General features: G+C 41.2%; 1 protein-coding gene across 1 annotated transcript; it reads right to left on the reverse strand.

Moving 5' to 3' along the window:
• Positions 1 to 1,633: 1,633 nt before the first annotated feature.
• LOC308124976 (extracellular serine/threonine protein kinase FAM20C-like) lies at positions 1,634 to 40,710 on the reverse strand. Its single transcript, XM_080488412.1, has 10 exons — positions 39,324 to 40,710; positions 38,489 to 38,673; positions 34,711 to 34,789; positions 8,602 to 8,694; positions 5,888 to 6,003; positions 5,209 to 5,389; positions 4,986 to 5,095; positions 4,820 to 4,901; positions 4,573 to 4,632; positions 1,634 to 3,472 (listed from the first exon to the last, which is right to left on the reverse strand). Exons 1-10 carry the CDS (start codon positions 39,863 to 39,865, stop codon positions 3,214 to 3,216), a joined length of 1,707 nt encoding a protein of 568 aa, XP_080344538.1. The 5' UTR covers positions 39,866 to 40,710; the 3' UTR covers positions 1,634 to 3,213.
• Between the last annotated feature and the right edge of the window lie 31,379 nt (positions 40,711 to 72,089).

Consider the following 72,089-nt stretch of genomic DNA (forward strand, 5'->3'; position numbering starts at 1 on the left):
CTTGAGCGCCCTCTGGTGAATTCCAGCTGAACCAGTAAAATGTGTTTGTGTGCGACTTTGAAAAGCTTTATGCGTGCGCCATCTGCTGGGGAATCATCAGTATACCTTTTTCTACTGTGAAGCGTCTGGGAACTTTTTTTTTTCTCTTTTTAATTTAACGTCACTTCATGCAAAAACCTTTTCTGGCCTGTGATATTTGTATTGAGTGGGTTTTTAATCCCTCATATGGCTGTGGTTGTCTTGTGCCAAACTTATGAACGAAGAGTGAGCATAGACGTATATTGCCATTTCTTCACTGAACAAGCATTTTCATTGTGTGAATATAGAATAATTTACGCTCCTTTCTTTTAAATCTTGGTGCAGAATGGCACTGTTCTTTCAGCACCACGGACAGTAGGCCATCCTTTGTAACCCTTCACAGAGTAACTTTGTGTATATGCTTCTTTTATTAAGCCATCTGTTCCATCTGTTATTGCATTTACTGAGTCATATATTCACGTTCTTCCATTGCAAATCACAGGATGGTTTCCAATTACATATCTATCAAATGTGATAGATGTGCGTAATTTTGCACTTGCAATTTTTATGTATATTAATGGTATCGCCGTAGTGGAAAAAGTACTAAAATATGCTTGAACATGAAATTCCCTCATGATGAAGTTCTAGTGTATTTCACAAATGCCTTTTGAAGGGTGAAGGAGCCCACGATTGTTCATTCAGCACCACGGACAGTTCCTGGTCAGTCATTCATTGATGTGGACGGCTCTGCTGTGTCATTCAGCACCACGGACAGCACCACATGTCTCAACTGCTAAGTGGATGCTCATATATTTATTTTTATCTGAGCATTGTGTTTACATCTTCAACATTTCAAATTAAGCTGAAACAATTTTGTTCAATGAAAGGTATAGTACTAAGACTACATCCACTAACTTTGTAAACTACTTTTAACCCAAAAATAGTGCAGTAAGTCATCTGATCATCTTGCTTTCTTTTGTATGATTGACGGCAATTAAAAATTGACTATTTGTTTTCATGAGTAAAAGCAGAAACAGAAAATAAAGTGTTCTTTCCATCCATTTATCTATCACCCATGCCACTCTAGCCAGTTCATGGTTGCAGATATGACCATCACAGGGCAAACACATAGAGACAGACAACCATTTATACTCATATTTAGATTTAAAATTTTGCCTCAGATGTACGTTTCCGGACTGTGGGAGGAAATTGGAAGCTGGAAGAAAACCCACACATGCACAGAGAGAACATGCTAAATCTACACAGAAAGGTCACCATCTATCTGTCTATTTTATACAAATAGACAGACAAATAGTTGAGTAGGCTTTTCAAACTTTCATCCTAAGCTGTTCGTTTTTCCATGTTTCCTGGCCACATGCAGTGCTGCACTCCTGGGCATTGTGTTTGAATCTTCTTGCATGTTCCAGTTAGTTAAATTGACATGGTGAATGTCATTTTTTTTTTTGTGTGATTTTTTTTAAAAGCCGGATGGGAATGACCGTATGTAACACTAAACTTTTCATTATTGATTCTCACGCATTAAAAGCACACCTTTCACCCTCACTCTCGGATAAAATATCCCATATTTGCAGCCCCCTGCACACAGAAATGTGTCCTCACTTTTGTTTTTATTGCACACTTTAATCATTTAGTAAACAGATCTTCACAGTAACAATGCGAGAGCAGAAAACAGAAGCAGATCACTGTGCAGTGCAGCTCGATAGGTCTTCAAAGTATTTATAGGTATTTACATTGAAAATATGAAAATCAAGGAACATTACCAATAATTATCCCTGTGGTTCCATGAGGCATTTTAACCCCCAATGCCATTCTCGTAACACTTCCCAGACTTAAGACCAGCCACTCAGGCTTTACACCACTGGTAGTCTCATGAATCCTGTCCATACGGCCAACCCAAAAACATTCAAGTAATGTAGTTCTGTCATTGCACAGGTACTGGGTTAGCCAATACACAGGACTCTTATGAAGAAACCAAAACTTACACAGACATCACTTGAACATCCAAATGTTTTAAAATCAAACGGTTTAAGTGTGTTTTTAATTGCCTTAACATAAACACAGCGCCTGAACAAATGCCAAATTATCTAGCATCCAACTGCTTGAAAAAGCCAAGCAAAGCATTTTCCCAACAAAGAAAGTAACATGAGAAAGAAATGTATGTTATGTTCCCTTATTTCTCTTTTTGCAGCAATAAATAGTCAGTCGGGGTTGAGATCTCAGAAGATGAAACAATACACAATTTGTAACATTTTTGCTAGACAATAACTGAAAATGTCTCACGGTGAATAACAAGAAATGTCTCAGATCCTCATTTGATGAATGGTTCATTAAAAGTAAAAAATTTTTTCCAGGCATTTCATTCAGCATTTTTGGTGTGGTGATATTTCTGTGTTGTTGTGATGCACTACATGTGGCGTGAGCTCGGCCTCTTCGGGCACGGGGAGGGAATTTAAAAAAGACACACAGTTGAAATAAGGCAAAGTGAAGGTACTGTTTAAACTACAGTGTGATGCACTTGCTGTTTAAAAGCGCGTGAAAACATTTGGGATCGGACTGTCTGTGCAAGGACATAAAGCTAAAAAGAAAAAAAAGATTTAATTGAAAAAATATAGAGAACACATTGAAAATGGTTAATATTCACCTGGTTGTAACTTTGTAGTGCCATGAATGACTTCCCTTCTGAAACATTCAATGAAAACATTGAATCCTGACACTTTACAAAAGGAGAAAATGACAATACACACATTGTGATAACTGATAAAGCTTGTCGTCTGACCCTATGCTGCCTAGTCAGGGTGGATTCCGATTTGGTTATGCACTAATATAATAAAACACACAAAATAAACTGATACCCTCCCTATTCAGAACAAACAGGACAAAATCAGAATGCAGCAGTGCTTCCTTTTATGCCTTATACAACATCTGGTGAAAGAAAATACAAAACGTCCGTGTGAGCACAGTCTTTAGTTGTATTTGCAGACAGTTTCTTCCATATAAACACGCTTAAGAGCCGGTTCCATAGAGGCAATGATGGCAAGTCTTGGAATTCACTGAATTCAGCTTGATACCAAAGGTGGGAATTTCATTGTTATCCCATTAATCGAACAGCCACTGATGTGGTCCATTTGCAATGTGTCAGTGTCGGTTTCCGTCACCCTCGAGCCTCGCCCCTCACTACCTGTGGCCCGGTCCCCTGTGGGTGGCTGTGTCCCCGACTAAATCCTCCTCCACGACATTAACGTGGCCCTCTTTCTCTATGCAGCCTGCCAGGACCTGCAGCACCAGCCGGAGCCTGCGGTCCATGGCCTGAAGATGAGGCCGGATGAGAATAGGGGACAGGCGGTCCCGCAGCAGAGACTCCTCCATCATTGAACTCAGCTGGTACTCCTCCTTTGCCAACAACTGGAGACGCAGGTAGGTGGACCTCCTCAGCCTGAAATGAAAAAAAAATAAAATACAAAAAACAGAAAAACTTAAAAAAAAAAAAGTGAATTTGTGACAATAACTATTGAAGTTAATTAAAAAAATCTTTTTTCTTCGGTTAATAGAAACACATTTCACAGCAATTAACACACTGATTTAAATTGGTCTCTTACACACATTACAATAAGAGACCAAGTAGTGATAATAGAAAAGCCGGCAGGTTATAGAGTCACACGTCTTCTAAGAGATTGTGAAACGTTTTGCCGCCTCACCACTGCACTCCTGCTCCATCACTGTGATCCTGCTTGACCGGAACCCCTCAAAGCCTTGATTAATTAATTCCCTTTGACATGAACCCCCCCCCCCCCCCCCCCCCCCCCCCCCCCCGTAAGTGCTGCATTGCATTGTCCCGTCAGACAGCGGGATTGAGTTTGGCTTGGTATTGGCATCATAACACATGCACGCCTACTTAGCAGCAGCGAGGAGTAACGTTTCAAAAACGACGTGTGGTTTTACTTGCTTTGCTGTGCAAAAAGCTCAGAGATATTTCAATGCTTCAGGGTGTGAATTTGTGTTTTCACTGGCAGCAGCCTGGGCGGCCAACTTTTGCCTTCAGCTTGGAATGATTGATTTCTCTTCAGAAGTGAAAGTATTAATATAAATGTAATGGACAAAAAAATATAAATCAAGTCATAAATATCATTTGACAACACAAGTCTAAGATGTAAGGGAGGTAAAAGCAATAACTACCCACTTTCGGAAGATGTTTCTCAGTGTACTAATTGTCCAAACATTTCATGTGACACAGGAAATACAGCACTGAGCTAAAAATGGAAACACGGTGAGAGAAAAGACGTGTGCTGCGAGTTTATAGTCAAATGCTTGAGTCTCGCACTCAGTGTGTGAGAGTTGGCATTTAGCTTTTTCCGCACGCAAAACAAGATTCTCAAGCACTTCTTCGCAAAAAAACTCCTCACCACTCCACGCAAATCAAAATGGACTAACTTCTAGACTGTTTGTTCCTGTGGACTAGGGTGTTTGAAGGCCCTCATCAAAAGAAGCATTCTCTTCTTACAAATAAAAGCATTCACAAAAAACCAAACGTCTGACCTGCAGCACTGGCTCAGAGGCACCAGAATAGACAGCTCGTCGTGCGAGTGCTTTCCAAACCTGCATGAGTGGAGATAAGATCAAGGAAAGAATATGTTAATTTTGTTTGTTAGAAAACAACTTATTTTATGTCTTCATGAGGCCACTTTGGATTATTTAAGAACGTCCTTTCATATTGTAATCATACAGATTGATGTCATACATCTCATACAAACACTGTTATTTTACTTTGGTTGTCTGTATTTACCCTCTTCCATTGTCAAGGTGAATGATGAAAGTGTCGTTTCCAAATTTCTCAAACGTTTCATAGTGGTGACGATCCATGTTACCTGGACAAGGTGACAGGAAACATGCTTCAGACTCCTCACTTCCGTTAACACTTTGTAAAACTCCTCCTTTTGTTTTCCTCTTACCCATTAAGAAGTCAAAGATTGTCATGTCCATGACATCTAATAATCGAGTGCCACGGTCATACGGAGGTGTCTGTTTCACCTCATCGCAGTAATCTGGATCCACTTCCCACCTGCAAATATGTTAAAACGTGACGTTATTCAGTAATAAGGCACCACAATCAGATATTTCTTACCACTGTTGTTGATACTCGATGAATGTGAGGCCTCGGTATAGTTCCCTTACTCTGCTTTCTTGCGCTTGTGGTAGGAGCGTCTCCAGGGGTTCCTCCAGGTTTTGCGCTTGGCCAGGTTCAGGTCGGGCAGGAAGGCAGCCAGCGAGCCTTCAATCTGATCCGGTTTCCCACACAGAGCATGCTCAGTGGAGCAGTAGTATGAGCACTCGCCGTAGAAGCAGACGTTGTTGGCTGATGAAAGAAAAGCCAAGATGTGGAAATGCTCTCACAGAGGAATAGCAGGAACTTTCTCAAATGGCACTGATGCATGGTGCAATTATAATTACATAATGCAGTCAGATTGTGTGTTGCAATCCTTGTGCAGTATCCTAATTGTTTTATTAGCAAATATTTTTTTAATGGATACAACAAAGCCTCTGTGATTCGTTTACTCTTGTGCTGTTTCTTGTCTTCTGACTGACAGTGCCACCATGTGGCCAGCTTTGATCGTGGACTCGTTTATTGCAACACATGCAGCAGTTGGCTTTTTTCCTTTGCCTTGAAAAAACAGAGCGGTGATTAAGAAAACCCTCAACTGCAGCTGCAGAGTCCACTTTCCACATAACCCATTTTGCAGCGGGAAGCCGGCAGTGCGACACGGTTGCTCTCCGCTCTTCCCGGATTGTGTTCGGCAGCCAAGCCAGCTGAAACTCTGTGCCAAGATGCAGAGGAGGCTGGCGGCGTGTGTACCTGGTGAGATGAAGAAGGTCCTCCACAGCTTCTTATCGCGTGTCACATCTCTGATCTCCTTTGTCATGTTGACGAGTCGTCCTGCCACGGGAGGCACTCTCCGAAAGTCAAGGATCCTGCAGAGACACGGAGACGATGCAACAAAAATCATCGGAGGCTTTCCTGCTCACGTGGAGCAGTGTTGTTTTCTCATAGTACAAAAGTACATGTAAACTTAAAACCTACAGTTTCTTTGGATGTATTCCGATTAGGACTGGATGAGACTCCCCAGTTCTTGTCCCATGTTTGTTACTTTTTGAAGTATTTTGCTCACTGGGATTGAGGAAATAAATCCATCTCAGTAATCAATAGTCAGTCGTCAAGTAATATTCTTTAGTTGAATGCAAGACGTCTTATTGCCCATGACGGCTGTTTGCATACATGTGCTGATTAGATGTCTTCAGTTTACTTCATTATACCCTCATCCAACCACTCAAATCATTACAGGAACATATTTCAAACACAGTTTATTTTCACTTGTAAGTATGCATTTGTCTGTCTGGTGATTTTTGTGAGAAAACAAAACGAAAACAAAAACAACCTGTTACTCAAAAATTAAGCCGCTGTAATGTTCTTATCATGTAATATAATTCCATATAATCTGCTGCAGGCGTGCATTAACTTGTTCCATCTCTCAGATCTGGTTTGCTCTTCCGGGACACTCCACTCGAGGAGCCTCCCAGTTGTTTTTTGGCAGGCGTTATAAATAATAAGCTCCAGATAAGAACCAATCGATACTTTTAAGTCCTCCGTTCCTTCTGCTATTTCGGCTGTTTACCACAGACAAAACCCATTTCAAATCAATTTCATGACTGAATTGTTTCTTTTCATCATTGCCTCTTTATGGCCTTGCGGTGTCTTATTTATTGTCTATGAGTTTGAGATGATCTGGTCATATATTTAGGAAACCTAGTAGCTATGAGGGTGAGAGGATGCTGAGGGATGAGCCGCCAGTTAACAGGAGAACAGGAAGGTCAGAAAGGAGGTTCATGGATGCAGTGATGGAGGACATGCCGATGATTAGCGTAAGGACTGTCTGCTGTGGCGACCTTTAAACAGGAAAAGAGTAAAGAGTTATTTAATTCAAACTTTTACACACTTTTGTTCTTTGATTTTTGAATATACAGTGAGGATTGAGGGCACAAACTGGGAAGCGAGAAAGAATTGCGCACAAAGGTATGAAGTTTTGTTACACAAAACCTTCAATGGTTTGTTGTATAGTTTTGCAGAATTTCATATAAAGATGTACTCAGTCCTGAGGCCAAAACTAGAATATCTTTACAGTGTGTTTGGAGGATTTGTGTGACTGGCACCCAAACAAATCTGTTCCAATCCAACTTTTGTTTCTATATCATATCATTGTTGTCATTTGTAATGACTACTTAGAGTATAAACAGGTTAGCTCTATTCTCTGTGGTCTAAAACTCCACTCCTTCCCTTCTCGCTCTCTCTCTCCTCTTTTGTCTCTACCTTTTGGTCTCCCTGTATTTTCTTTTGCTCCCATGTCGGAACACTATACCTATTCAGCCTCTATTTAGTCTGTCTCACTGTATGTTTGCAGTCCAAATGACCCTGACCCGGCGGAGACTAAAACCAAGCCTCCCGGGAGCAGGTAGACACAAGGACAGACTGGCTGAGTGGAACAGAGTACGGTGAAACTTTAGCCTACAGAGGACAGCATTCACAGTCTGCAAACTGCACCGTCACGTTGGGTCCCGACGACAAAGGAGCACCTGTGCATTGTGTGTGTGTGTGTGTGTGTGTGCGCGCAGTTACCGTGAGAGTACACTCAGGCTTTTATTTGTGTGCACTCTGCCTATTACACACCCCTGAGTCACAAGGAGTTCACAGCAGATGGCATGATAGCAGACAAGGCAAAGAACAGGGGATGAACAAAAAAAATCCCAGAGATTTAGAAGTAATTTACTGGAAAGCCGTGATTTTACCTCTTTCCCGAAATCTCCGAGATATTTTGGTGCGTTTCATCAGAACTGTCTCGGAGCACATCTCAAATTAAAGAAAGTTTTAGCCGAGCAAAACAGCCTCCTACTCCACAAATTCCTGATTCAATATGAAGTAATAAACCAGCAATAGCTCCGGCTGTTGCTGGACTGTAATTCGTGGGCAGCCCACATTCCGCACGCAGCCTAAAAACAAAACTGCTCTTTAGGGGGAAACACGGGCACCACCCTGCAACACTGGTGGTTATCTGATGCTTGGATCCATCTTCCAGGCCACACACACACGTGCTTATGATTTCATCGAGCAAAAACTTATTGTGAGCATCTGTAAAAAAAAAACTACCATGCTCTCAAGAGACCCCCCAATATGTCTCTATTATCCGTCTCTAGAATCCCACAAGATCACATTGGGCTCTTCTTAGTGGTCCTCTCTTGAGATCTTTTTTTTTTTGTACCTTGCCAGCTGAAGTCTTTAAAGTCAAAAGGATCATGTTGAAATCAATATACTCAGCAGCAAGCAGAGGAGATGATCCCTGCTCTCGGTGTGTTATCTAATCCCTTGTGTACTTAATCCCATTCATATTTCACATCTCAAATCTATTATGGCACACCTCTGCTATACGAATGGAGTTAAAGTGCCGCCGTTGGCAGGAAGCGATGTGTGTGACCCCGTCACTAAACATCATAAACAGAAGGGAAGGTTGTAAAACGTACCTGTCCAAGTGAAAAGCAGCAATCTCAGCATTGTGCCTCTCAAAGTCAGAGAAATAGAAGAAGTCTGGAGGTGTTTCCTGCTCCCGGGTCTGCCTGGAAGACAGAAAACAAACGTCACACCTTGCAGTCATTTATCAGGAGAAAAACCAGCGTGTATATGTTTTTGTATCTTATTGAGTGCTGTGGTGTAATTTCTGTTGAGAATTACTAAAAATGGACGCGGAAACGTCCTGCTGCTGCTGCTCTTTTCTCTCCTCTCCTGAGGCCTGACTCGTCAGGGAGAGGAAGGATCTTATAAACAATTGATGTTTCACATCAGATGAGTTTTAATTTTAATTCACGCAGCCCTTCGATTCGAGACATTTCTGCTCCTGTCTCTGCGAATCTCCTCTGCTTTCATCAGATTTTTGGTTTCCGGCGGCGTGAAACTCATCGCAGCGTCTGCATCCCTTTCTAGGACAGAAGCTGACGTATGAGACCAAAGCCTGTGTGGACAAGTCAGCTACAGGGAAGCTGGAAGAGGGTCTTATTCACAATCTGCAGACACACACACACACACACATCCAGGAGATGTGAATCTCTGCCAGCCAAACCATGGATCTGAGTCAGGGAATGCTAGAGGCCTCTTTGTATCTGCCCGTCTGTCTTTCCCTCTGAATGTCTGCTCACTTGTCTGCCAGCAGGATATAATCTCTTTTACTCACTTGCTTTCTCCTTTCTCTCATCCACACACACACACACACACACACACACACACACACACACACACACACACACACACACACACACACACACACACACACACACACACACACACACACACACACACACACACACACACACACACACACACACACACACACACACACACACACACACACACACACACACACACACACACACACATATGGACACACCTGACCTTCACATGTACTGTAACTACGCCAACATTACACACACACCTGCACACACAACTTATACAACATCCACACGGACTCTACGGCGAGGTATAGCTCCTGCTTACCATTTCGATCTTGCATTGAACATGTCATCACCTAGGGATTTAACGATGTACATCCACATTTTAATATCCTTCCCTGATTTCAATGAAGTCCCCCAACAGATTTAGTTACCCACAGTGTAATCCGAACACAGCCACCCATGCACTGGCAACCCCCCACCGCCCTCTCCATTAGGGTGGACTGGACTTGAGGGTGAAATGGTGCATTACGCCCCCCCCCCTCCTCTTCTTCTATTTCTTTGAAACAGAAAATGACCTGTCCCCCTGTCCTTCTACATGTCAGGCAAGCAGCCGTTTACCCATAAATCAACTGCTGCCACTGTGATCCCTTCTACCCTACCCAGAGCGAGGAGGGGACTAATGGTGTTTTTTATTTTCAGGATGCAGGGCGAGGGGGATAAAAGATACTGTGTCGACAGAGACAAAGCTGAATAAACAGTAGCAAGAGCCCTTGGTTTGGTTTTAAAAGGTGACCTTTTGAGCCACTGCACCTGTGACGCACTTTTTTTTTTTTATCATTCAAAAGCTCAAAAGCAGCACAATCAAGGCGCCTTATCACAGTTAATCATGGCTCCCCAAAAGGTGGGGCATGCACATCTGGATTTGCATGTACACACACCATTGCCAACACATGCGTGCAGAAAACACACCAACCACCTCCAAAGTATCTCGTCTCAGGTGTGTTCACAGGCTCCCTTTATCAGTTAACGCTTGATGATAAAAAATGGTCCTGGTTTGTGGTGTGTGTGTGTGTGTGTGTGTGTGTGTGTGTGTGTGTGTGTGTGTGTGTGTGTGTGTGTGTGTGTGTGTGTGTGCGTGTGCGTGTGCGTGCAAGATGAAGCTGAACTGCTTGCCTGTGTGGACTCAGTTTGTGCTGACTTGGCGGTTTGAATGTGCTTTCATGAGCTCAGACCTGCACAGTGGAGGGTTATATTAAATAAAGATGGCAGCGGGTGGGAGGGCGTATTGGTGGGCAGCAAAACAGCTGTGGCCATGTCTCCACGTACACACTCCTCTTGTCTCTCTCTCTCTCACACAGCAAAGTCACGAGAACACTGCATTAGCCTTAAGACATGTCTTCAACCTAGAATCTAATGATATATGTGCTTTGCCTTTGATTGCATAACAAATTCACCTGGTATTGTGTGTGTTATACTGATTTAGGTCAATATCAGTAGTACCTGGACTACACACACACACACACACACACACACACACACACACACACACACACACACACACACACACACACACACACACACACACACACACACACACACACACACACACACACACACACACACACACACACACACACTGGAGTATCACGTCGGTGACAGAGAGAGGGCAGTAGAGACAAACCCACTGAGACAAAATCGATGCCTGAACATCCTCCAGGTTGTTTTCTTAAAGAATTAAACTGATAAGAGGAAATAAACAACTCTTTCCTTGCGTGTCCATAGAAAGTGAAGATAAAACGGCATCCAGTGTGAAGTTTGTCATGGACTTTGTTAAAGTGATGGGAACAGTGACATAATTCAACTTCACTATAATACAAAAAAACCCCACATTTTAAATAATCGATGTCTCATTATCTATTGTACTGTGGTCATGTCTGTACAATCTCAAAGGCTTGCGGGAACCCCACTTCAGCACTAACTTCATTAAGGAACAAAAGAGCTGCTTGAAAAAAAATTATTCAATTACACTCATAAGGTAATTTCCTCAATTTACAAAACACAGCATGATTTCAAGTTTGAAGCTGCTCTGAGTGTGGAAATGAGCCAAATTTCTCCATCAATGTTTGAAAACAATATAATAGAGTATTTCTCCAAAAGATCCTTATGTGAATTCGATAAAGGTGAAAACAACTTACAGATACTTCACTTGCACAGTAGCTATAATAAATGTTTATTTAATTGTGAGGAAACAAAATATTTAGGTTGTAGATCTGGGGATCAAATGATTTTATGAAGAAGATCACTGTCCCAATAGTATTGCATTGAGTCTTAAACTATGTGTATTCTGTCTTTATGACACGGGGAACCATAAAAAGAAGTGTTTCTTTTGCTTTATTAGCCGTATGTCATCTACACCAGAAAAAAAATCTTTCAATCCTGGACTTCAGAGGTTTAACACATAAGGCCAATGAACCACAACAGAATTTTCTTTAAAGTAACTGTTAATCTTTATTTCTCACTATTGACAGCATGCATCTTTTTGTTACCGGAAGACTTTCGGTTTTATCCAGCCTGATAAACAACATGACCCTGGAAGAAATCACTGTGACAAATATGATTCTTATAATTGGTAGTTCAACTGGTTGGTCGTTTATCTAGTTTTACAATTTGATATGCTGTTAAATAATGTCTAATATTCACTTTGTAGAATTTATGAACGTCCAATATTGAAAGAGGTTTATTTAATAGTTTTAGTTTTGTCACATGTGTTGGTATTTCTGTTTGAATTGTATACATGTATAGCACATATTGCAAACTGCACTATTACCTCTATACATTTTTGTTTGTAAAGATAATAATACATTTTTTTTATATAGTTCTCTATGCTTTTTTAGATACTGAAACATTTAAAATTGTAATAAGATGCTTGTCAATCACTGAGATCTTGTATACATACAGTCAACTGAACCTTAGTTCAGTAAAAGGCAGCAGAGAAAACACGTAATATTCAACTAATATGAAATGGTGCAATCGAAAGGGGGAAAATGGCCAAAATCATTTATTCCAGGTGATAGGCTGTAATTATTGAGTACGTGTTTTGGCAGGTTAAATCATTTTGCTTGTAAGCCTTTGACATTATTGGCTAGCTCAATATTATATATTTAAAATCCAGCCTCTGACTGTTTAACCATTTTATGACTGGATGCAATGTATTACACACTCGTGAATGTTGTCTAACTTTGGATGGTACACATGTGTAATGCTTTATTTCTTTGCTTTCTGGTAAGATTTTACAGATATTGCAAACGCTCTTGGACTTATGGTTATGAGAAGTACACATATACTGTCAGCAGTGACGGGATAGGAGTAAAAGGATTAACCTTCAGTTGATGCGATTTCACTCAATTCAAGTCACATCACTGGAGTGTATTGAAGGTCTGAGAGGTTAACTAATTTTGATTACAACTGTGGCGTACACTCCCACTGACCTATAGTGCTGTAATGACTAATCTGGATCCTGATCTGACAGAGAGAGAAACAGACAGAGAGTCCACAGGAGATCTGTTATCTATTGGAAATCCACAGCAGATTTTATCCCCCCACTGGGAGGCTTATTTGTCTCTCTCACTGTTTTTTTTTTGTCTCAGAAGCTATGTGGGGGGGTGGATTGCTGAAAAGGCGGCACAATGTAATCAAGTAATATGGTCATGTTGAAAGACCAGTCTGTCATTCAGCTGCAACAGCCTAAAGAAATGTTTTCCGAAAGAATTAGGGGATCTGTGCGACAATTAAAATCAATGATTATAAGTGCATAATATATAATATATAGTGTATATATCAGATATAAACATAACAGACAAAGTGAGATAATGTAGGTATGGCTGATTATGTCTCTGCTGTAGTGATGCCTCTTGCCAATAAATCTGACACTGTTGGAAAGGCTTTCAACTTTTAAATGGGGTCACATTTGTAAGGAACATGTGATATGAAGAGCCGAGTACGTGGGTTTAATTTACGTTTCCTTCATTTTTGTGCTCAGTTCATAAAGTGATTAATTTCAGTTTCTGTATCACATATTTAGCTCTCTGGTGCTCCTCCTCACATTTTCACTGGCATGCACCTAATTTCTGGCTTTCTCATATTCCGTTTCCCTCCCTCCCTTTTTTTATAGCCTCGGTACTTTTCACATGATGCAAAACAAAGTCAACAGCTTCACACTTCATAAACAAATTTCACCAAACCGAGATGTTTCCTGCCTCTCCACATGAGTGTATTTTTTAAAAAAAGAATTGTGTTACACAGCAGTGCGGTTTATTCACTGGAGAAACAGTCCAGAGGCAACGTTTTCGTCGGATGAGGTTTTTTTTTTTTGAAAAACACAAGTGATTAGCGTGGTAGATTCAGGACACTTGTGGGTAAATGGCACCTTGTGGAGTACTCACAAAAACCTCTCAAGGTGACAGACAGGTGGTGGGACTGAGGGCCGGATAAAAGATTGGGAGATTAAATCTCTTCAGCCTGCTGATTTGTGTCAGAGAGTGCTTGTCTGTCAGCTGCACTACATGCAGAAGTATCAGAAAGATGCTGTTGAGGCTGGTGTGTGTGTGTAGGTGTGTGTGTGTGTGTGTGTGCGTGTAACCGCAAACAGCAGCTTACTGCGTGGGTATATATATACATTTTCGATGCGTTCCTGGCTCCGTGTCTGCCTATTTCTCTTCATTTTCTTCCAACAGTGGTATCGGAGAGGGATCTGAGAATCGGCCCAGGGCCCCAAGGTGGCTGTCTAGATTGAATTTCAAATCGATGTTACACAAGTTGTGTTCTTGCCTCAGCTATTTTCAACACACGGGGGGGGGGGGGGGGGGGGGGGGGGGGGGGGGCACCGCCAGGAGGGAAAGGAAAGTCATCTGCATGTGTGGGAAGAAGTATGGGCGATATTATCATGAGGATGCTCGAAAAAGAAGAAGGTCTGATATTAAGGAGACAGATGATGGCCCTGGTCAGTGCTTTAATTTAAGTTATGTGGGAGAGGTGGGGGTCGGCGGGGGATTAGAGTCATGGAACAGAATCCAAGTTTAGAGGTGCAAATATGTATTGATCATTTTTCATCGCAGCAGCGGAACACGCTGCTTTATTAATAATCTTTAGAAAATCAGGGGACACGCTGTGAAAAGTTAAACCAAGTGTTGATCACATATCACAGACATATTAGATGGACTTTTTCAGTATTCTGCATTCTCCTACCCTGTTCGCCGCCGCTACCTGTCGAAGCCTATTGTAAATGTCAATATGCATTACTATTCTCGGCACTCTGCAGATATGTGAGTCATGTGACTCCGGTTCTTATCACCTGCTCATCCCTGTGCGTGCATGCACCGATGAACACGCATCAAGGAAATTACAGGCTGTACAGTGAGCCGCTGATCAAAAAAAAAAATTCCATCAGGAGACTTCAAATGGAAGATGTAGAGAAAAGTATCATTTACATTTTGGGTGAATTTGTGATCTGGGTTCAGTTACACGAGCTACATAAAAGAAAAAGCTATATGAGATATAAAGATGAAAGCAATTGTAATTGAAAGCCTTACCTGTGTTTTCAAGGAGCCTTTTTAATATTTATTTTCATTAATATTACCAGGTGACCTGTGTGATGCCGCCATGTCATTTTATTGTATCTTTCATATCAACATCTCATTGATGTTTGAATATTGCTCATATAAGCTATGTTTTTACTATGCTGCCACTGCATTATCATAAGGCCCGTGGGACAAAACATTAACTTCAAAGCCATGCTGTTAGAGTGAGTTTGTAAAAACACCCATCATGCAACAGTTTTTTGGCCATCGAACTGTATTTTGCACCAGAATGTAACATTAGAAAGAACTTTATGCTGAGATTGTCGTCATTTTGGTCGTAAATGTTTGGTTTTTGCAAATATTTGGACGTTTTCATCACGTATACTCTGCGTCACAACAAAGACATACTTTAAAGTTTAGATTTAAAGGTTATTATGGCAGTTTTTTACCCATTGGGCCCATTTGGGGTGAAATTGGGTTGTATGCGGCCGCTGAACAAAACTGTGTTTGACACCCCTGACTTAAAGTTATGTAATGTATTATATAAATTTTAATGATCTCCCATGTTTTATTTGCCAATTTTCCTCCGTTTCACTCTATAGTTGTCTGACCTTCAGTCAATAATAGAACCTGCGAGCAGAGAGCAAGCCCTTGAATTTGTAATCTAAAATGTACAAGTTTGACGGAGGCTACACCGCTGTGGGCTAGGTCACTATCTGTGACCACCAGAACTCCCCGGCAGCCCTTGAGATAGATGACAGAAAGCCCTCAGAACCCATGTAAATTGAGTCTGAGCGAGAGAGAGAGAGAGAGCGAGAGAGAGAGAGAGAGAGAGAGAGAGAGAGAGAGAGAGAGCCTATCCAGCTGTCTCATCTGGCCAGATGGCTCTGTATGTGTCAGGGATCAGGCCATGGCTTATAGGTCTGCAAAGCCCTGCTGCTCTCCAACTACCCTCTGTGTACGCAGTTTAACAAGGCAGACTAGACATGCTAGTGCAAGTCAAACACAAAATACTGCACGACTACAGAAAGACCGGGATCAGGGTGAACATGAGAGCCTCGGCTTCGGTATATAAATTAATGAACATCGAGAAGTCTTTACAGAATTTGACTGTCAATGATTTAAAACCTTTTAATGCCCTGAGGAGGGCCGGTTCGCACGTAATATAGACACATTAAGAACATTAACAACATGGTTCTTCATGAATATATAATGACTTTTAATGCCGCGCCTGTTCATAATTTCCTCTTCTAATTTTAGATAAGCGGTTTGCTTGAGAGGCACATTTTTTTCTCTCAAGGATTCCGGCAATGTAAAATATTGTAGAAACGTATTTTAATGTATAATGACTAGTTCAGTGATGTTAAATGTAATGATTATAAAAAAACAAAAAACAACACAATTCCAAATTACACATGTTTATTTAACTTAAACTGTGAGATCATTTTTAGTTCCACATTTGTGCTACAGAGAGTTTCACACATCTGAAGTCAACTCGAGAGTCTGTGACATCAATGATTATGTAGATTTACTGTAAGTCGTGCTGTGTGAGAGGGTGGATCTAATAAAATCTCCAGCTGTGACTCCGAGGGTGCCTCGAAAAATGGCGGCAGCGCAACATAAATAGAAAAGCATAAGAAGCCAAGAGTCGTCATCACTTTGTCGAAGCTTTGTTAGGTCTACATTCTCTCGATTTGCATACAGATTGTTTACCCTGAACTGTATTCAAAAATACATCATACGAATTGTCGGATGTAAAGCCGTGGTAGCATTCCCACTGAAAGACTGCAACTAAATATCTCCCTAAATAAAGAGGAGTTTTATATATTTGTTTTACTCCAGGTTTTGTAGGCCAGACTCTAGATTAGACTTATGTAGAGTGGATGAGAGTGTTCAATTTAAAGACTCCTATAAATACAAATAACTTTTTTCACACTTTCGTATCAATTCAAGTGGCTAATCGTTCATGTATTTCTTGTTCTGTACCAAATAATACTCAAATACTGAATCTTTTTTCAGTAAAATGGTATCAAACGTCTGATGACTCATCCTGCACTCGAGGGCGTTTCCTCATTCTATATACAGATGCACCCGCAGCTCCAAAGTATCCTCGGTATATTGGTTCCGGCAACTGGCAGGGTGGTGTTATGCTCACACTGTGCACCGTCTGGCACCGGAAAATGTCAATGAAACCTCAAATCAAGTGTTTTTTTTTTTTACTCCCGATAAATACATGCGTAAACAGACGCTTGTTTTAGGAAGCTTTTAATTAACTGAGCTTCATGTCGCTGGGTTCTTGAGAAAGGTTTGAGGGGATATAGTGTAGGTTGAACAAATCAGTGTGAAGTGAATTTGGCACATGACTTTGAGGATTTATGTGGTGCGGTTGGGGGTGGGTGGGGCGGGGGGGTGGGGTGGGGCGGGCGGGGGGGTGGGTGGGGTTGTGTGTGGGGGGGGGGGGGGGGGTTAATTCAGCAAATCCTGAGCTGCATAGATCAATAAATTGAACGCAGCAGCAGATATTTGAATCTCCGTGTTTTTCTCTCAGTGTTGACTTTGCTCCAGCCTTGGCATTTTTTGTGAAATATGTGTTTTTTTATTTGCACTCCTACTATTAGTGTGTATGTGTGCAACTTAGCAGGGCATCAAGCCTTTTTTCCCATTTCCATGAAAAACACCAAAGAATGCAGAGTCAAATTTAATTCTTTCGTTCATTCTTTACTTTTAAATCAGCCCTGTGCAGGTAGGATGAAACACAGGCGAAGTCAATTCGGCTAATAACTTGGCATTGTGACTTAAGATCTTTTAAAAATCGACAAATCCTGAGCGACAGGGAGGATTTTGCACGGATCAATAAATTACCCCATGCAGCAGTCATTTGGCTCTCCATTTCTGGATCTTCTTCTGCTCCACATGACTCCTGGCACTATTTGTGAAATATAGCTGCCCCCCCCCCCCCCCCCCCCCCTTCTTTTTTTGCTGGTCCTAATTGACTGGCATAACATATTCAGCCATGTTCCCCGGGGCTTACCGCTCCATCGCACACAGTGTTTAAAAACCTCAAATCACTATGAAGAACCGATGCAAAGCTGCAGAATTATATCTGGGTGTTTCTGGGATCTCTTCCCTACAATCATCTTAACGGGCTCCCTCGAGTTGTAAGCGCACTTGGAATAAGTATGAAAGAGCTGGAATTTTTAATTAACAATTTTGGAATTTTCATAAATCCATATTTTGGTGAGTGTGTTTTCCATATAAAAGTACGTGTGTTTGTGCTTGTTACCTGATAAGCGTATTCAATGGTGGTGTTCACTGGGAAGTGCTACCAAACGGCAGCTTTCTTATATCAATAGAATAATTGTTTGATGACTCAACTGCTTTTTTTCAATTGCATTTCATTCACTCAGAATAATCACATGAGCGTCCCGGGTGCAGTTTTAGGATATTACAGCAGCTTACCACACGGAGGGACATTTCTTTCATAACGTTGGACGTTTTAAAAGGCACTCATTCGTAGACATACATTTGCCATTTATTTCATTTGTATCATTTTGCAATAAGATATTTCACTCATACAAAGAATAAAAAATGTTTTAAACTCTTTTTTTGACTTGAACACCCTGATTTATTGTGATTTGTCTCGCAATATCTAGGAGTTCTTCAACATTACTCTGGGGAAAAGAAATATTATGAAGAAAAATGAAAAATGGGGGCGAATGAAAAAAGTGGAAAAAGAAAAAAGATCAAAAAGAATTAATCTATTCTTAAAAAAAAGAGAAGGTAGACTTGCACATGCCAAATCTCTTTTCCCTCATTTTCTATCATTTATTTTATTTATCTGAGTAAAAAAAAGATTAAAGTTCCTAACAGCTGTGCATCCCTTTTGCAGGAGAATTGAGCACGTGATTTTTAATTCTCCTGTACTAATTCATTGAAGGAAAACACATAGAATCAGACCAGAATGGCTGCAATTCTCTCCTGCATATCTGTGTAATAACCATTGCTTCGGATCAAAAATAGCAACACAAGGACAGAAAAGAACGATTAAATAAATGTGGGTTTCGAAGGAGCAGCATGACAGTCATGAGGATTCATTATAGGTTCATATACTGTAACAGTAGTAGCTGTTCTCGTGTATGCCATGTACAGTATTCTGTGTGTATGTGTGTATTCACTAAAGGGATTATATAGTACTCAAAACGATGGAACAGGTCTTAATGCTTACAGTTACCTTCGGTTTTGTCCCTCTCTCTTCCTCTCTCCCTTCCGCTCTCTCTCTCTCTCTCTCTCTCTCTCTCACACCGTCATCCACAACAAACGCACATCGGTTTATCCTCGACAATCAGGAGTGTTTCACCAACACAGAGCCACACTTGGCCATATTTACATATCCATCCACAGCGGATTAGCTGTTTTCAATAGCACAAGTCTGAGGCAATCCTTCACAGGGCGCACGATTCATGACAGGCTTTGCACAGAATAGGAACCATGAATTATGCAGAACATACACAAACATCAAGAGTATTCCTGGGTCAACAGAGATTAGATGTCAAAAAGCCACGGGCTTGGGGATGTGGAGAACAATAAGCTTCAAAAAGTTCAAAAAGTGCCCAAGCATGTTTGCGCCGCAGAGTTTGCTCCTTCTCCTGCAGCTTTCCTCAATATCTTCCCAGCATAAGTCGGCACACTGTACATTGAGCTCCACCTGTTCGGAAAAAGTATACCCCGTGTTGACAACTTTACCAAACTGTGCCAAGCAGTCCACCGTATAATGATTTATATACAGATTTGCTGGGAATGTCCCAGTGTCTTCATGGCCAATTTTCCACAAAGAGCCACAAAGTGAATTCTTTCTGATGAGGAAGACACAAATACACATAGAGGAGGTCGGTCTACTCCAGCAGGAAATTCCTCCAGAAATCCTCCACCAGTTGTTTCTATCCCTCACGGTTGCAAAAACTGTGACAGATGCCCGGAGATGGGAATGAGAGGAATGTTATAAAAAACCAAAAAGCTCCATGTGAACCCCGCAATGTGGGAAAAAGTGAATTATGACATTCACCTTGACACTTTTGGTCTTACAGAAGCAACAAAAAATCAGCAGGCTCGGCAAAAAACAAACCTTACTTGCATAATGAAAACAAACTAGATAGCTCTCAGCCTTTTGGGATCAATGAGGATTTTAGGAGCTTTCTCTGTATTTGTGCACGCGCAGGTTTTTGTTTATGCCGGCAACACAAAATCAATGAGTATTACCACAAGTCTTCATCTCCCAGGGACTGAGTAACAAGCCCTGGTATTCAGCATGACAAGTAAGCTGAAGCTGATGAGAGGAGGGAGAGAAATCCTGGTCTGAGCATGTCAGCGAGGTGCTGAATCTGCAGGGTTTGCACAAAATAGTCTCTTTTCCCAGCCCGAGAAGGATTTGGGGGAAAGATTTAGAGACTAGCTACACTTAAGGATTTTTCCTCCGAGTGTGATATTCTTTCTAATTTTCCTCTGCATTCCAATGCTATCTGAGGCCATATGCTATGAGCTAAATTTGAACATGCACTTTGATTTGAATTATCATCTACTTGGAGGATGGTTGCACTTTTCTTTTTGTTTCCAGTTGCAAAAAGGAGATCTCCCCCCCAAAAATATAGTCATGTTCTCTTGCTTTAAAGTTCAGAGCAGATTTCACGACTGGCAGATGACTTGGCCAGAATGAGTGCAGAGAAAGAGGAAGTGAAGTACCTGCCCAAACCTCATAAATCATCCATTTTGAAGTGGAGAACCTTTCCCGGGAGACTCTGCGAACAGGTCCCTCCTCCAAAGTAGCCTCCGGTACAAACCATTAAGAATTTATTTGATTATCACTAAGTAGTTGCACAACAGCAAACGCCAATTAGAGAATATTATGTTAAATCCTGCAAAGCATTCATTTTCTAGGCACACACACACACACACACACACACACACACACACACACACACACACACACACACACACACTGAACCGCTCTGAGTGCGGACATGGAGTGTGTACGCATGGCTTGAGCCAGGAGAAGTAAATTGGATTGTGTAAGCATTTTGGATGTCCATTATCTGTGCCCATCTGTGGGGGTGAATATCTTGAGATGTCTCATCCAAAACAATCGCATTATCCTGACCCAAAGATAACACACACATGCACATGCACACGCAGACACGCACATGCACAGACTGTGAGAAGCCATGTTTGATATCACTTGCTGCAGATATTTCCCAGTCCTTAAATGATTTTCCTCTCTGACCTTCATCAGGCCAAGTCAGGCACGGGTGACCTTCAATGATTTTTCGAGTTTATTTTAACAAGGAGATGAAAAAGAAGCAGCACGGTGTAGTGGATGCCTGGCTTTTCAACACGAAAAAGAATTTTCTGATTTTGAATCTGACAGTGTGAAAACAGTAATCAGCTGTCTCGTAAGGTCATTTTGCTAAATTAATTTCATGTGGCCCAACTAACCAAAGATCGGATCACCAAGTTGGAATGATGATCGAACACTTTTAGATAATCTTTGGCCATTCAAGTACACAAATGAATCTATATTAAATATTAAACCGACTGAGGATGGCAGTGAAATTGTTTATACAACCATCTCTTAAGTAATCCTTATCCCAAATGTGTCAAAAGTAGCTGTGGCGAAATAAAGTATCCAGGAATGAGCACTGACTGATGGGAGCTGTAGGGTGCGTAAGGTGGCATTAAATGTACAGTTTCAGCTGCATCGCAAAGAAATTAAATGCTACAACATGAGATGTGTGTTGTGCTTGCCGACTGCTGAGTAAGGTGAAAGGAGTTAGACCTGAAGGTTCCGTGTGCTTTGGCTCTGGAGAGGAACGTGAAATCTTCTGGAAACTGAACACGTGATTTGATGAGTGACATCACACGTATTCAAATGAGGATTTAGTGTGTTTCAGACCCCATTTACTTGACAATGATATGGTGATTGGTTGGCGATAATAAATATATCAGAACGTTACAGCAAAATAATAGGAATTTAGAAGAAAAGAAAATGCAATATGTGAGATTATCGGCTACAAAGTTAAAATTTGACAAAAAACACAGGAAATATTTCCTTTAAATTGCAGCTCAGGAAATATCTCTGAGCTGTCTGTCCACTGACGGCTGAGCTGGTTTGCCTCACAAAAAATACCAGCGTTTGGATTATGCAATGTACATTGATCTATTAGTGATCTTCAGTAAATACTTGATTTTCCATATTCATGATGGCAAATGCACTGAATGGTATGTTATGTGTTGTTTTGCCCGTTTGCTTCCATCTTCATTGCATTTTTTTGAGTAAATCAGCATCTACACATCAGATTTGCATGCAATTTTGTCCATGTGTAGCTCGAGCACATCAGGATCGTCGAGCATGTGGTTCCACTTTCTAAGGGTTTTTCCAACAGTAACATGCATCCCCATACCTGGGAATGACGCCCCAGAAGCGAAGAAAGTCGTTCATCTCTCCCACTGGCTTCTTTCCTTTTTTTTTTGTAAATTGTGTCGCTCCAACGTTTGAATCCGAAATCAAACCCTATATAGTGTCATCGGGGGTTTAGTCAATCCCAATCAAGGTAGGCCCTCACTTTGACCCGCCCACAATTACGCAGCTCTGCTCTGGCACATGGCACCACGAGAGGAAGTACTTCCTCCTCTTCCCAAGATGGGCATGTGTGGGCGGAGCCAGTCCAGCTCACACAGACACAGCAGATTCTGAATGCAGCTCCTATGCTCTAATAGTCAAACAAATGAAAATCAAGGAAAAGCTGGATTTGGGCCAATAAACTTTGAATACAACATTTTTGGACCAACGAGACCATGTGAACGTGTTGAAACGCTGGATGGTATGAACCCTTTTAAGCTCTTGGTACCGGATATCACAGCACACCTTCAGAGGTGTTTCAGAGCCCTCCACTTCAAAGCTGTTTTGGCAGCAAAAGAGGAACCAATATTAGGCAGTTGGTCATGTTGTTTCTAATTAAACAAAATTACTCTTTAAAGGTTCTTTATCTGGAAACCAGACTGCCATGTGTATACAAACACATCTCCATCATGCTGCTTTTCTTTGATTCCCATTTGCTCGTCCTCTTTAATTTACTTTTTTCCTAAAGGACACTGGCTGCCGGCCAGTTATTCCCTTCGCCATCTGGATGTACTTAAACTGAACACGGGGACACCAACAGGACCGTCACATGCACACATATATGTGCACATATTCACTCAGCAGCAGGCACACAGGAACATAATGGCTCTTTATTTTTGACCGTCTCTGGAGATCTTAATCTAAAACAGTCCCAAAAGCCTTGAAAGAGTTGGTATTATTTCTCTAATTAGTCCAACGTGAGGCTTGTTAAAATGCCATATTCTAGTAGAGCATGACTGATGACCACCGAGCATTGCTTTTAGCCATGCGCTCTATTTTCTTTTACTTCCCTAATGAATGTGATTATTAATTACCTGAGAAGCTCCGGGGCAGTCGCAACAACCTGTTCTGTTCGCTGCTGAAAGTGACAAGCTCCAGCAGTTCATCCATCACAACACGCTGCTCAGCGAGAGAAACAGAACAGCTTCAGCTGGCTGTCAGTTAGTTTCACCGCTGCTTTTCTTCACGGTCCCACAATGGATTGCGCGCCACAAAGTGAAACCGAACTACAAAAAAAACAAAAAATCCTTCAAAACTTTGATACCCCCACCAAAGAAAGCAATCAAAGAAGCCTATCTAGAAAACTATTTTTGTGGGCGACGCCCCCAGATTGAGGAAAGAGTGTTCGTGCTTTGTTTCTCCCACTGGTGAACTTTCCTATTTAGACCTGTCAACAGTCTTGTTGTGCTCGGCGGTTTGTGGTCAGATGCCGTTTCCTAAATAGAAACCATCTATCAGGGGCTAAGTGGTGGCTGAGAGATGTCATTGTGGTCATGAGTGGGTGACGGGCGGCAAAGCAAGGAAGTGGTGAAAAGCCTGGAAAAACAGTCCAGAGGGTTGTATTTATCCTTGTGTCAGAACGAAGATGGTTGGAACGAGTCCAGGGCACTTGTGCATAAACAGTCGATCTGTATCTGAAAAGAGTGAGGAGGAGACCTCACGCTCAAACAAGAAATTCGTTGTTGAAATATTTCTGCACGTGAACCTTGAAAATGACCCTCCAAGGAAACCACAGATTACAGTGGAAACCTTTAATTCTCAAGCATCGTATCTGAAGATCGATGGCGTTATTTTTCAACCTTGTTGCGACTGTAGGTCTAAAAATAGAAACGTCATTGTTTCTCATGTTGAAAGTATTGACTGCCTGCAACATTATTAATTGAGATCCTTGAATCTCAGTGAAAAAAGCTTAAAGATTTTCCTTTGAGTGTGATGAATGTGAACCTGTTTACATTACCAAATAAAATCATCATAATATTTTTCGGAATATTCCAATTTGCACAGACTTCAGCAAAGTCGTAGTTTCACAATATTATTGGATTTTTTTCAGCGCACATCCACACATACTGACCCAAAATACAAGCTGACTGCACTCTTTTCAAAAGATTTCAAAACTGCTCGTCGACTCTCTGCTGCTGCATGCGACGGTTTTTGTATTTTAATCTTCTGTTCCCTTTGTCTACCATTTGTACGGTTAACAGTTGCCAGATGTGAAAGAACCAAATAAATCAGATATATTTGTACACATGAACCGAGTCATTGGAAAAGTGGGGAGAAGTCTAGATGTGTTGATCTGATTTCTTATAATCAGATAAACTATCCCATGAGTATCGTGTATCACAATATGCTGCTTACTTGGTATGTTCATAATCTGATAACTCCAGAAATCTGAGACTCATCATCATATTGTCACCATGAGAGTATCATCATACTGACATGAGAGCTTTGCTTACTGCTGCTCCCCTCAGAGGACAATGGCCTCCTGAAGTGGTCAACCTTTGTAAAAGCATTCTGCCCATCTTCACACATACTTTTTCTCCTTAAAAAGGGACAGGACATGTGGAGAATTGAGCTTATTAAACATCTGTGGGTGGAATTATTTTCTCAAAAGTAGAAATAAACCGCACATTACACCTGGGGAATGAAAATGAAAGCCTTTTCTGTCTACTTACATCTAACATAACAGCATTAATATGAGGTCAGGAAGGTGTAAAACGCGCGGACGGCCCACACATATCAATTGGTGTTTATTTTATTTTTGAATATCAGAGCTTCTGGTCCTTTTGTGAGCAATCGTGCACACAGTGGGCACACTGGGTGAGAGTCTTCCTCCAACTTCAGCACAGATATTCCCCTGTCTGCATCGCTGCTGCCAGCAGCTAAAAAAACGAGGGCTCGAGGCTTGGAGGGGAGTGGTGGTGGTGGTGGTGGGGTGGGGGGGTATCAGGTTCCTTCCTTCGTACTCTGGTGATACCAAACCTGACCATGACAGCCCCTCCCACATCCTGCCCTGACAATGGGCAAAACCAGGGAGAACCCCCTCTCCTCCGCTGGTTTAATTGGAAGACAATGATTGCATTCTCCTCACCCTCTCCTGGCCTCTGTTCGGGGGACAGAGGAGTCACACACAACCTAATTGCTACCTACAATGGAACAGGCTTTGACAAGCACAGGACCAATCCACAAAGGCTGTATTAACCTCTGTGCATGCTATCACAAAAGGCCCAAGTTACAGAGCTACAATGCTCTCTCTCTTTCTCTCCGTGGAGGAACTGTTGTTTCATTCATTCAGCTGGGAGAGACACTCAGGTGGACTGTGATAGATCTACCTGGGAAAGGTCCTTATCTAATGACAGCGTGGACGTGCAACTGGTGGTGCAGTGCGTGTGGTCCGATTGTTAGAGGGCAACGGTTGATTCAAAGACAAAATAAGACAGAGATATGTGTGTTCTGTCATTCTCAGACAGCTGCGGTTGAAAGACGAAGCAGAACAGTCCCCTTTAAGTCTGAGCCAGACAGGTATTCCCTTTACAGCTCTCTGAAATGACTGGATATTAAAAAATATATCAGGGTCATTAGCAGGATTTTATGTCACACAGAGAGCTGTTGTCTCCTTTGTCAGGATAAATTGCTCCTTAAGTTAAATACGAGGCTCCTGTATGCTCATTTAAGATAATCAACCTGGGGAAATTAGAGTAATTTCAACAGCTATGCCTACTCACAGCACAATGAAAACCCACATCATAAGGCAATACCCAGCTGGCTCTTTTTGAGCCATAAAAATAAATGCCCATTTGGGATGTCTAGAACTTACCTCCTGGAGGGAAATGAATTTTCAACATTCCAGACAAATGTGGCAGCGACATTCCTTGCGTGGAGCTCAGGAATTTCCCAGTCCAGTATTTTAGTCTATAATGACTAGGTTGCTGAACTACATAACCATGCGAAAGCTGTGACAGAGTTCGGGTCAGAAGCCACAACAAGCATGCACAGTTGCAAAAATATGATGTGCTTAGATGTGGTGTAATGCAGAAGCGAACACATGCAGCGGCCCAGCCTACAGACATAGACACAAACAAACATGTGGCGATCGCACATTTTAAAGTTCCCCCATCCAAACCTGTTGATTTTAGGTGTATAGTTTTTGCCTGTCTGTAAAAATTATAATTTTTTTTAGTCTAGTGGACTCGCTTCAGGATGAATGATGAGCTTGAGATGCATATTTCCCATGATCCAACATGTCAAAACTCCAGATTCCCTCCATGCATCATTTCAATCATGAGCTTTTGAGCACCCAAGACATGTACAAGTAAATTTTTAAAAGCAAATGCATTGAAATTCTAGAATATAATTGAGCATTTGCACCAGTTGTAAATGCATATTAACTTTCTATAAAATAAACAATCTTTTTCCTAATAATGATGCATTCGCAAAGTTGCTTGCTCAAATCTGGAATTGTGATTGTAGTGCTATACTGAGATAAAAAAAATAAAAAAATAAAAAAATTTAGCATTCAGACAAATGTTGCTCACATCACTCATAGTATCATCTCTCGCAGCTCAGTTGGCCTGTAATCACATTACGATTAGTGTACTTGCTGCTTTGCCACACTACCCTGCATAAGCACTTGTTAAACAGAGGAAGAAAAACGGAGGGAATCTAAAAATACAGAGCAGAGCAGAGTAGCGCTGAACGGAGGAGAGTGACAAGCCGAGGATTAGCACCGCCTCAGCGAATCAAACAAACAAGTCCAAAAAGGAGCGTGGATGGGAGGTGGAGACAGAGGGAAGGACGGACAGCGAGAGGGAAGGAGGTAGGGAAGGACGATGATGAAGAACACCACTTCCTCAGGAGTTGACCTAGTAAAACATTCATGAGAGAAGTCTTTATGTGCGCGCTAGTGGGGAGGATGTGAGGAAAGTTTAAGGCTTGGGAGTCTAAAATAAGACCGTCCTCTGTGTTTCACTGTCTGTGCTGGGAATGTGTGAGACTGTGCCTGTCACCCAAAAAAAAAAAAAAAAAGAAGATATTTGAGGTTTAAGATGACATAAAGGCACATTCAGTGCCAGATGCTACACTGCCGACCTCTCAAATCAAAAATACACACTGAACGGCGCCACCGGAAGAGTGACACATTGAAAGAAAGTGGAGCATAAAGACAATTTACTGCTTTGGAAATCTTCCAGCAAATACAACTGAAACGAGTCAGTTCTACTTTTGACAGATCTGAATGCTACAAAATGAGTGATTGCAGAACATTTACATGTGTCCCTGCACCCAAAATCAAACTTTTAATGATGTGAGATAATTAGATAATAAGCTGAACACACAGGGATGATTGACAATTCATTTAAAGCTTTTTTTTTTTTTTTTCAAAACAAAACTTGAAAGCTTGATTATGACTTAACTAGGCTGGCTCCAAATTCTCAATTTTTATAGTGCCTGTGAGTGCTGATGACGAGGCAAATGTGACAAACCACTGAATGCAGCTGGTTTCATGACTGTTAAGGCACAGCGCTAATTAACCGGCTCATCTCACAGCCTCCAAGAGGTCAACACATTGCAGCGCCCACACACTGATTTTACACACACACACACACACACACACACACACACACACACACACACACACACACACACACACACACACACACACACACACACACACACACACAAACAGCTTTAAACACCTAAAAGTGGAACACATACAAAAAACCACTTGCAAAGTGGCACACACAGTGTGCAGCAGCGGAAAATGAAAACGCACTAAGATGGGAATGGGAAAGATGTGAAAAGAAACGAGAGGTTGAAAAAACAATGACTGGAAACTTACATGGCAGAAAGAGTAGTGACTTTGTAAGAGTGTCACAGCCTAAAGAGAGGGAGGACATAGAAAGTTTTGATGAAACAAATGAAGTAGGAAAAGGAGGAGGAATGCAAAGTAGCGGGGGATGAAAGAGGAGCACGGAGCGGAGGGGAAGAAGAAAGCGGTGGTGTAAGATGAGCAATCCTCTGCCACATTAGAGCAGCTAAAAACCCAAATTAATCTTAAAAACCTACAGAGGAAGTCAGCGGTGCTCAGAGCCTAAAGAAGAGCTGCTGGGACTGGCCCTCTCTGGCTGCAAGTACAAAGCTGCATGAGAAACAGATGTTGTAAATGCTTGACACTGAAACACTGTGTGTGTGTGTGTATGTGTGTGTGTGTGTGTGTGTGTGTGTGTGTGTGTGTGTGTGTGTGTGTGTGTGTGTGTGTGTGTGTGTGTGTGTGTAAGGGGATAAAGACAATAAAATGGAAAGGAGAAAAAAGAAAAACCCACAGCAGATAATGTTTGATAGCAGATGTTTATCTTTGTCTCATGTTACTCTGTGTACGACTCCTTCAGCTTAAAACAAAGAGAAAAATCTCTGAATTCAGATCAAAAAAGAACCAATTCTTGCTATGATTACTGTTGCAATGCAGGGTTATTATTGCAAAAATATTTTTTCTTTAAGTAAACAGTATGTTAACCCTACTTTATGAATGAATGCTTGTATGGGACAATCATGCATTTTGCAAAAAATCACAGTTCTTGTTTTCAAACTTTTACTTTTAAAAATATCCGTGCATGACTGGCAATACGGTGAACTTCATCCAATTTGGATGAAATTCTAAGGGATACTGTGGTGCACCACCATAAACTAGTGAGATCAAAGAGTGAGCCTCAATTGATCATGTCTGACATGAAAAAAAAAAAAAAAAAGCAGCTTGGGAAGTAATTTGCTCTCCTAGATTTATCTCTTTTATCATTACGTAGTGTGAAGTTCTGAGGAGTTTTTAAGAATCGATATTTAAAAAGCTGGTCCTATCCTGAAGTTCACTAAAAATAATGAGGTTTTATACATACGTTTTATCCATCTTAAAGTTGCTATATGAACCAAATGCTTTCCACATGTAACCTTTTGAAATGGATTTCCTAGTGTGGCAACATTACACCCCCCCCCCCCCCCCCCCCATTAAAAAAAAAAAAAAAAAAAAAAAGTAATGACTAACAGCTTGTCAACTCCCACTGTCTGTTGGATTCGTTGGAAAATGTTGTTGTACAACACTGTTTGGAAACCACCATCAAACACAATGCAAACACATTTTCCTTTTCCATATCTTAGAACATTCACAGTATTTTTCACCAAACACATTGCATAAAGTAGGAACAAAAAAAGAAAGCAATTCCCATTTCAAGGTGTAACAAAGGCTGCAGATGTTCTCTCCCATCTTAGATTTGATAAAATATTACAGTGAAGCAAAAATACAAGCTCCCACAAAAAATACAAAAGCTCGACTATTCAGAATGAATGCAATGTGGCCTAGATTCTGACCCGTGTGTTTTGTTGACACCTGTAAATCTTATGCACACACATATAGTCGAAGCCTATACCTTCTCCATCGCTGCGTCTCTGCCCCGTCCACGAACAAGCCACGCCTGCTCTCTTCAGATTGTCACTGATTGCACGAGCCAGGTCAGACAAATTGCTTGGCACCTCTGAATACCGGTCTGTCCCCTGGCAGCCGAGGCAGAGGCAGCAGAGGCTGCTGAAAACCTGAGGACTGCCGAGCACCACGCTGAGCAGAAAGGCCCACGAAGTCACGAACACGTGTAACTAAAGTTCACATAACCCATCGGCGAGTGATGAGATTGATTAAACAACTCAGCTGAAGATATTCATAATATGCTAGACTTGAGGTCAGAATCACTTGCCCAAAAAACCCCCACAAAAAACAAAAAAAACTTCATCACGGACAAGATGACGGGGATGTTAATGCAGAAAGATTTGGCGTTTCATCACATTTTAAAGTCTTTTTGTGCGCTTCAAAGCGTTTTTGACTTGTCACAGTGAAAATCATTAGAGGAGTGTTAAATGGTGAGCGGTTAGGAGTGAATGAGCTCGTTTTCTTTTGTGTGTGCAGGCAGAGTGTGGGCTCGCAGTCATCACCTTCTATGTAATATACCCACAACTCTGAGTGCGCCGCTTCGGCTTGCGGCTTGGCTCATTGCTCGCAGATTTTCCAGTACCAGCTGTGGGTGATGGAGGGTGCATGAACTCCGTAACCCCCACAGACTCCTTCTTTACAGCTTGTGTGTGTGTGTGTGTGTGTGTGTGTGTGTGTGTGTGTGTGTGTGTGTGTGTGTGTGTGTGTGTGTGTGTGTGTGTGTGTGTGTGTGTGTGTGTGTGCTGCAGCTGTGCGAACAGCTGTCTATAGTAACATGCCTCATCTGTGTTTGTGCACACATTCAAGGATGAGCTCAGACAGCACCTCTCAGACGTGTGTCCAACTTATGAGAGTGAGAGGATTTTTTATAGCCCTCGTGGGATCGCTTCAGGGAAAAGTGTTAAAGAAGAGACTACCAAAATGAAAAAAATGGAATGAAACGCTTCATAATATTCCTTTTCCTTTGTGAATTCAAAAGGGAATTCGTGTTTTTATGTAGTGCGTGCCCTTATGTTCAAACTTACAATACTCTACTTGTCTATGCTGTATGTTGTATTTATTTGCTTATGCATGCGTGCAGTCGCATTCATGCCACATGCATTTAAAGTTTACTACACCAGGAGTTACGGGAGTTGCAGTGTATGGAAGTTGCCCTGGAGCTCAATGCCATTTAGCTTCTCGACATATCATCAGCCCTTTAATTCCTTTGGATTTCATCAAGTTTACATTCATGATCATTGCTCCTCGTGTGAAAGCAGGGACAAAGTCTCATCTGTTGATCAGATTTGCTTGTCAGAGGAAGGGCATGTGCTTGTTATCTCAGTCACTTCACAGGATTATCAGCTCTCCAGGTTGAAGAAGATTAAATGGTAGCCTTTGTGTGGAGGACGTTGTTGTCGGCAGTGAGTGAACTCCACTGCATTATACTTCCCATAAAAGCCACCAGCCATCAAAGACACTTTATGAACAGAACCCACTTGCACTTTACTAGAATGCATGTAAATCAGTGGTACAATCATTAATCTTTCATTTTGAGATCAATGACCAGAACAGGAAGGGGTTTACTCCAGAGGACATTAGAGGGCTTCAGTGCCATGGAGAAACGTCAGTCAGAACCCGACTGCAGGGGCACAGTCGCTCTGCTGAATGCCCTGCGATGGACTTGTGGTTATGAAACAGCCTGTAGATGATGAAAACGAAAAAGCCTCCTGGGTGTTGAAGCTACGAGGCTTCACAGCCAACCCTACTGGCTTTACTCGTGCTAAGAGCCCAACCTTGTCAAAACTGATTCGATTCAAGCAGACGAGGACGTATCGAGATTCCCCTGTGGTGATAAAGGATGAGCACGAGTGCCCTATATACAGTGTGTAATAGCACATGTATTTATATGTAATAAACCCTGTGTATTAATTCAACAGCTCTCGGCAAGCCTGGGACTTGTACACAACGAACAGGGGCAATCACTGTCATATTTACTCGTCTCACAATGCATAAACCATTCCCAACCGAGACTACCGACAAAATCAAAGGGAGGGGGTGGAAACAGGATTGTCAAACATCATGTGACGGAGCAATGAATTCTTTCTTTGCATATCGGAAGCTTACACCTTCTCCTCCAAACCCTCAAACCTCCATCTGACAAATCCAATTAGCATGACATGAATATTGTGGCTCTCTGTGCACACCACAAGCAGGATGTTGGCAGTGGATGGGAAAGATGGGCCACCCAAGACATGAGCCAGACAGACATGGCAGCCTGGCACCGAGGATCTCCGTTCGGCTTGTGACCTGGCTCCGGCAGGAATAGTCAGTTCCTCGACAGATTGGCAGAGCTAATTCTCTCCTACCCTCCAGCCTATCACTTCTTCACATCTGTCTTTCGGAATCAGTATCCTCTCTGTTCACAAGCCACTTCTTCTTTCTTCCCAGGCAGTCTTTTTTTTTTTTTTTTTTTTTTTTTACCATTATAGTTGCAGCAATATTTCCAGTTTATATATTTTGTATCGATTTTTGTTGACTAAAGTAACATTTTCCGCAGAATTCATCTACTTTATACTTTATTCTTGCTTTCAACTCGCTCAAGGCATTGAGACACCTGCAGAAGTAGTTTGAAAATGATTCACAGCAACCGCCACTGAGGATATTTGTACATTTCCTTGGCAGTCAAAATAAAATTCTTGAAAGGTAATGGATTCTAAACACTTGGCTGGCTAAAAAAAAATAAAAAAATAAAATATATAAAAAACAAACCGTTGCGACCTCATTCACTTTAACAAATTGCAGTTTGAAAAGTAAATTAGTATCTTCTACTCCACTCTGTACTTCCGTTTTAAACCATCAAACACAATCTTCGAGTTACTTAGGAGGATAAAAGGAAGCTATAAACATTTCCAGAGACCTGAATGGGAGAAAACATTGTGTGGAAGTGTCTGGAAAGCTGTCAGCTCGTGCAATCTCCTGGCCCGTGGCACTGTGGAGATTTGCATTTGGCTCAAAGGAGAACGGAGACATCAAAGTCTCTCTGAAGCACCACTTGCTGCTGCACAATGGGACAGGTGAAGAAAAGGAGTGCAGCACAGGATCAATCTGAACTACTGTACCCACAATGCACCAGCTTTCCTAAAATAGGACACATCCGCACGCTGACAGTAACGGCGAAAGCTCCTGATGTGCTTGAACAAAAGTAGAACAAAGGTGATTCTTCTGCATTATGCCTCTCAGAAAACTCTGGTATTTCTGTATTTCCGCTCTGAGGAACTTTGTATTAAATCTGTAAACAGTTGAGACGGATGATTATGACAGTCAAAGAAAGAAGCTTGAATAAAGTATGACAGGCTAAATAAAGAGCTGCAAGGAGTCTGTAGCATGTAATCCCAAAACTGACATGTAATTACTGTCAAAATAGTTTCTGACGGTAGCCAAGAGAAAGACTGCGACATGCACATCTACCCCAACAAAATTAGCACTTTTCTGTTGTATTTAACTGTTTGTTGGACAGCGTTGTGTATCCAAACCCTGCCATTATGTTTAAATGTTGGCTTTCTTGGCACCTGTAAGGTGAAATTCAGTCTTCTGCAGTGTCATAAAGGTGAACCGGAGGTTTCTCCCTTTCCTACAGCTAATAGCACATCGTCGAAAAGCTGTTTTGTATTTCAGGTGAGCTTCAATTAGACTTTAGTACAACTTGATGAAGACATTTCACAAAAAGATACGACCGCTGTTCCAAAGAGATTCGAATGTGTTTTGCTTCACTATACACATCAACCACTGCACAACTGCAGACGGCACTCGACTTTGTCCTGTCGTCATCACCAGCCTTGAGCATGAGCATGCCTCACAATACCTCCATTTTTCTTTGACCCATCCCGCCATCCCAACTGAGATCCAGCAGTCCCAAATACTCACGCATCCCACGAACGCGTGTCCACATATTGTCCAATTGTCCACTTTGCAGAGTGGCATCCTCTGAATCACAACCTCAGTGATAGCTATTCAGATTTATCCACAGAGACACATTCAAACTTAGGGGAACCTCCGTTGTTGTCAGATATGACTATGTTGATGATGCCTGCAGGGTGTTGTTGTTGACTTAATATGTTGGTGTGTATAAAAGCTATAATAGATGCTCCAATTGCCATAGTGTGGACAATATTCTCTCAGCGTGATTTTGTAAACAATGCCCTATCTTCTATAAGTCAGCACCTCGTTGACCTTAAAATAAAAAAGTCAGTTCAGGACAAAGAAACTGTTATTCAACCAACTCTGGACTGCCATCGATGCATGTAAGTAAAAGGATGAAGTTGGAGGACATACAATCTGTCTTCTTCTCTCCACCAAAACCTAATACTCTCTGTTGGGGCTGTCATGTAGAAAACCATTCAGCATTTCATAGCAATCAAACCAATGCTCCTGAGCAATTACTGCTGATTGCAGCCCAGTTGGCCTGGACACTGTTTATCCATGCTGGCCTGGGAATTCATCGTGCAAAACTCAAGACAGCTAAAAGAGGGGAATATTTCCTCCTCGAGTGCAACGCGCCTTCGCCAGCATATATGCCTCCCGTAAGACATCTTCACAATGGCTCAATGCTCATTTTAATTAACACATAAGCCTGTTGATGTTAATTAAAAAGCAGACAGATGATTCCCCATCAGACAAAAGATCACACGGAGGGCTGAGCTGCCTATATGAACAAACCAAGCAGCACAGAAACTCACCGGAGAGTCTGCGGCCCTTTTGAAACCTGTATTACTATAAATGGGTGTATCAAATATTTGATGAGAGTAATTTCATTATTATAATATTTGTTAAATTTGAGAAATGAGTTTCAACAAGGACTTGCAACAACACTCATAAAGCAATTGCAGAAATACCCAGGCTGTGGATGTACGTGTCTGTGTTTTTGTGTTACTTACTTCATGGGCTTGAACAAAGCCTGTCCATAGTTCTGGAAAGTCATGATCAGCTTCAGCTGGGTGCCTCCTGATTTCATGGCTGGGAGGAAAACAAGTGAGATGTTAGATCACTGTCTAAACAGTGTGAAGCATAAACACACACTCACACACAAACACATGCTTACACTCGCACACATGCACAGCTGTTTAGTTATTTGCCAATTTGGAGAGCGCAATTTTGCATGAATGCATAATGGAGCCATCACATCTGCTGACCATTTTAACCAGACACTGTACAATCAAAGTGCAATTGTGGCAGTTAGAGCTGGGTGTGACTGAGCAGGAGAAGAGACTGGGAGCAAAAACGTGACATGGAAAGCATCTGCTGACAACTACCGGCAGTTCTGCATCTGACGGGAGGGGCGGGCGGGGGGTTGGGTGGGGGTAGGGGGGGGTAGTGAAATGGGCAATTTGCCTGAATGAGGCTGACTGACTGACTTCAGCAGGAGCTTGTGTGCATCGTCTGAGACAGACAGTAAAATCTGTAATTAAGTCACAGAGGGTCTCTCAGTTTTAGCGTATTCAGTCTGCCAACAATGCATTACGAACCGCATGTTATTGGAAATAACTAATCGACATAATGCAGTGTTTACAGTTAATGCTTCACTGCCATGTGTATCCTGTGCAAACCACATCTCTGAATCACAATTCATACAACTAATGAAATACACTGTTTCCTTCTATGTGCTTTCATGCATGACACATTGTAACAAATCTGCGTCAGACCAGATTTTTCCTCTGTAACTCTTCAGGAGTTGCATGCCTTGTCAGTCAGAGCCATCCAGCACACCTCGGACTCTCCACAGGCACTTCCCTTCTCACTCCCACAAACTGACTGTCTGTTGCCGCAGGCAGGAGCCAACACATACAGTATGTGTCTGTCTGACTTCTGCTCATGTCCACAGTGTCTCCCAGGTGATCAACACTCACCGTGAGCTCCCTGGACACAAACAAAGGGACTGTCTGGCCTGTCTAAATGCCTTGTCACAATGGGCAGGCTTTTGTGAGGTTTGCTTGTTTATTACAGCGTATTAACTTGGCCATATTACACAGCGTGGCGCTTCTGCCTAACCTCAATATCACCATAAGCCCATGGAGTGGACCATGTTACCAACTGGATTGCTAGTTGAGTAGCTGACTGGACTCTACTGCCTGTGCAGAGCTGTCTTTTGTCTTTATTGACTCTCTTTCTATTTTCTCAGCGCTCTCACGGTTTCTTCTCTAGTTTTTTTAAATTATTTTCTTTACTCTTGTTTTTATTTGTATATGTCATCCTTGTATTCACGTTCTCTCTGAGAATCTCTGTCTGTCTTGATTCATCTTACTCATTACTGGCAAGTCTCACCACTTAACGTGATTCAATTTCAAAAGCTTCGGATTTTGCATACACTGTTGCACACAGCACTACAACCTCCACAACCTCCCCCCCCCCCCATCTGAGCTTTTTTCTTGATGACAGAAAGCGGGTATTGAGCCAGGTCAAAGCCAAAGAAAACTCTGAGAGCGTTAGGCCTACACATGTGACAGATTTGCTGAGACCAGGTCAAAGGGATAGTGCCCCAGAGTAATCTTTAAACTTGATGCTTTAGGAGATTAGAAATGCCTGACCTATGTTTTAATGCTGTGACCTTGAAGTCAAAAGCCACAACCAAAGCGCCCTGAATTCACCATTCAGCGCTGGTCGACATGATATTTGGTTCCTAATAGAAAACTGCAAAAGGTAATCCCTGGTGAACAAGCCAGGCAGAGCTTGGCTGATTGGTTCTCTTGATTGCGTCTATGCTGACATGCAATCACACATGACTTGCACAACAAACTTAAACAGAGCGCTCTTTACAGCCTCCCATCTGTCTCGGCAACTGTGCAAATGTATATGCTTGTGTAGATCCGCCCATTTATCTCTCTGTTTTTCCAAGAGAGCCCAAATGAATCAATGTCCCTGTTTTTTTCTGCTCCTTCCTGTTCACTGGTCTTTCAGAAAGCTCCAGGCCTCCCACCAGCATCAGATCCCACTCCCATGGCGTGATGATAAATTCATCCTGCGCTCACCTGTGCCATCTCACGGAGCTGTGCGTATGATTTATGAGTTTGGCTGATGACTGAACAAAAAGGCTACAGCCTGCCCTGACTGAGACAGACATAAAGAAAGGGGGAGGAGGGTGGGTGGGTGGGTGGGGGGGGGACTGGGTCACTACTGAGGAGAAACTGCTGAAGAGGAAAACTTTCGAACGCCGCCTCTGTTTTGTCATTTTAGTGAGACAGATAAGTAGCAAGTGTGCGAGCTAATTACAATGCTCAAGTGCTATTATGCATGCTTGAAGGAGACACATGGGCACACACTGCAGCTTTTTCTTCTTTCTGCAGACAGACAGTGTCCGTAAAGGTGTGTCTGGCTACAGAGCGCATATTGTTGTGGTCAGCGTTGTTTAAAAACAGAAATGTGAATGAAAGTTAAAAAAAAAGACAGGAAACCCACAAAAGTGCAGACTGAGATATATGCATGACTTATTGTAAGCTGCCTCTGAGAGATATGGGACTAATAATAATGAGAAGGTGGACAAAGCCAGGAAAGGGAACATAAAGGCAAAATAAATGTAATCCTGAAGCAGATAAAGAGTTTTAGTCATTGCTGCAGTTGTGATTATTAATCATGGTCTAATCCAGCATTTGGAAATGAAAGTTCCTCTATTCAAAGTAAATTTTCCTGACTGAGCAGAAACAGCATGACCCATGAAAAAGAACATCCACATACTCCACCTTTTTTATTCAATGACAGCCATGTTTAATAGCTTTTTAACACCAAGGCACATGCTTTAATTTTCTCAGTTTCGATGTGCAATATTTCTCAAAGCTGCATCTACAATCTAGTGTATTGATGCTCACTGTCAGAGTGGATTTACTCTCCATTGTCATCAGGTTTAAAATCCATGCATTTGTAAAGTACAGACAGCAACAGGCACTTAGTGGAAAAAGGCAACGTTTAGAGATAGAGAAATTGTTCTACTGATCTTTCTATTTTACCAAGTCAGTTTTTTTGAATTTATATATTATCTTTGGTTCTTCATTTTACCTTATATTTTTGGCACAGTGCATGTTTTATGTTTAAAAAAACCCTGCTGGGCAGATAAAACACAAGTATTGCTTGTGGATTAGTGTATGCTTGGGTTTAACAGAGTTGAACTACTTTCAACAGTAACGACCTTCGTATCGTGCCATTATTAATGATTTAAGGAATCTGTGAGCTAAGAAACAACCTGCTGATCGAAACAAATACGCTCCCGTACACACTGACACACTGGAATTATTTGATAACCATGGATTGTGAGGATCAATATTAAGCTCCAGGAGAAGGAGAGAGGACAGCGAGATTCATAAACTTGTGCATATAAGCAGAAATGCAGATAAAGGGCTAGATATTTGTGATTGTGTCCTCTTTCTGACGCACATAAATGCACACAGCTGTACACAGATCATGTGAGTCATGGTCCAACAGATGAGCGAGATACACAGCACAGCAGAGTCTTTATAAGGTGGATACACCGCCATAGTCTTACATATTGCATTTTGTCACAAACAGTATATTTTCCCACGAGATTCAAGTGGGATATTTGGATGTTAACCAATTTTTGTTGTAACTGTACAACATGACATTGATAATAATGTAATAGAAGGCCTGACATTTAAGCCTAAGCAAACACTCCACACACCTTAATGGCCCAGTTGTCCCTGACTGACTCACCCACACTGGTGATCCTCTGCATGACGAGGTCCTTGAGCAGAGCATCCAGCACAAGACTGTGTCTGGAGTACAACTCATAGCGATTTATCCCAAGGTGGAAGCGTAGCCAGTTGGGGTAAGACTCTGCTGTAACTTCAGCGGTGGGAGAGAACTCATCTTCATCTTCATTCCCCTCCTCATTGTGCCTTGTAACACACACACGCACACACACACACACACACACACACACACACACACACACACACACACACACACACACACACACACACACACACACACACACACACACACACACACACACACACACACACACACACACACACACACACACACACACACACACACTAAGAAGAAGGTCTACCAAAAGGCGCTAAGTGTTTTTCAGAGTATTTTTAGTCTAAGAGCAATAGATTCCTCTTTCCTTCTGCATGAAACTCCATTAATAGAGACTATCTGCATCAGCATAATTGATTCAGAAAGAACTGGCACAGAACACTATGCTAACAACAGATGGTTAAAATGCAAGATAATCCAAGAACATAAAAAGAAAAAAAATCTTGTAGGATGAAGTCAGAAGTGTAATGCTGCATGAATAAGAGGGAAGAAGGTGGTTTGGCAGGAAAGAGGAATGGGTGGCTGCATATAGATAGATAGATAGCTAGATAGATAGATAGATAGATAGATGGATAGATGGATAGATGGATAGAAACCCAATTCATATGCAACTCCTCTGAAGAAAAAAAAACATTCAACCTCCTTTCACTCTCTCTGCATCTCTCTTCAATCTAACTTGTGACTTAAGTAACTTATGTGTAATTAATTCTTATCAACTTACCATCCTTGGTTTCCTGTTGCTCTGGGATAAAACCTGATGTCAGTGTTGACGTTAAATAAAGTGTCGTCGTCCGTCAGAGCAGGAAGGTCAACCTTGTACAGAGGATGAGCAAACAGAGACGACAGTCTGGAGGCACCGTGCGCCGCCACCGTGCGCCCCCCGCTCGCGTTCCCGATGAGCGGCTTGTGGTCCTCCGTCTTCCCAGCCGGCGGTCCCATCCGCCGCAGCGGATCCGCTTTGTCCGCGGCGGCGGCCGTGATCTTCTCCAGGGAGTGCGACGTGAGGTTGGAGCTCGGCTCGTTGCTGAAGTCCTGCAGGATCCTCAGCGTGTGCTTGTTAGGCCAGCCCGCCTCCGCGCGCTGCTTCCCCCAACCCTGCGCCTCCGCGCCCGGGTGCTGCGCGCACTGACAGCCGCCGTCCCCGCCGTCCGCTCCCGCCGCCCGCTTCTCCAGCTTCGGTAGCAAGTCTATCATGATGTGCATGGTGCACGCCACCAGAAACACCATGAGTATTAACACTCTGAATTTACGAAACAGTATCATCTTCGTGCTGTTGTGTGTGATTTTTTTTTCTTTTCTTTTCTGGATTGAAGCGCAGCGCACCTTACGGCATCCAACAATGTTGCGCGATGAAAAAGGCAGCGATGTTAGTTTGGAGATTTTCTGTGATCATTACACACATAATGAGCATCGGGCGATGTTGGAAACTCCATTGTAAGATGCCTTTGTGTGTTATTCACGATCGTCCCAGTTCTTCATTCCCAGACAGGTGGACAGAGCTGGACACTTCACTGGCAGCGGCTAAATAAGTGCGTTTCATTCATCGCGTGGTTGAATAGGAATCAGTGTCAGGAGCACGGCGGGCTGGATGAAGCTCTCGGGAGAGATAACAGCATCGATAGCCTTCAAAACCTGCGTCTTTGTATCGATGCCAGCCCGGAGTAAGATGTCAAACGTGTCATAACTGTGCCCATGCAACAAAAAAAAAGAAGAAAAAGTGACAGGTTGAGAGAGGATGATATGGCCGAATCCGGAAACCACAGCCTCCTCAATATTTGGAGTAAATGTTTGATCAAAAACTGAAAAAAAACAACAACAACAAAAAAGATCCAGAAGGATAACAGGTGATCCGCTGCAAGGTGCCTGGATGCTGCGCCTCTTCCTGCTGCTGGAGTCAAACAGAGAAGAGCTGGCTGGCAGGTGCCGGGATCCTGCTTGCGATTTGTCCTCTCAACACCGCCTTGTCTTCCTTCCAAGTGTTCATCCAGGGTGGGTGTGTTAAATATTATGATGGAAGCCCTGTGAGCCCGGCCTCAGTGGCGTCATGAGGAAGAGATTGGCTGCGTCCGCACATACAAGTAGCACTAGTGACATGAAAAGCGAGCTTCAGGGATGAAAAGCTGTGAGCTGTGAAGGGAGGGGGAAAAAAAAAAATCCTTTAAGACTGCAAATCTCCCGTGTGCAGCCAGGGGGCGTTGGCACAACCTGTAACATTGTGCAACTCTCCCCTTCCCCAACCACCCCCTCTTTTTTTTTTTAAGTTCACAATAATCTACTGGTCCTCTAAGCGAGCTCTGGAGGTCCTGAAGGGTCCCCGAGGGCCAGCCAAGGGGTCACGAGCAAAATAGGCAATCGTTGAAATTCACTGTTCTATTCATGAGGTGCATTAGAAATGAGCGTTAACTCGGCTGTGGACAGAGTCCAAATATTACACTGGGACAAAAGTGAGGCTTTCTTGAATGAGGCTCCTTCCAGAGATTATTACTATCTGTGGGTGCAAAAGTGTATTACAGTTTCAAAAAATAGGTCGCTTCAAAGAAGACAAAGAAAAATAATGCCAATACAAGAAACTTTTTTTTTGGTATCATTTATTTATTTATTTGTTCAGCTCAGTTCCACAGTAATACATATTGGACATCCTACACATAGCAAAAAAACTTCAATTTACCCTGAAGTGACAAACCTGGGAACCCCTCAGGGGAACATGCAATCTCCACAAAGTCTTGACCTGGCAGGTACTCCACGCTACAGTAAGGAGGGCATCTGGCCTAAAAAGTAATTCAGCCAAGTCAAGAGTGCAAATCTAACTGGGATTTCTATGCAGCTGGATGAATTTAAATGCATAGTACACAGCTGCTGAAATCAGCTTAGAAATGTATAGAAATGCATCTGAATGAACACTACCCCTCACTTTCTTCTAGGATGTGCAGCAGATACAGTTGGACTTGTGGATGCAGCTATCTGAACTAAGGTTAATGTATATTGTGTATATAGCATGGGGGATGCTGTCCCTCTAATGGACTTGTTACCTTTACAGGGTCTCTCCTGCTTTTGCTAAGAGATCAAAAGTATCCTCTGGGGACCCGATCTGGATACAAAAGTATATAGAATATATGGACGAATGTCATCAAGCTCTAAAAAGACCCTGTTATATTGTGAAGAATGGTGCTTTAATTAGCAAATAATGAATTGTGCTTGTTTTTCTAAATGTTTAAAACTTCCATGAGTTTTAGGGAAAATGTAAAATCAAGTAAAAAGTATAATAGGGATGCAGACTTTGAGTGAATTTCCACATCCATCATATTATTCCTTGTGACTGCTGCACTGGTATTTTACTTTTAAATATACTGTGTTGTTATAGAATTTAATCAAGATCATTTAAGATAGTAAAATAAAGGTTTTTCAATTATTTAAATGTGTACATTTGCAAACTTTAATCCTTGATGAATCCTGTTCTGATCCAGAGATTTCTTATTAAAATGATCTATTGTTTTCAAACAATAATCCAATTTTAAGGAATCTCATAAACATGTCAGGCCTCTCAGAGGCAAATTGTATATAGATGATTATTTTGCGGGACTTTAAATTGCTGAGGAATAAAAAAAAAAAAGAAATCACAATCTATGATTGCTTGGTGCTAATTTCTTTGAGAAATCACATAGGAATATTCTGACTGAAATGAAGTTCATTCAAATCACCACATGTAAGCCTTTAAAGTGCCATTACAGGAATTAAGTCATACTCAGAAAGTCTATTTGAATTTCTGTCACAAGGCAGACATAATTATATGTAATATATGAGAAATAATAAGAAAGAAAGAAAAAAACGTTTTCAGCTCAGCTAAATTAGAGAAAGTAATAAAATGAACTAATTACACATATTTTCTTTGGCTTGTGTGTGCGAGCTGTACCGAGTGGGCACGATTGGAAGAGCTTCATTTGGCTTCTGCCCCTCCTCCCAGGGGCACTGAGTCGGAGTTCATGCCACTGCCAGATTTGTGCATCTAAATAAAACAGGATCTTAAAGCTAACAAGCAAACAAATTGTTCTCCCAGAGGCGAGCCTGCTGTCCCGATTCATCTCGTACTCCAAACAAAACAAATTGGCACGCGCAGACATGTTACAAACCACTGATACTCAAAAGATATTGAATCATTTATGTGATTTGCTTTAATTCAAAGAGTATAAAACAAAAGCGGACTGCATGTGAGGTGTTTTGAGGATTGTGTTGTAGGATAGGTGCAAGCATGTCAGTGAGGTAACAAATGTGTTTTGTTTTGTTTTTTAGAGGCAACTGCAGTTGTCTTATTACTCACACAAAATACAATCCAAAATAATTAAGTTAGGGATACATTTTCTTTGCCTAATTTTTATGGTGGATGCCTTTCCAGCTGGGATTTGAACCAAGTCCTCTTAATGTTGCACAGGTAATAAAACATGTGTTATCTTAATGCCTGCAAAGAAATAGTTTAATACATCTATATTACATTCTTTATCTGAGCTCTTGCACATTATATTATAGGCTCTTTGAGGTTACACATAGCATATTTTACCGTTCCAAAGTAGCTTTTTCCTGCATCTAAATCACTTCATTCTCTACTGAAGGAATTCAGCCACCTTTGACCCAAAGAAGGCAAAAGGGACTTAAGATGAAGTCGTCCAAATTTCATAGAGACTAAAAGTCAAGCGTCGGGTCATAGAACAAGCAAGTCTTGTGCCATTTTGATTAGCCTTGGGTATTAAAGAACGAACCACCTTTTGTTTGACGTGGATAAAAAGAGAGAGAGAGACAGAGGAGCAAAAGTAAAGGGGGAAAAAAAAAATCAATGAAAACTCTGGATTCTAGCCTGGCGTGGCCCATTGGAATCCACTAAGGTATATTCTCATGTCTGTCTGTGTCTGAATGTTTGACCCGGGGGCTCGTCTACTCCCGAGTCTGGCAGCAGACTTTCCAAAGTTTAACTTAAGCTCCCACACCACACCGACAACAAACTATTCTGCAAGAATCATGGACATATAACAATGTAAATGAATCGTTTCAGCACCGGTTAAAAAAACAAAAAAAGAAAAATCATAAGCTATTTCCACTGCAATTAATCACAGTCATTCCTCCTTTAGGAGCAATAATTATATGAAAATATGTGTGTATTTTTATCACTGTGTTTCATAAAAGGACATAAGTTCATTCGCATCAAGCCCTGTTTGGCAGTTTCATGAGCCTGATGATTTGTTAACAGCTAATTTCAAGATGAGAGATAAATGGCTGCGTAAATGTCATAAGTATAGAAATTATAATTGGAGAATAATGTGACCATGTAATAACCATAAAAATGCTGTTTTGACAAATGGCTGCTCACTGGGCACTGTTGGTGGGGTGAGATAGAGGAAGGTGTGGCAGAGCGAGCGTGAGCCAGTGACAGAGACAGAGAGAAAATGAGTGTGAGGGTGGGTGCTGAGTAATGACACATTTATTCACTTGACTGAGGACAAGCTGAAAATGGACTTCTTTAGGGACGTGCAGGAGAGACTGTGTGGAAAGAGCCTATTATTGACCGTAGGTGTCTGCGCTTCAGGCTGGATAATTCCACCTACTAATACAGAGAAGTTTCCACTTTTAACAAATAATTATTTGATTGAAACTACAGTGGGCCACACCGTGGTGTGGCGGTTCGCATTCTTACCTCACAGCAAGACGTCCCCCGTTCAAGTTTGCGTGGATTCTTTATGTTCCCGTCATGTTCGCAAGGGTTTTTCTTCAGGTGATTTCCTCCAGCTCCAGACCCCTGAAACCCTGATAAAGTAGTTTAGAAGATGGATGAATGTAGGACCGGAAACGGTTCCTTCGCTTTTAAACATTTGACACGGTGGCGTAGTGGTTGGCACTCGAGCCTCACAACGAAACATCCAGTTCAATTCCAGACTTTTCCTCAGCATGTGTTGCCTTTCTCATGCTATTATGGCTTCCTCCTACAATCTAAAGATGTGCGTTAATTAGTGACTTGCGTGTGAATATGTGTGTGTGTGTGTGAGATTGTCTCATTCGATCGAATGTGTACTTCACTCTCTGCCCACAGTCAGCTGGGAACTGCTCCAGCCCCCTACAACTCAAACTTAGATGAAGCGGGCATAAAAGATTGATTGGATGGATGCTTTCAGTCTCAATTACTGTGGAAAAAAAGTCAAAAGGAAAACGATGAATGTATTAATGTAACGGGTCACACTACCTTTAATGTCTAAAATGAATTTCAATATAAAGCGCCAGTCTGGCACATGGGCTATATTAGTCTTTCATTTGAACCCTCTGCCAGTCACAGCATGACTCGGAGTTGGAATAATGAGACTTACTGGCATGACGCGCAGCTCTACGGTCGTCCTGCTGAGATGATCTCTTTATCTCAACGACTCAAAGAGTAAAAACTGAGCTCAGGGATTTTATATATGAGGACAGAAGGCTGCAACCTTGAAGTCTCGGCAGTGGGCACAGAAGCACGGTGGTATGGACTTTGTGTGAGTTGGTAAACCTAAGTGGACGGACTGCTCTGAAAAAGACGTGACAGTGTTACAGCAGCCGCTGGCTCATCTGTCACCCGAGTGCTCGGCGGCCGACTCTCGTCTGTCCATCATCCTCTGACAAAGGAGTTGACACCTTGTTGTTACTCAAGGTCTCACAGGTATTAAAGGCCAGATGATAGATGTTCAATTTTTCCCTTCTTTCTTTCTTTTTTCAAAAAAAATTCTTTCTCGCTATATCAAACACGCTCCCTTTTTGAGAAAGATAAATGATCATTTCACTTGCAGAGGCATCCACTAAAAACACAACAAATACTGTACAGTGCTGGCAACTCGGACCTCGTTTTGCCTTTTTCATAGACCGGCATTTCCAAACTTATTCTAGTTCAGAAGCCACACACAGCCCAGTTTGATCGCCATAGAATAAATAGCATTAAAAAAACAGAGAATTTTTGTTTCCAAAAACCTTAAAGTTCTTGCTATCTTTCCAGAGCTTGTTTCCAGATGAATGTTGGTAAAAGGCTGTTACTTTCTTGGCAGCGTGAATTCTGCAGCCATCAGCACAAATATTTTCATAAACTCACACGGTACGATCCGCTGTTCAATTCTGGGTCACACACGCTCCCGATGTAGCCTCAACAAGGTAAAAATTGGAAATATTCCATATGGACTTTACAGCATTATAGATATGCTGCAGGATGGAGATTATGTGGTCATGAATTGATACACACAGTCATGCACATTGTTTTTTGTCTCGATCATGTCTATAGGCCTAAATGCTTCGGGTTGTTTCATGCACATCACACATCTTATTATGTTAGTTAAATATTTCAAAAATACTGCTTCCACATCAATTTTCACAAGTCATCGAAATCCTGCACGGGCAACTCAAATCTCAAAGTTCAGTGCAACTATTTATTCATGTAATCTGTGAATGTCATTGACCTGCCCGTGTTGGTTTGGGACACTAAAGAAATGCGATTACTCAATAAAGGGTTAAAAAGCAATGTCATATTTTTGCGTGATTTGCTGGATGAGTGTCGCTGGTGAGTGTATGGCTCTTAATTATTTACGTTTTTTGGGAGTCTAGTCTGTGCGTGCCATTATACCGAGACCGATGAGAATTGGTGATTCTTATGAGACCGAGTGTGAGTGTGAGTGTGAGTGTGAGCGTGAGCGTGAGTGTGAGTGAGCATGTGACATACTGATGACTTTGTGTTATCTTGCCCGCACTGCTGGGATATACTGTACTTCCCTGACGGCAGAGCAAATGGTGGAGAAGATGATGTAACATGACATAAGTGAGCTTAACAGAGCACGCTCATGTTTACAAACTCCTCCGAGAGCTTGCTTGTGAGGAAAAGACTCCGAAATGACAGCAAATGGAAAGTCGGCACTCTTCTCAGAGTTCCAAGTTACTCCTGATTCAACGTGTCTGTTAATGAAGTCTTGCATATCCAACGATCATTTGATCCAGGACTATTTGTGATACATTCAACCTGTTTCCTTGACTTTTTTTTTTTCTTATACATACAAATATTTTGATATTTAAGAAAGGATTATAGCCTTGTATTGATACTACAACAAACAACAACACATTCTGTTGAACACTTTCAGGCTGTGATCCTGACACAGAGTCAAAGACCGGCTCTTTTGTAAACACATCTTACATTCTCACTCTCATCCCCAAAGAGGTATTTCCATGAAAACTGTTCAATTATCTGCAAGATATGAAGTTATGTAAAACCTCTACTCCTGTTGCTGTTGATACAATATTAATCAGAAAACATTCTGCTGATATTAGATACAGACACACCCAGAAGGACGAGAGATAATTAATATTGTTGACACAGCATGTTACTCTTCAAACCAATTGCAAATGTAGTAACGCAGTTATGGTAAATAGTATTATTGGGAACTGTTGTTTCCAGTGAAGAGAACAAACAAACACCTGTTTACTGGAGTCCTCCAACAGCCACATGATATTGTCAGACTGTACGTGACATTAAGGGATACTTACAGTATTTGTAATGTATTGAATGTCGGCTTAAGTTTCTAAGAGTTTGCAGCATGTTGGCAGATTTTTTTTTTTTTTCAAGAAGCGGTAATATCCAAAATCTGTCACTTCAGTTGTCACTTCATAAGTGAATCAGATATTAGACCAACCCGAACAGAACAAACAGCTCAGTTTGTGTGTGTGTGCGCCTGTGTGTCTGTGTGTGTGTGTGTTATGACAAGGGTTTGGTGAATTTAGCCAGACCTGACAGCCCATGCCCTCAATTAAGCAGCAAACAAAAGTTTAACGAACTCGGGGCGAAAAGAATATGTTTTCAATTTACAGTCAACTCGTGGGTTATTAAGCTTATCACAGAAACCTGCTTTAGTGTCACTGCCGTCGACGACGTAGGAGAAAGGGATTTAATATTGTTGTAAACTCTAACTCCTCGTTCACGCTGCATTTTGCTAACAAGAAAATAACAACTGTCGAAAATCACATTCAGTGGCCTGGAAGGTTAAATTACCACCTTGTCCAAAGCTGTGACGACTAAACCCTAACAGTGAGAGAGGACGGGCCTGCGATCGCTCACTGTAGCAGAACACAGGCTCATATTGCAGCAAGGTTATTGGTAAGCTCGGTTGCAGTGGTAATATGCTGTCACATTAGCTTTCTGGATGTCAGATTGTGATGCCTCGGAGGGAGATCACAGGCTGTATCTCCTCCAGCAAGGCTGAAGCTGGATCACTGCTCAACCAAACAAAAGTAATGCGCATGAGTGAATAATGATGATATTGTTAGGGAGGTGTCACTTCCAATAATACATGTTTTGGATATTGCCTGTAGCTTGCCATACAAAAGTCTTGGAGTCACAGTATTTGTGCCTTGGCTATGGAGAAATAAAACCCAGCGCGCAGAGGAAAAAGGCCAGAATTGCTCCCAATGGCCAATAAGCAAATTGATGCCAAATCAATGTCCATGTGGGATACAGGTAATGAATGGATCAGTGCAGTATACGGTTTGCGGTTTCAGATATCGTGGAATAATCAAATGCACCTGAGGTCATATCCATAAGGTAGCTGTGCTAATTCAAACTCTCAGGACAACAGTGACTAAAATACTGCCGTCTCCCAACAAATACGGGAGAAAATCCAGGACTCTGTCCCACAAAAGAAAAATTTCAGTCATTTCGGCATCTGGCCTAAAATCATAAGGACCAATTCAAAATGGTTGCAATTTTCAAGGATTGACCATTGCCGGTTTCTTTTAACCTTGACCATTGTCAGTCCTCCACCTCACACAAATTGTTATAATTACAACCTTCGTGCTAAAGAAATCCAAAGAAAGTGCAATTTAGAACCAGTTTAAATGACCAGGTTTTGATTCCAACCAAAACATTTCTAACCCAGTCGAGTTTGAACCAAACTGTGTCCCTGCCAGGGTCGTTTTACAAAACTGATTGGGTTACTGAAAGACATTTTTTTTTTTTTTCGTTTGAAATTCTACACATGATTCAATTCAGCTGCTGATAATGTAAAATTAAAAAAAAAAACGCTGCTGGGCCACTCCGAGGGTCAAATCAATTAAATCTTAATGCAATTTGAAAATATTGTTGAAATCCAATGAGCGTCGTCGTTTCTCTGAAAATCAAAAACACATGTTCAGCTCTAAAATGAGAAAATACAGAAAACATCTCTCTCTGAGATTTTTGGCATTGAAACAGAAGTAAAAACCAAACCTTTTGGTCAACCTGATGAGAAAAAGGAAAGAAAATCAAATGTTAAAATATGACTGATGGTCAAATTCTTAGTTTGTTTTTCACAATTGAAACTCTGTGTTTACGTGGCTCTGGAGGTCTTTTTAAACACATTCGGGATACATGGTGAGTGTGATGATGAAGGAGGCCTCACTGTGGTGTAGTGGTTCGCACGTGCCTCACAATGAAAGGACATCGGTTCAAGTCGAGGCTTATGGCCTTTTTTCTGTGTTTCTTGCATGGGCATGCTTCTTCTGGCTTCCTCTCACTCTTCAAACACATATAGGTCAGGTTAATTAGTGACTTTAAGTTGCTCAGAGGTGTACGCTTGACTATTTGTTTGTCTCCCTGTGTAAGCTTTTCGATGAACAAGCGACCTGTCCAGGGTGTAACCTGCCTCTTGTTGGGCAAACTGCTCCAGATGCCGTCGAATCTACAGGCAACTGAATACTGAAGACGTCGGCATTAAATTTAAATGAATATTGAAATCAAAGGTTGTGCCGGAGAACTACGAATAACTTTGCCTTAAAGTATGAAAGACTGAAGTAATGGCAGTTTTGTATGTTATGTGGTGGTGGGTCCCCGACTAGAATTGAACACATGGAACAAAATGTAACTCCATTGGTTTTTTTGTGTCATTTGGATCCTGTGATGAGCTTCTCTTACAGGTGTGACATAACCTGCACAGAGATTGAGAAAGTGCCAGGTTAGCATGACATGTTGTGGGTCACCAGAACGACAGAGTGACAGCGAGTGTGATGATGTGGCGTCCCCTCCACCGATTTAGGTGTACGTGCAGGGTATGTGTGCGACAGGGCAGCCGCTGACTCTCACTTCCTCCTCTTGGCTCTGGATGATTTAACAAGCTGTTTGTTACACAAGAGTTTGGCATTGGCTCTAATCCTACCGCTGTGTCCCTCATGGGCCACATCCTGTTACTGCTCCGCTCCCACTCACTTGTTGACACATCGGTCATGGCGGGGCGTTGGCCGTGCCTCCAAAACTCAGACGTGAAGACTCATGGCAGACACACAAATATATGAAAACATACATGCTCAGAGCTCAGCTTGTCAAGTGAGCAGCGGGCAGACAGGTCGCCTCTCATTACAATGGCAGTGTGTGTGCATGCATGTATGTGTGTGTGTGTGTCTGAGAGAAAGAGAGAGAGAGAGACGGTGGCTCTCCTGCTGCTGGGTTATGTTGTGTTTGGCCATGACTTTTTCATCCTGGAAGCCCATAATTAGACGGCACCGGGTGCTGCCAAGGAAGGCTGAGGTTAAGGAGTGGGAGTGAGTGGCCTGTTTTGCTCGGTGGTTTTTCACGGTGAGGAGTGTTGAGGCTTAATTACAGGAGTGACACCCCCGCTGGACCCCGATGACACATTTCCTGTGATTAGAGGAAATGATCAGTATCGATTGTAAGAGGAGAGGAAGAGTCATGTTTAATTGCATTAGAATAATTGCCTATTGATGGCTGAGCTGAGCGCTGTCCCCGGTGATGAGCCTGCAGGGCGTCAGGTGCACAACTTGTTTATGCCACACTGGGCACAAACTTGTTTAACTCATTAAAGTCGGACCGATTGTTGAGAAGTGATTTTGTTTGTTGACACCTTCCATCTTTAACAATGAGATTTTCCAACCTTTTTCTTTTGTTTTGAGCAACTAATTTCCATTTTTACAATTGTCTTGCACAACCTTTCTTACTTTCTCTCTTTTTTTTTTCTTCTTTTTAAAAAGAAAAATCAATTAACTGGAGTGTGATCTATATACGTTTTCTGATGACCTTTGGGTCACCCCATGGCACTGCTGTCAATAGGTATTCCAGGCAGTGGTGTCACAGCTGGCTCTGCAGTTTCTCTTGCGTGCTCAGTTCATCGATCATCCACTTTCCTCTCGAGGCAAACAAACAAAACCTTGGGCTAACTTGTACAATATATCAGCGTTGCTAAATGTGCTATAGCTCAATATATTCATCATCCCACACATAATCAGTTTTGCACTGAACACTTGAATCAGTAAGTCTTTGTCAACTGAAATGAAAACAAAAAAAAAAGGCAGACAAAAAAAGAAAACAGTAAAATACACAATATCTGTTACAATAAATATATGAAGTGTATAATTTACTATAACAGAGCAGGTAATTCTAAGGCGCTCTGCAGTGACGGATGATGTTTATCATGAGTTGGTTGTGCTTTCAACAGGATCCACTCTGTTTTACTTTCTGCTTCCCACAGTGTTTAGGATTTTGCCTCTCGCCGGTTGTGTTTTGAGCGAACGCAGACAGCCTTGATCGTCAGCCAGGGGCAGCAGTTACGGGGCACGCTAGGCCGCAGAAAGTTACCCTACTCCCGGGTCACCGTGGTCTGGAAGCCAACATGGCATCACTGAGTAAACAAGTAGTTTTAGTCAGGGGGCGGCTCGGGGCTGCCGACATAAGGGCATTTGTTTGCGCGGGTGTGTGTGTGTGCCCGTGCCAAGAAGTAAAAGAAAATTTGGATGCGCCGGTGGTGCATTGTATCCTGGAGCTTTCAGAGAAACGCTGACCGCGTCACGTCTCATCTGAGGACAAATGTTCGCGTTGTACATCGGGATTAAATATTCATCGCTGAAGATAGTCTTCAGGCCTGCGATTGCTGGCAGTGAGAGGGCTGTTTAAGCACATCTCAATATCATTTTTTTCGCATGTCCAGTGACAGGCATTAGTGTACTGTCAGGAGATATTACTACATTAAACTGTCTGTGTATAGTCACGCTTGCATTTTCCAATGGCATCAGACAAAATGAGCTTCATGTCACAAAATTAACAAGCAACGCAAACAGACAGACTGATTCTGATATAATCAGCTTAAGTACGACACAGCCAACTTCAGGAATTAGCATGTGACGGCTTATTTGTGTAATGGATGTCCTCAAACAAATCATTTCAGACGATGCCAATCTGTGAGTTAAAACACGATGAAAAGCATTATATGCGTCTTGGTTTTTAATGGAAATTACACCCCAAGATACATTTATAATAATACACAAGATCAATCTGGCAGAAAGGGATGAGTAAAAGCTCTCGATCTTAAATGTGCAACAGTTCCGTTGCTGACAAAGCTGAGCTGAAACTCCCCTTTGTATTTTTGTCTTAAAATCTGTTTGACTGGTCAAAGTTTCTATTGAATCAGTGTTTACGAAAAATATTGACCAAGAAGGAACTCAGAGTTTGTACCTCTGCCTCCTCACGCTTTCCTCTACCCATGGTACACAAGTATGCTCATATATCTGGATCATATTAGCGATCCCAATACTTTCTTGTGGGTTTAGTATCCAGAATATGATCCGGATCTTGGCACAGCCAATCAGTCTTTTAAGTGATAAAAAACATTAATTCATAAGATCCATCATATATAAAGACAAAGTTTTCTTTTGCCTCCCAAAATGAAATATCTTCTTACTTTGCAATATATCTCTTATTCTCTAACAACTGATCAAATGTTTTCAAGTTATCCTGTTAACAGACTAACAAATCAATAGTAATGAAACCCGTACACATACGTGTGTGTGTGTGTGTGTGTGCGTGCGTGCGTGCGTGCGTGTGTGTGTGTGCATGTGCGTGTGCATGTGTGTGTCTGTGTTTTCCTCTTATTGGACTGTACCCTCTCTAATCCTATAATCAGCCAGGATCAGCTCCCACCATCTGAATTGGATAAAGTGGTATAGAAAATCAGAAAAAATAATCAATTAAATCGACCACAAAAAGGATACATTATTATATGAAACCAGTGAAAACACAATTTATTTCTGGTTAAAAGTTGTAATTAAATTATAATACAGTTGGAGTAATATTAATTTAAGTCACATTTTCAGATTTTCTTGCAAATGCATAAGACAAATGGCTCAAATAAATTTGTCTCTCTTGGTATTTGGAGCTCTGCACATTAAATATCGGAGCCTGGCAGGCTGTTTGACGTCGCCTTCGCAGCCAACACGCCTCATGCCAGCTTCTGCCTGGCTTATCGCTGGTCTTCACTGAAGCACCAGTCTCATAGGATCACAGCAGAAATGTTAAGCAAATATACAATCCCGTCCCAAGCTAGCCTACCCATCTGTCTCCACCCGCTTTATGATGCGGCAGCGACAACTCTTCCCTAACAAGGGAGTCACACTTCTTCTTGAGAATTATTTTAATTGGGCTGAAGCCTTGTGGAGTCACATACCAATTTTTCCACTCGATGCCATAATGCACAGGTGTGAACGTGGTTACAAAATAACCACCATTAAGATGCACACTGTTTATACTTGAACACCTAGTGAAATGTCACCTCGAGAAAAATAAATCAACATAATTTAAAAGGCATTAATTGTATGAGTTGTATACTACGTGTTATGCAGTCAGTTATGGGAGAATGTGGGCGTTTAATTATACAACTGAAGATCTATTTAGCAAGTTACTTGGGGACATAAGTAGTGTAGTGCATTAAATGTTATTGTGGGAGTGTTTCTTCAAATCTGTTTCATTTACTTTGATTGTGACTCATTTCTGTCAAATCAAAACACACGTCGCTTTTATGCCACCAGTCATGATTATTCTGATTGTTCGTCACGTTGAGTGTGGTGAAACATACACAGCTGCCGAGCTCGTAATCAATCCTTTTCTCTTTGTCTTCGGTCTTGTTTCCATTCAGATGTGGAGTGACAAATACGGAATCCTTTAATCGCAAGCAAAATGTGTAAAAAGATAACATCACCAATATGCAGTGGTTATTAGAAAACATATAGAGATGTAAAGGTAGATATATACCTGCAAGTTCTTACAAAAGTTTTACTATGAATTGATAAATATTATCATACTATAGTGGTTGGTACAAAATAAGGCACAAGGTTTTCACCCTTCATTAATGGGTTGAATATAATTTTAAATCTAACAATTAATGAGATGGGTCACATTTCACATTTCACTTAAAACTTTGTTTTTGACTCAGAATTTGATTTAAACCTTGTTGATAACAATTGTAAACAAAACATCTTTAAATTTTCTCTGAATAATGTCAGAATTATATTAACGTGATCCTGCATTGCAATCATGTGAAAATAACTTTTGCTAAGTTACATTACTTTAAGTGTAGAACTTTTAGCTGAGGTTTTCCAGTTTGATTCAAATCCATTGGGTCCAAAAAGTAATATATTATTTGGACAATACATATAGGATATCTATCACATGTATGTTTAATATCGCATACATTAAAGTGTAAGTTCAACATTCACTATTGCAGCATAATCTCAAGTATCATTCGCTTCATGCCACTTACTCAGAAAGTGAGAAATGCTCTCCCCTCATAGAAACCCAGGGTTGTGGCAAACATGAATTCATCCTTAAATGCCTTTATTTAGCAGAACAGTCGGCTGCCCTTATGCTCCCTATCCCATCCCTCCCATCTTGTCGCCTCTGGCACAAAGCAGAGTGAGTCGTACTAATGTTTCTTCAGTCCACCGGGGAGTGAATTCGATATACTGGTCAAAGTCAGTCTGAAAAAAAAAAAAGAAAGCCTTTGGAGCCGCTCTGAAAATAGAAACAGAGGATATATTGAAAATAGTATTTCATAATATTTTGCAGGGTAATGTTATCCACATAGAGAAGGGAGGGGATGTGATGAGTGAGAATAGAGAAAATTTCCAGTAAGCGTCGGTCTGCTCGAATTCATTTGTTCACCTCACCCTACATTTAAACAGTGCTGGAAGGCACATTAAATTGTGTTTTTCTTTTCTGAACATGGGGTCTTCAATGAGTCTAATTAGCATTTATAGATTCACTGAGGAACTTGATTACAGCTTTTAAAGTCTGCAGCTGGTCATTATGCAAATCCAAAAGCCTTCAGTGTGTACTTATAGGACCGCGACACACAATGAGTGCTGTTTCATGATAGGGGAATAAAGCACTAGTGAACTAAGTACTCTTTAACTATGAAACACTCGTGATCCTTTTGCCGAGGGACAGCGACTCCTGGGTGAGCCCAGATACGGTCAAGCCAAGAGTCGGGAGTTAATCATTAACTGTAAGGTCACTGCGGTGACGGGGTTGGCTGATAACAGAAGCAGCTAAACTGACATCCAGAAACTACAAAAGTAGGATACATTAGCTCAGTCTGGAAGTTTTTGCATTGAACTGATTCAACCCACAAGGTTGAATCATTTCAAAAGCACACCAGTGTCTTTGGTAATGGAAGGTCAAGGTCAGAAGCAAGAATTTGTTTGTTTTATTCTCTCGTATCCAATTCCACCTGCCGCCGCGTCCTCCAAACTGTTCCCATTCTTAACTGCAACTTGCAAACTCATTTCGCCTTTGGTCTGCTATACTGCAAGCTAATATAGCCCCTGTACAGCCAGGCAGAGAACAAGGTCGAACACGCACCATGGCTATGTCTTCACCTCGGGCTAATTTCTTTAATTCTTAAACAAGATGTGCATGACAGAGAATTAATTTTCTGCGTAAACAAGTTACAGTTTGTTTCCTGGGGCTGTTTGGCTTGCTTTTTTTCTTTTTTTTTTCCTTTGTCGGAATCTGCACATGATTAATAATGCTGTCCTCCACCTTCTGTTGAGGGAATTAACGGAAAATGGTGCAAATGAGTGTGGGCGTGTATAAGTGGACCGGGTCATGTACGCTTTGTGTACGTCAAGCCAAAGATGAAGAGCTTTGTGCAGAACTCGTTGTTGGCTGCTCGCGCATATTTTCCCAGTTCAAACACATGAGCCTTTGCATCGTGCCCTCCTGAATGTCACCGGTGTGCCACACACACCACGTGTCCTCCCAGTGCTGCAGATAATGAGCATATTAATATGTACATACCCAGCCAGGTTAATGCCTGCCTGGCACTCCAATTTCACAGCCCAGTCTCAGGTTGAGGCAGTTTCGTTTGCAGCACCAATAGGCCGTGGTTTCTTCTTTATCAGATGAAAAAAGAAATATATAGTTCTGAATTATTGAACAGATACATGAGTGACAGGCTGGCTGATGAAACTGAAGGAGAAGGAAACTGAAAAGGAAGAAAGAACAAAAAAAATCTTATTGTGAAGTTGATTGATGCAGCGAATACCTTAACTTGAGCGGTTGCTACTGAAAAATACTGACACACAATATGGCTACAAGGGTTGAGGTGGAGTGGACAAAATTGCTGAAATTGCTCTTCAGTGCGTTATTTTTCTCTTTTCCGGAGCACCACGAGTTATTTCAGGCAATCCATCACACTTGAAATCTCACCTTGGTAACTTTCAATCATGATATCCATTTGATAGTTGAGATCATCACTTTTGTTTCTTACACCGCTGCTCGGCGAAGACGAACCGCACCTCAAAGCAGATCAAGGAGAAAACGCTGCTTTGAGAAAATACGGGGTGCTTCCTTAAATTGTAAATATTTTTAGGCCGCTCATTTCAGTAAAACTCTGCCGATATTCGTCAGCCATTAGGTGTCAGGGAACATTCTCAGGTAAAAGTCATTGCAAATGTCAGGCAGATAATGCAGCTCACATCTAAGAAACTGTCTGGGCTAAATGGTGGGATAAAGCAGCAGGATTTTGCGCGTGTGTGCGTGTTGTGGGGAATTTAATCTGTTTATATATTGACAATATGGGGAGTTTGTGGGGACAAGAGCAGGTCCTAAAAATAAAGAACATTTAAAACAGGACATCCTGTATGTTTTTAGCTGAAAACTTGTTTTAAGGTTAGACTAATCCGTGACATTTTTGAACCGGTGGGCGTATGTGACGTGTATGTGACGTGTTGGTTTTTAGCATGTTGCATCAGCCGTTTTTTGGGGGAAATTGATCATATTTTCATCACCTGCACATGTATTATTGTTTCCCGCAAAACTTTCTAAAGAGTACACGGCCAACCCAGGTATAAATCACAACAGATGCCCCCCAAGTTTCATCACCAAGGCACCAGAAGGCAACACGGTAAACAGAGGTAAAGCCATGGTATCATTACATTGACAACCAATCTCCTCCTCAAACCTCCCTCATCTCTGCATCTTACCAGTTCAACACCAATTCTGAATTTATTTGACAACATGATCTACTTCTTGCTTGGTTGTGGAGCAGTTATAATTGCTTTTGAGAATGCGACTGAGCCCTGTGTCCGCTGTTCAGCTGCAAATCATCGTCCAACCAGCCGACGCGAAAAGATCCTTTATGGCACCGTCACTGCTTTTCTACATCTAATCGTTCATTGCATTGGAAAGAGGGATTTGCCGCCCTGACGGCACCTCTCTGAATCATCACAATGACAGAAAGACCAAGAACAAGGATATGGTTCTTTTTTGGAGAGAAGAAAAAAAAAGAAGAAGTGAACAACTGCACTAATGCTGATGTTGAGTGTTGTGGAATTTTGTGAGACAGAGCCAAAGATGAGGAGTCAGGGTTGTTGACACTGCACAGGAGGTTTTATTTAGGATAGCAGAGGATACAAACACAAGACAATTGACTGAGAGCAAGGACGCTGTGCCGAACAGAACCTCGGCCTAAATCCCTAACCCAGTTTGTACAGACAACAGCTACCAGAATAATCTGTTGTTATTCAGATCAAAGTTTATGACTCCTCTTCATGCCAAAGCGCTATGACCTTCTCACAGTGTCTCAGGGTGAGACCACATTGAAGCCAAAATATTCCTTATCATTGAGAAGGAGACACAATCTGAAGCTGGATTTTTGGGCAATGGTAATCAGTGAAACAGTTAAAGGTGTCACACAGCCGCCTTTAGACCTTCGGCTATTTGTAATTCACTTCTGATGTTCCATTCATTAGTTTCGGTATGCTTCCAGAAGAAGGACAGAAAATTGGAAGAAGTGATACCTGAGTATTAACGGAAGGCTTTGCGCATATCCATATGCGTATTGAACATCAAATATAAATACGTTTTGCTTGGACTGATGCTGCCAGAGGGACTAAATCTGAAGGTCGCATTAAAAAATGTGGAATTTCTGGTGTGATTAAGGTTAGTGCGAGGCCCCATTTACACGACAAGGTTTCAAGTGAAAACGCATTGGTTCTCGATTCAGAAATTCCTCACATTGTATGGCAATTTTTGAAAACGATGTCCGTTTACACGGAAACAGCAGAAGCCACACACACATGAAAAGAACAATACGCTATAAACATTAACAATGGTGAGAACACAGACTCAACTACAAAACTACCAAGTCCCAGGAGAAAGTGGGGACTGGAGGAGTCGTGACACTCTGGAGGCAGACATTGTTCTTATTGTCCATCTACTCGCACTACTACTGTGGAGAAGAACTATTTACTGTGGCTGTGGTGCGCATGCACGGTAGCAGCGTTTCAGAAAAGTTTCCGCGTTTCCACGAAGCTGGAGCATTTTTTTGAAAAAGTTCCACCTTGGGAGCAGTTTTCAAAAAGTTGGGCCGTAGTCTGTAAGAAATCATTGAGAGTCAATGTAAAGTCCCAAGATGTGCAGAGACCATATCTGGTGTTTCGTTGGCTCTTCCTGTGTGTGTGTGTGTGTGTGTGTGTGTGTGTGTGTGTGTGTGTGTGTGTGTGTGTGTGTGTGTGTGTGTGTGTGTGTGTGTGTGTGTGTGTGTGTGTGTGTGTGTGTTATTATCTTTCTTTAGCAGTTTAAAATCCAAATCCAATGCTCTGACAACCGAATTTGTTGCCTCAAATTCAAATTTCTCACTTGATTCAGTTTCACACTAAAGATCAACACTAATCATTGACTCGAAAGAACAAACTGCTCCTCTTCATTTTGTTTTTCTCGCAGCATTTACGTCAAAGGTTTGTCAGATATATAAAAAGCCGCTTTGTTTTGCTTTGAGACACACTTTGTGTTGTCTGTACCACTCACCTCAAGGATACTGTGAAAAACACAGTTGGAATATAGATTTATAAAAGGGGAAAAAAAAAAAGAAGGATCTTTCCAGATCATTTTCACATTGGTGAGAAGAAGTATTCGGAGTAAACAGAATCAAAATGTTGAAAGCAATGTCAACTGGAAAAACAACAATTTAAAACTAAATGAAAAACTGAACTTTTGAATCCCAACATAATGAGTATCTTTCTTTAGAGAACACACAACCTTTGCTCCTTTTTTGATGAAGGATACTTACTGACTATTTTCCATTGACAAATAAGAAAACAACAGCTTCAGCTCCCACTCTATGTCCTTAGATTAATGAGAAGCAGTATACACCTCTCAATGGGGAGACCAGACAATTTTACTCCATTATGTTACCACCTAGATATCTTAGATTAAAGGCTTGATTCATATTATCAGTATAAGTAATAGATTTTGCATGTGAGGGTCAGGAACAATTCAAATTCAATTCATATTAAAATACCGTTTAGGATCTTTAGAAACCCAGCGGTGTGGTGGAGGAGTAGGCATATGTGAGTTTTTAGAAACAGTGGCATGTAAGACTAGTCTAGTAAAAATCTATAGTCTATAGTATTTGTCACAAACTTTTGGTGTAATTTAGATATATTTGCCCTGCCTCTGCAAGGCAAGCATATACATGAACCAATTAGAGGCAGATTAGTGCGGGTCATGGCTTTATCATACTAGGGGGAAAAATAGGCCTTTGGAAGCGGGTGTACACAATGCTGACTGAAAAATAAGTTGGTACATACACCTGTGTATACCCTGGACTACACACTGATTGCACTATCACCACCTTCACATAGTTTTTTTTTTTCAGCTGAAATAATTTAAGTCAGAGCCACAATGTTTTTTCAAGCACACCACCCTATAGCTGTACATCCTAATCAGGAAAGGCAAACACGACATCACGGATGATGTCAATATTTTCCACACAGCCCATAAGAAAAAAACAAACCGCCACAGAAAATATGAAAAGTCAAGTGAATCTTTTGATATGGAATCCCCATGGAACATGCGCATGGTGCAGATTGTTGCTGCAGCTGCTTTGAGAGGAAGAGGACAATTGTTATAATAATAAAATTAAATAAAATACTAAACTTCAATAAAATAGGCTCAATAAAATAACCAAATATGGCCGTTTTTCTGATAAGAATGTCTCAAATTGCATTCAACCTTTTGTTGTGATGTTATTGCATATACAAAGCAACTCAGCATTGAGAATTTCCAGCTTGCTGTTTGGAGCATTTTTAATATCTCCCGAAGGACAAACTGGAATTGGCTTTTTCAAAGCACACATGGGACTTTTGGGCTGCAACAGGTTATATGCATCTACTGGACTGTGGCTCACTGATATTTGTTTGGCAGTTTCATTCAGACAAGCTCTCGTGTTGAATATCCACATTGGTGGCCGCACAGAAAAACACTCTTTGCACATCTGCTATCATCATCTTTTTTTTTTTTTTTTTATCATTTATCTTGCTTGGGTGCTTGGGCATGTTTTATTTTTGTGTTCTGTGATTGAAGTTGTCATTTAGTACAAAGCCCAGGGGAAACTGAACGATGGAAAATATATTTCATAGCGCCAAAGTGTTAATGCAACTTCATTGTGACTCACCTTCTATGGCTTAATAGCAAAATGACTGGCCTTTTTTTTTTAAAGTAACAAACAGGAAAAAAAACAAGAAAATGTGATGAGTGCTTGGCGAGTGAATATTAATTTACCAAAAAATACAATAACAAAACTCACAACTTTCTCAATGGAGTAGTAGATGATGGAAGGATAGATGATGGATAAATGGGTGGATGAATAGCCGGATGAATGCATGGGTGATACATGATGCATGAATTGTGGAGGGATTGGTGAATGCATGAGAGGATTTGCACATCATGTCTCCTTAAGCCTCTCTACCTCATCTACAGCGCGTGGAAAGTAAAAAAGGATATCATGTGATTCAATGTACAAACAGAAATAAAGCTAAAAATACATTTTGCTCCACTCCAGAAGTGATTCAGGCCCAAAGACATCACTCTGTCAACATAACAACACCTCCAAGGGCTGAGAAACATGTTCCACTGTCACACTGTAATGGAAACCAGTGTCATGTTTTTTTTTTCCAGACACCACAGATGAGTGACTTCATTGGGCAAGTTACAAAACAAAGTCACTAAGCTGGTGAACCTATTTCTGATTTGCAATAGTGTATGGTCATAATATTGAATACATTTGAAAACGTCATATTCAAATTTACCACACAATGTATTATATAGTGTGAAGAAAAAAAGAAAATGGGATTTTTCAAAGTCTGTGGCACAGGATTTGTTTTTATTTAATTTTTTTTTAGAACTTCATTAACTAACATCCTGTATAACGTGTGCTAATTTGCATGTTTTTAGCACGCATTAGTCCTTGTTTAAATGGGAATAATCTGCCGGACATGGTCATTTCTATTGTTTCTTTGGTGCGTTTGGCTTTTTGTGACTGGAGGGAGCTCTGAGCCTCCATGAGCACTAAAGCGTGAAACAATAGAGTGTTGGTGGAGGAAGTTATCAAACATATTGAAGCTGAGTTTGGGGAAAAAAAAGCTAGAAATGCAGTACAGGAGATGAACTGTAAAAAAGTTGAAGCTGTGAGGAAAAACGATAACAACAGAAGATATTTAGAAAAGATTGAAGGACCTAAGAAGGATCTTTTTAATAAAGTCGGTAAATAAAAGTTTCCGGGAGCCAGATGAGGACATGCCTCCCGTCGCAATAATAGCAGCATCTCTGCTATAGGCTGAACAGATTTAGAGTATAAATCACATTGTGCACGTACACGTGGAACATTGTACATTAGTCTATCAACATAAACTCCTCACAACAACATCTCGACTTCTACTCACGAGCACTACTGCGATCAATCGATAGTGTCTGTTATTTCACGTGTCTTTCAGATGTGATTTTCACCTTGTTTGTCCATCAGCTCCAGCTTTTTGTGCACAATATCAAGTCTTGAGCCGGTTTTGATACAGGCAAACGTTTAGTGGATCTGGGTGTACGTCTTGAAACGTGCATAATATTTGTGAGTCTATCCAATGACACCCGTATGAGTTGACATACATTTCAAAATGAGTCTTGATGTTTTTCCACATTTATAGCTGACTTAAATACATACTGGATTCTGCAACTACAGTAGTTTAAATCTCAGCCACCACCAGTGTATATTTCCAATGCCATTTATCAGAATGGCTTGATGCCTGGGGTTCACATTTACATTCCTCAGTGCTTTTGCACATCTGAATATGCACCAGTTCTTTAGGTCAAATCAAGCCTGGATTTCCATGTTATAAAGTAAATACAGTTTGATTTACACATCAATGACCAAAGCAGTGGGAATTTATTGTCAACAAGTTTTGTAAAACAATTCCATACCAACAATGAAGCCACAAATCGCTTCATCTAAGATTCAGCGGCCATTTTGCTGCAACACGCATAAGTAATCAAACAGAAAGTCAAATAATGAGATCATCTCTACATGCCATTCTACAGCTCAAAGCATCAACGTGTACCGCCTCTGGCACTGACCTCTCAGGAACCTCTTCTCTAGTGGATGTATTTTACACTTCAAAGTAAGCAGTTAAATTATTCCAATTAGGCCTGCAGCGCCGTTCTGGTTGCACCAATCTGCTGATGAAAGAACTTACCAGGCCTATCATCCTCCCTCAAAACCCCGCTGCAGTAATACATTATACATATTCATTAACAGGAAGTCTGGTTGTCTTTGCGGAGCTATATGCAGAACATTATACATTGTTCCCTTTGTTACTCTAAAAAAAAAAGAATATATATATAGAAAACGTGGCTTTATCTTTACTTGTCACTGTGGTTTTACGAGCACTTCAACTTTCAGTGGTAATGATGGAGTGCACAACATTCATGATATACTCAAGGTAACTTATTGTGATGTCAAAAACAATGCTTATTCGAGTGAAGAAAAGACCCCTATGTGTAATATTTTGGAGTTATACTCATAGGACCAAGCACTGTTGAATGAGCGCAGGTGAGAACTTATTGGAAGTGTTTTCCATCTGGCAGAGTTTTGGACTACTATTGATTACGTATGCATTGCACCGAAGCTGTCTGAGATAAACTGTGCAATGTCCATGCCGGTAAAGTGGGTTTCTTCTCTGCAGACACTACCTTCATCCGCCGAGCATTTCATCTGCCTCTTGAAGGAGCAGAACCAAGGGAATTATGCAGGAGAAAATTGCAGATAAAGGCTATTATGGCCGCTGTAGTATCCATTTCCCAAACAATAATGTCTGGGAAGGAAAAATAATGAGAGCAGAGCAGTGTTACCCCACCATCTGCTCTATTCCCCCACTATTCCATCTCCTTTCTCTGAGCTGCTTTCTATTTACCTGGCTCATGTGCTCTCTCTCTCTCTCTCTCTCTCTCTCTCTCTCTCTCTCTCTCTCTCTTCAAGCTTATGTTTCGTTACTCCAGTAATTTCTTTTCTTCTGTTTTATTCTTTTTACTGTCTGTACTCGCTGTATCCAGGCCAGTTTCAGTTCATCTGCAAATGGATTGAAAAGATAAACGCATGTTTTTTTAAAAACTCAAAAATCTGTTTTATGTCCATGAATAATGAATCATGACTTTCTGCCTTTATGTTCTCTGTCCAAGTGTACATTTAACACTGTACTTTAAATGTTCTGTCTTCCATTTGACATTTCGAAGTTCATTCTTCTAGAAGAACTCCATGTAAAATTGGTTATTCTGATAGCTGCCAGTTAAAAAGGTGACAAAAGTTACTTCTAAAATATGCAGGCGATGCCCAAAATGCTTTGCTGTACAGGTAGTTTAAGCCCGGTTTCCTTTGTAGGAATTTGTCCCAGCACTCTTGCAGATAAAAAGTTAGATGTATGAATAATGTAAAGCAATAACCAAGCAACCTTGATTTTACAATAGTTTTGCAAAGTAAATATAGCTGTAGTTTTTTATTCTTCTCTGTTTTGTGTGTGCTATACTTACCACTTGGGAAAATACAAATTCTGTTATTTTCCTAGCATTCGTCTCATTCAAAACACCCACGTGATACTCTAAGAATAAAAGTACTTCAGAAGTAATCAAGGCTTTGTGCAATGACTCATTCTAGCATTTAAAGAGTTGAATTGTCAGGAATTTGTAACACAGTGTTGCTCCCAGGCATGTGCATGTACCAAGTTATTTCTGACGTTCAGCCCTTTACACAGCATAGCTATGTTATACAGGCCCTGCATGGGCATTATCATAAGGCAGAGGTTAAACAAGCCTAACCCTTTTACCAATAAGCAATTTGCATGTAAAACAATGTTTGCCCTTGATATGTTTCCAACATTAACTTAATGGCCCTATAGATCGCTGAACGTGTACTCTAAAAGAAGAATGGTTGTAACTGACTTCCAGTAAGTAGATACTTCTATAATTGACCTACAAACAAAACATGTTTCAGGAATAATTGTTACATTTTCCAAATGACTGGCATAAAACACAGTCATAATTGTATACAAAAAAAAAATCTGAATTCATCAAATTAGATTGTGTTGAAAGCATGAAAACAAAGACTTCAACAGAAGACAGATACCAGGGCATCTTCAACAAGCCCTGGAATTGATGGGTCAGGGCTGTTCTGGGACCAAACCCGCATAATTTTAGTCATAATGTTATGGCTAATACATGGTACAGAACTTCTAATACCAAAATATTTAGCTTTCTGTCAATGCAAACAGTAATACTTCAATACAGTGTCCTAGTAATTTCCAATATCTTAGTTAAAATCCATGGCACCAAAAGTAAGAACATGTGTGTTTGATTATTTCTTTGTGGTACCAATAGCAAAAAGCCACCTGTCTTCAGAGGGACACTCGCCCTTGGATTTTAGTGCAACTTTACACAAGAGGCTTTACTGTATATATTCTTTGTATATTTGTTGACTCTCAGCTCCAAAAGCGAAATCAGATCTTCCCCTTTGCTGCTTTGAGCTGAATGTGATCATCGGACTGCTAACAGGCCTAAAATGCTGCTGATAAAAGCTGCAGGGAAACACCAAAATTGAGTTTCCCCCAAAACTGGATTTCACAAGCTTTCATAACTAGTAAACATTTTAGGGCTTGCGAGCACTCGTGACGTTTGTGTGCACGCTTTGTGCTCCGGAGAGGTTCACCATTGGCGCCTCATCAAAGTGACAAAGTGAACACAAGTGAAAAAGAACCCATTTGATTGGTGTTGTTTTCTCCAGCTATAAAAACGAGAGCACAAGAAAAGTTCAATGACACTCAAAGTAACCATGTTTAAGTAAAATGCTTTTATGGAGGATGTCGCTTTCGTAGTTTCACGTTTTTTTTTTTTGCTTTAATTCATATAATTTCTCAGACAGTTCTCCCTTCTGAAAGGATTAAATGTTGGATATTGAGTGGGTACACTAGCACTTAGGGTGCCCTGCAGTCTCACCTCTGTGGAGAAGAAAGTTGCTGTGACATTTAGGCCTCCGTGTTTGTAAAGCTCAGGGCCAGCTGTGAAAGCCTGCCAGGGAGAGTGGGGATGGAAATGCCAGCAATCAGTCAGGGGGTTTGTCACAATCTCACCATTTTATTGTCATCGAGTGGGAGTTACTTCCTGACCTCCCAGACTTAAAAATGCTGCCTTATTGTTGATTTCATAAGCCGATACGCCACGGCACATAAAGTTTTCTTCATTCTTCATGAAAATGATTGTCAGCACATGACAGATGTCTCTTTAAACACATCACGGGAAATAGAGCTCTGTTCGTGTGCAACGTCGTTTTTGATGATGGCGTCCATTCTTTCACACAACCTACACAGGAAATAAAGGAAACAGGACTTTACTTTTCCTTTACAGAAGCCAGTGTCCAAGGACAGTCACGGTGGTTTAGTAAGCCGCCAGAGTCAGCGAGGGGAAATCCACATTTTACCACAGCTGACCACACACACACCCACTCGTCTGAATTCCAAAGCGAGACCGCAAACACACATGAAGTCGATGCAGACTTGTGACTGCACGTCACACAGGATCGTCACTGGTACCCACTCAAGCCCAAATACTCCAGCCTCTCATCAGCCCTTGTAAAAATCTAAACATAAACTCACTCATGTAAGACGTCCATGTTTAAGCAAGTGTACACATAAAATACATGAGATGGGGCAGTTCGAGCAACATTAGGATTACCATATTTCAATTTACAAAAAGAAGACAGTTGGCTTGACCTTGAGATACTTCAATAACACTCAATGTTTGCCCAAAGATGCTTCATTGTGCCAAAAATAATCTCTCTCTGTTCAACTCATTATGTAATAGTGTCGCATTTTGTAATAATCTGCCACATTTTGTAATAATCTGCCACATTTTGTAATAATATTCTTGAACAAATTTTCTAACAAACTGTGCCACATTTTGTAATAACTTGTTACATATTGCAACAGTTGTGGATGTTCCACTTGTTTTTTAAGAAAATTTAATAATTTGGCTCATTATGTAATACATTTTACCATTCATCCATAGACATGATTCTTTGTTTAATAATGAGAATTATTTTTTAATTTTGCTCATGTCCCGCCAACATAGCAATGGTAGAATGCAGGGCTCTAAATCAGGTTTAACTTTTTTTGTGGCAGGTATATTTTCAAAGTTACAAGCCAGTTAGTATTTCCACCAACCATTTCTTTTTTCTTGAAGAAATGAAACCAGATTGTAAGTGCCACTGACTGCATTTTCATTTAGCCTGTGTTTTGTAATAACTGTTGCAATATGTAGCAAGTTATTACAAAATGCTGCAAAGTTTATTACAAAATTACAAAATTTTTCCCGCCACAAAAAACAGCACTAAAAACTGATTTTTTTTTTATGAATAATTAAAAATTTAAATTAAGTGATCATTAAAAGTGTAGAAGCAAGAAAAAAGAAAAACATACATGGTTATACAGAAAAGTAAAATTGAGCAACATTGAGCAGCAACCACACAAAGGCCTGCTTAAATAAAAAATGTCTAACTGCTTCATAAATGCTGCGCCCCGCCTCGTATTTGTCTCGACGAGCAAGGAAAAGCAGCGCTTGCTCCATTGGCACTTTCCCTGTCTGCTCCCTCTGTCTGTGAGCGGAGCGGAACCATTCATAAGGCAGCCACTTGTGGATTACATCACATGCAACAGAGTATGGCTTCATTCTCAATTTAGATACATGCTTAGCAGTCATAGATGTAGAAAACAATTCAAACACCCTCAAAAGGCCCAGACAGGATGTGAAAAATGGACCTGTCAGGTTCTGTTTAGTGTCTTTATAAATAGCCAGTTTACTCCCTAACTAGTTGCTTGGGGAAGTAAGTGTTGCGTCACCTTTGATTGTTCCCACGTAGCTGTCAGCGCTGCGTGAGTCAATCAGATGCAGAGTTACACACTCCTGCTAATGGAGGGTCACAGTTCTCCATGTTTGCAGTGTCTTCCCACTCCAACACAATTATTTAGAATAAAAACGTGTCATCATGACGCCCGATAATGAGCCACTCATTACAATAAGGTGCGTTGAAGTGGAGACAAGTCGAAAAAAAACGGAGAACTGTAACCCTCCATTATCACCTCAGGTCGAATGACTGATCCATTCATTAAGTTCAACTCACGCTACACCTGTGCGATGGTGGGAAATGGTCGAGATAAACAACAAGCACGCAGAAATATGTGTAAACTACCATTTATTTACGGCTGCTGAATCACAACAGGTACTATGGATGCACGTTAATAGTATCATTACTTGTAGTTGGACCTCTTTCATGTTTTGGTCCTCCACAACTGCTGATGTGAAAGCCTAACAGTCAACTGAATGAGCTTCACAATGGTTATCGTGTGGATATTCCCAACAGAAGTAACGAGCCCAGTGTGGCCCTGTTTACACGACAGTGTTTTCGAGTGAAAATGGAGAACTTTTTGTTGTGGTTTGTGTCTCCATTTAGTCAACAGCTGTAATTGGGATTGTGCTGTTAATTTCATGACAGACAAAAACAGTAGCGCGACAATCATGTGTTACTTTATGAAGCTTTGTGCAACACTGGAAATGGAACAAAACAAAATGTATTGGGTGTAATTTCTGGAAAGGGGATTTATTTACTTCTGAGTTCAGGTTTTTCAGGTTTCCGTGCAGAGTGCGGAAACATTCATGCTCCTGCTTGGACAAATGTTAAATAAATGGTCACTGCACTGTTGATTTTGTATCTGACTTGTGCTCATCATCATTTTGCTATTGGTATTTTTATGTAATAGCAGCCTTTTAATGTAGGTGAATTTTTACAACACAAAAATGTGTTTGAATTATGTTATAGGCTGAGATAATTTTTTTTCTTAATTTTGCATGCCAGCCACCCAGCGACATTGATCCGGGTCATACCTCATGCACACATGGCAGCTCTCCGCCCCACGACATGCGTCACTGACCACAGTCGTGGTTTTAAAGTCATGAAACCACATGCAGACACCACAGTTCTATTTTTATGCAGCTATTTTTTTTTTTTTGGGGGTGGGGGTGGTGAAAACAGTTCTGAGACATCACATGTTCACTCAAGTCTGCTGGTCTATTTTGGATGTGAATTATGTACAAGCGTAGCGATTGGGCTTATTTTACAGTTCTACATTCCGCAAGCATCCCTTTTATATATAAAATAGCACAATGGGATTGAGTTGTTGTTCATTTCTGTGACTCAGACTAACCTGCATTTTCTGCTCTCTCATCCATGCATGTAAACATTTCTTTCTGCCCTCTTGAAGACACTAATGCTTTCATCACAGCTGAAGTGTTTTGTACTTTTGGGAAAATGCCTCCTCAACACAGTCCCCCAGCACCATCCTTCTTCGCAGCCTCTGAGCGTGAACTTCTCCCAGCGCCTTTTTGACTGAGAGTAATTTGCAAACGGTTCAAGAAATGCGACGAACGATGAGAAAAACGTCGTGGGCTGAGACAGAGGCTAATGCCGCATTTATTTCATTCGGTAGCGTTGCTTGGCAAAGCCACCGTAGCACATACCCAGGGTAATGGCTTGACAAATCAGATCTGTCAGGCTATCAACACTTGCCAGCTCTCCTTCCTCTGCAGGTAAAGAGAGAGCTGACAGGAGAGGGTGGAGGTGGGGAGATCGGAGGCATTTCCTTCACCACAACGGCTGGAATATTGACTATTTGTCAAGCAGATATTAACCTATTTAAAGACCACCTTTTACTGCACAAAAAAGTACAGGCTCTGATTTTGCTTGAAATCCTGGGGTGTCAAACATAAGGCCCGCCGGCCAAAACCGGCTCGCAGGAGGCTCCAATATGGCCCGCCAAACCACCAAGCAAATTGTAGAACTTTTAAGGTGCCATTAAAATTGGCCCCAGTTTGAGATTGCAGTAGTTTTCAGTGCTCTGCCCTTTTATTGCCGTATTTCAGAACAAACAAAGAGATCTTATTCTTTCCTTGTGCATCGCAGCCGAAGTGCTTTTCTTGACGCACCTCAGCATCTACTTTGCTACTTGACCTCAGTCTTGGTTGACTTCTTTGACAGCCTGTAAAACACACGTGACATTTTTATTTGACTCCACACTCAGCCAACAGAAAAAGCGACGAGTCTTTCCACCTCACCACTTCAAAATCCATTCCAATCCATCTTTGATTATTGCCAGTTGCATTGGACTGCTGTGATGAAACTATTCAGTAATTTATCTGAAAACATCAAATCAAATTATCGGAATTATAGCAATTGTCTGCATGTGAAAACACTGAATGTAATCAGATTCCATCTCGTAAAATGCGACAATTTGATGCCTTCATGTGTCATATTTTCGGACACTTAAATGACCAGCTATTATCGTCGTCACTGACTGCACAGAAAATTAAATGAAAACAAGCTGTGCCTCCTTAATGTATCAATCCAAGTGTAAAAGGACGCACAGTTTGTGCGTGTCGTGTTTATACAGTCTCCAGTTTACCATGCAATAAAGTGAGACTGGCTGCGGCCTGGTGGAGGAGCTTTGTAGGACCTGGTGTAACTGACAGAGCATTGAATCAATATAACTGAGCTCCCTGTCATATTACATTTTGTTTGTTTTCCTCCGACCAATTTGTAATATTCTGGTTCGAGTGTACGAGCATAAAAATGATCATTTGGATCTCCAGTGAAGTGTGCAAAACCCAACTGTTGCTAGGGGATGAAAATGTCACCCATGATAAACATCTACAACTCAATGTGATTCGGTTTCTTTATTTCTGGCTTGTGATGCAGTCATGCTGCCGCTGTTATGAATGACGTACGGAGCTGATAAAGGGCTCACGATGGTGTAGAATATTTAGAGTATTATTGACGCAACGTCTCAGTATCAGACAGATCTGTGATTCTTTATCAGCGTGGGTTGTGCATTAACTTCATGCAGTTTGAACTTAAAAAGGTTTGATAGAATTATATTGACTGACGTTTTCTACCAACTAAACAGAAAAAGCTCTTTTTAAAAGGCTCCGGATTCAAGTTGTAAAAAGTAAGAGTTCTATATGACTCATTATGACTCCCTGTATTCAGATCAGACCAGGTGAGCATTACTTCAGGTTTGAGGGAGGGAAAGTATTTCTGCGACCACCACATTCCACGAAAAGGGTCAACACCTTCCATCAGGGCTCAAAAACAGACGGCCCAGTGGCCATTTTCAGCTTTCCTACGCCTGATTTATGACTTGATGGCTAAAATTTAAGCTAAATGAAATTAACTTTCAATAATTTAATGCAATTCAGTTACTTTCTTTTCTTTAAATATATTTTTTCCCTTTACTGTTTCTTGCGAAATTTTAATAATGACTAAACTATTTAAAAAAACAAAAAACTATGTATAAATCTGCAGCAGGAAAAGAAAAACTTTTTTTTTTAACAATTAAAAACGAATGTGTTTCCCTTTTACTTAGTTAATTATGAAGAAAATAAAAGCAAAACAGCTTCCACATCTCTGACCCAAAAAAGAGGAATGATGTTTTTTGTTGTTAGGTCATGGACATTTTACAATTAGATATTTAAGAATGAGGAAGAAGTTTTGTTTCTACTGTTTGCGGTTTTTCCTATTTTGTACAATATTTGAAATAAAACAACACATTTGAATAAATTACAAAATTTTTCTTTAGACGAATCAGACATGGAAGAAGAACTGTAATGAGCTCACACTGCCGGTCGTGAGCCCAGCGCGTACCTTATGTTATTTAATAATAACATCAAGGATACATCACACATCAGGCACACGTAAGATGAACACAAGTATGAAACCTGAACACTATGCAACACCTAGATATGTGCAATTATTATTTGGTGATTAAAGCTGGAACATTTTGAACCTCCACCTATGTAAAAAGCAGTGACATTGTACTTCCACTCCAGCTTTGTTTTCAGCGGCACAGCCTGTGTGTGCAGCCTCCATGTCACCATTTTGTAAGAGTCTGACTCCAGTTTTTCGAGGCAACGGCTTCAAAGACTGCGAAGTCCCCGCACCAATTTAAGAGGCACAAAAAAGCATGCAGAGTTGATGACTAATAGTCTCCACAGAGTGAGCTGGCAGTGAGCAGAGAGGACACACACACACAGGATGGCCTTTTCAAAACAACAAAAGGGCAGCACGAAAGCTCAGTGCAATGCAACCTTTCCCAGTTCTTGTTAAAGATCCAGTCTTGGTGAAGGCGTACACTTTTGTGAGTAATGGAGTCTTTGGATAAAAGTACAGGTGTGTCTGTGGGACTGCAGCGGTAACAACAGAAAATGACCGGCAGCCAAATATGATCCGTGAGTGACTGTGAAGTGGAGCAGTCGGCCTACGTAGCCTCCATTATATCTGAACCTTTGCATCACATTTACCCGTCTTTCTCATCCCCCTCTGTATTCTGATCTGCCTCCATGAGCATGAAGGCAATTGATTTCATTTGTGCTACACAAGCTAATATTCAATCACCGCCAGCTCCTGACCTTTGGAGTGTGAAACACTTAGCTGTGCTAATTCTGTCACCATCCAAGCAGTGTTGCATGCAGAGGCCTGGTAGTCTTCAGCCACCAGGCAATAATGGGTTATCTGCTTAGCCTGCTAAATGAGGTGTAAAATGAAATGGAACATGGTTTGTTTTCCATATTTTTTGAGTAAAAAGCAGCTGCGTTCGCTTGCTGAAATCTCGGTTTTCCAGTCACAGTCACAAAAAATTAAGTCTGCTGGTGATTCAAAATATTCCGTGTTTGTTTCAATACACAGATTTTTTATTTTCTTTTCCAGCAATGTTGATTTTTACAGTTGTTGTACAAAGAGATCCTATGATTTTAATTCCACATGTTGTATTG

This window comes from Lipophrys pholis, assembly GCF_963383615.2.
Source record: "Lipophrys pholis genome assembly, chromosome: 19".
Taxonomy (NCBI): Eukaryota; Metazoa; Chordata; class Actinopteri; order Blenniiformes; family Blenniidae; genus Lipophrys; species Lipophrys pholis.

What these genes read in the sequence shown, in the direction of transcription:
- LOC308124976 (XM_080488412.1), bottom strand. Translation starts at nt 39,865, where the DNA reads ATGATACTGTTTCGTAAATTCAGAGTGTTAATACTCATGGTGTTTCTG. An exon ending in GCAACAGGAAACCAAGGATG is followed by an intron (nt 38,674 to 39,323) that starts GTAAGTTGATAA and finishes GTGTGTTACAAG; the next exon opens with GCACAATGAGGAGGGGAATG. An exon ending in CACCTTGACAATGGAAGAGG is followed by an intron (nt 4,633 to 4,819) that starts GTAAATACAGAC and finishes CCACTCATGCAG; the next exon opens with GTTTGGAAAGCACTCGCACG.